We start from the raw sequence: 72,089 nt of genomic DNA, 5'->3' as shown, positions 1-72,089 counted from the left end.
ATTGGTCTGCAATTTTCTTTCTCTGTTTTGGCTTTTCCTGGTTTAAATATCAGTACCATATTTCTGTCATATAAGGAATTTGGCAGAACTCATTCTTTATCTATTTTTCCAAATAGTTTACATGGCATTGGAATTAATTGTTCTTTAAATGTTTGGTAGAATTCACTTGTGAATCCATCTGCCCCTAGAGATTTTTTTCTTAGGGAATTCATTAATGGTTTGTTTGATTTCTTTTTCTAAGATGAAATTATTTAAGTAATTTATTTCCTCTTCTATTAATCTGGACAATTTATATTTTTGTAAATATTCATCCATTTTGGTTAGATTGTCAGATTTGCTGCCATACAGTTGAGCAAAATAATTCCTAATTTTTGCTTTAACTTTTTTTTCAAGGATGGTAAGTTCACCCTTTTCATTTCTGATACTAGTGATTTGGGGTTTTTCTTACCTTTTTCTAATCAAATTAACCAAGGGTTTATCTATTTTGTTGATTTTTTTCATAAAACCAACTCTTAGTTTTATTAATTAGTGCAATAGTTTTATTAGTTTCAGTTTTATTAATCTCTCCTTTGAGTTGCAGAATTTCTTATTTGGTATTTATTATTCCTTTTTCTAGCTTTTTAGTTGCATACCTAATTCATTAAATTCCTCTTTCTCTGTTTTATTCATGTAGCTATTTAAAGATACAAAATTTCCCCTAAGAACTGCTTTGCCTGTGTCCTATAAGTTTTAGTATGTTGTCTCATTATTGTCATTCTCTTAGATGAAATTATGTATTGTTTCTGTAATTTGTTTGACCCACTTATATTTTAGAATTAGATTATTTAACTTCCAATTGAATTTTAGTGTATCTTTCCCTGACTCTTTATTGAATAAAATTTTTATTGCATTGTGGTCTAAAAAGGACCTATTTCTGCCTTTCTGCATTTGATTGTGAGGTTTTTATGCCCTAATACTCAGTCAATTTTTGTGGAGATGCCATGTACTGCTGAGAAAAAAGATGTATTCCTTTCTGTTTCTGTTCACTTTTTTCTGGAGGTCTATCATATCTAGATTTTCTAGGATCCTATTAATCTCTCTAGTATCCTTTTTGTTTATTTTGTGATTAGATTTGTCTGATTTTGAGAGGGCAAGGCTGAGGTCCCTTATTAATATACTTTTGCTGTCTATTTCTTTCTGTAAGTGGCTTAATATATTTTCTAGCATACAAATTCCTAGAAAATGGCACACACATTTAATATCATTACTACTTCATTGTTTATGGTCCCTTTATTAAAATGTACTTTCTTTCCTTATCTCTTTTAATTATATCTATTGTTACGTTTGCTTTTTTGAGATCAGGATTGCTACCTCTGCCTTTTTTTTTTTTTTACTTCAATAAGCATAATAAATTCTTTTGTAGCCTTTTACCTTTACTCTATATGTGTCTCTCTGTGTCACATGTGTTTCTTGTAAACAACATATTGTAAAATTCTCTTTTTTAGTCCACTCTGCTATTCACTTCTGATTTATACAATAGTTTATTCCATTTACTGGCAGATTGTAATATTTTTTTCCCTGAAATTGTGGTTTTGTAACAATGTTCGTTGGAGTTTTCATTATGGGGTCTCTTCCCAAAGTTGATTAGTGGATTATTTAAATGAATATTTCCCCCTCTATTTCTAGACCATCAGAGCAGTTTCCTTAATGATCTTTTGAAGAATGCTATCTAGGCTCTTTTTTTGATCATGGCCTTCAGGTAGGCCATTAATTTTTAAATTGTCTCCTCTGGATCTATTTCCAGGTTAGCTCTTTTTCTAAAGAGATATCTCACTTTTTAAAAAATTTTTTCTTTCTTTTTAGTGTGTTTGAAGGATTCTTCATGTCTCATAGAGTCATTAACTTTCTTTTGCCTCATTCTAATTTTTAATGTGTGATTTTCTTCAGTTAGCTTTTGTTTCTATTTTTCTATTTGGTTAATTCTGCTTTTGAAGGTCTTGTTTTCTTCACTGGATTTTTTAATTTTTTTTTCATTTGGCCAATAGTATTTTTAAAGGAATTGCCTTCCTTTTCCAAGCTATTGACTCTCTCATGCATACCTCTCATTTCTTTTCTCATTTTTCTTCTACCTTTCTTATTTGCCTTTTAAAGTCTTTTGTGAGTATTTCCAAGAAGCCTCTTGCAACTTGAGACCAATTCGTATAACTCTTTGAGATTTGTTCTGTGGACATTTTGTCCTTGTCTGAGTTGGTGTTTTGATCTTCTCTGTCACCATAATAGCTTTCTATGATTAAGATTCTATTCTGGTTCTTGCTCATTTTCTTTTATTCTCTTTGGTATTTCCTTTTTTTTTTTTTTTTTTTTTTGACTTTTATGGTTGATTTCTGCTCTTGGGATAAAGGTAGTGCTGTGCCAAACTTCCAATGCAGCTCTGAGCCTTGGTTTTGAACATAGGGGTTCCTTGTGTTTGCAGTGGATAGTTTTGCCTGCTCTTTTCAGCAAACAGCCTGGTTTCCTGTAATAGGCTGAGGCTTGAATTGATGCACTGAGGTTCCAAGCACGTGAGGCTAAATAGTAATTGGACCACACTCTATTGATATATAAACTTGGAGAAAGAATGGCCCCCGCCCACTCTTTGTGCAAGTTCTGATGTGTTATATAGAAAATGACGATTTTGGTGGGTGGAGGCAGGGGAGTGGAAAAGGAAGGGGAAGGAGAGACTGCTGGATGGCATCTTGTCATAGCTGCTTGAATTGCCATTGCGATGGCCCTTCAGCTCAGATCCCCCTCTGTTGGCTGGCTTCCTGTCGCAGCTGCCCATATTGCTATCACAATCCTTTTTCACCTCTTCACTTCAATAAAGATTGAAGATTTTCCCCTTAACCTGAATTCTTGACTCTGGCTGATTTTAAATACGCGGTCATCACAGTTTCCCAGAGTTTACCTTCTGAGCTGGGACCTGAAGCTTCCCCATTGATGTGTTCCTTCACTGAGCCAGGATTGAAGGTCTTAATTTTTGATTTGCTGTGATTAAGACTCTCTTAGCAGCATTCCCAGACTCTTTCTGAGCTGGGATGAACACCCTTTTTACTCCAGTGAGACTAACCTTTCTTGAAGTTTTTCCAATCTATTTTGTATTGGAGAGAGGTTTCATTCCATCAGACTCTGTTCCAAGATTTGGTTTCAGGTGGTTTTTGAGGGAAACTGGGAGAGCTTGAGTAGCTTTCTGACTTTATTTTGCCATCTTGACTCCACCTCATTTCAGTATCTTTGCCAGAAAAACACCAGATGAGGTCATGAAGAGTTGGATATGACTCAACAACAAGGTACGAGACCATGGCAAAGTCACTTAACACAACTCTCTAAGATTTATATTCTAATTCATTGACAAGTTCTAATCAGTTTATACTAGTCAAGAGAATACCTTTAACAATGGAATCATATATCTTTGCCATTTTTACTAAACCAATGGATGGAGCAGGTCTGTTGAAATGTTGTGTTTAACTTTAGCAAGGGATTGAAAGACTACTCTTATGACATTCCTATGAATAAGATGGAGAAATCTGACTTTGGTGGTATCCCACCTAAATGAATTCATAGGTAATTTAGTGATTATATTCAAAAGTGTTAATGACTCATGTCTTCATGGAATTCATAGGTAATTTAATGATTATATTCAAAAGTATTAATGACTCATGTCCTCAAGTGGTCTAGTAGAATGCTACAATCTTTTCTTCTTGATCATATCCTGTTCAATATATATTTTACCAATGACATAGATGAAGCTCCAGTGAAATTGAACAAGTAGTTATTAAGTACTTATCATGTCCAATTAGTGCATTAGGATAAAGGATAAAGGAGAACAAGCTATCAAAATTATGAATGGTATAAAGCTAGGAGGAGTATTTGTAAACTCTCTGGTGACTTAACATTTTGAAAATAAATTGACATTCCTTGAAGCAGGAACATCTTGAACTAATAAGCCTCAAACTTTTAGCTGATTATTGCCTTATTGGCTGTGATAATAGCTTGTCCTGGACATGAGCAGTGATTTGGTTAACCCTAATCCATTTTGAATTATAATTTATTTCATAGATGCCTGTTTTCCTATTTGGATTTATTGTCCATGTGTCATGGACACATCCTTCTTTTAGGAGATAAATTCCAGATAACTCCTTAGCTAGTTCTTCTCTGGTGAATCTTGTTTCTGTGAGGAAATTCATGAACAGATTACTCTGAAGAAATTCTCACACTGTGGGAATTGTAGGAATTATTTTGTTTTCTAATCTAGGGAATTGAAACTTGGATTCTAATTTAAGTCAGTGAGTGAATGATTTCTGGATAATAGCAGGAGCTGACATCACTTATTTGGCAAGGAGTTTATTATTTGATTGATGTGCACAATGTCTATATCATGCCAAAGAGTCCTGTAGTCTGAACAAGTTCAAGTTTGAATTTTTGCTTGTATAATGATGGGTTTCTAGGAAGAATCAATATAATTTGAACAAAGGTTTCCACTTACATTTCTTGGGCATCTTCTAAGCTTTCCAAGTTCTTAAAAGAGAATTTGTTTGATTCCTAGATTGAAAGCAGTCAGTTAATGAATATCAAATGAGTGCCCTCAGGATACATATTGTTAAACTGGCTATACTTTCATATTTTCCTCCTCTTTTCCACTTTTTCTCCATCTTTCTTCCTTTTTATTTCTATCTTTCCCTTTCTTTCTCCTCCCCATCCTCCTTTCTTCTTCCTCTCTATCCTTTAATCCCTTTTTTCCTCCCCTTTTTTTCCTTCTTAGGCAATATCACTTTCAAGATGGCTGTTATAAAAAATTCAAACAGGATAGGAAAATGTTCTAAGTGTTTCCCATGTTGTTGCTGTGAGACTGTCATTGTAATTTAAAGATCACTTTCTCCCTTTCTCTCTTTAGAATCCACTCTCATGAATTCAACTGTCACTTCTTTACAGATGATTTCCAAATCTCTATTTCTACCTACAACTTCTCCTAAAAGGTTTATCTATCTGTTGACTGAATAATTACATTTGGGTATCTCTTAGGTATTTCAAACCCAGCATCCCAGTTCTACACTTCCACATTTTCCCCTTACCCACAAACTATCATTCCATTAAACTTTTATATCTTTTTGCCAGATCCAATGAGCTTGTGATGAAGAGAACCAACTACACTCAGAGAGAAGACTGTGGGAACTGAGTGGGAATCACAACATAGCATTCTCACTCTTTTTGTTGTTGTTTGCTTGTATTTTGTTTTCTTACTCATTTTCTTTCCTTTTTGATCTGATTTTTCTTGTGCAGTGAGATTGTTGTATAACTATGTATACATATATTGGATTCAACAATTATTTTAACACGTTTAACATACATTGGATTATTTGTCATTTAGAGGAGCGGGTGGGAGAAAGAAGGGGAAAATTTGGAATACAAGGTTTTGTAAGGGTCAATATCGAAAAATTATCCATGCATATGTTTTGAAGATAAAAATCTTTAATAAAAATAATAATTAAAAAAAGGGGAAAAACTTTTCTAACTTTTCAACACAGTCATTCTTGCTACCAGGTCATAACCTCAGAGACATATTTGATCCTTCCCTCCCTTTCAATTCTTAATCAAATCAGTTGCCAAATTCTTTAGCTTTTCTTTCCTTTCTTTTCTATTCTTATTTCAATAACTACTAGAGGAAACTCATTGCTTCCCCTCTTCTCTACTCAGTTTAGGCCAAGTTCAGATGGTCAAATCCTCTCACCTGGTTTGTTTCAATAACCTCTTAATAGGTCTCCCTGCTTCAAGTTCCTCCTCTTTCTAATTTATCCTTTATACCAGTGGTATCAAACTCAAAAAGAAACAGGGGCCAGTAAACCATGTGGTCTGTTCTTTATGAATTGCATATTGACTTAGAAAATCACATTAATATTGTCAATGTTTTATAGTATTTTATTTGTTTTGTTAGTCACTTCCTAATTATATTTTAATCTGGTTCATTCTCACTTGTTAGTGTCATAAGCTGTGATAAATGATTATCTTGAAGTACAGATCTGATTCACTCCCCTAGTCTATAAACCTCAGTGCCTACTTTTCCCTCTAAACTCAGATGTGAACTTCTCTGTTTGAGCTTTAAAGGCCTTCACAACCTGGTCTTTTCCAGCTCCATTGTGCACCCCTTTCCCACACTTCCCAGTGTAACTTGACCAGATATCTAGATGCTTTTCATAAATGAATGCTCATAGAGCACAGCATCTTCTCTGTTGAGGGCACCCCAGACAGGGCAGAATGGAATTAACCCAAAGAAACATGAGATGTGAAAAATTAGAGAAGCTACTTCAAATATTCATATGGACTATTTGTGTTTGACTTATGGCACAGCATTGCAAGCTCATATTGCTCTGACCAGCCACACTATAATTTGACTGATGCCATTTAGGTCCTCTTTGAGAATAAAGTACAATAAACACCATACATAAATGATGCTCCCTTTCCTGTCTCTGTGCTTTTGCACAGATTTTTCCCTATGCCTCGAATGCCATCCCCATCATCTCTTAGACTCCCTAGTTTCCTTCAAAGTACAAACTGTTACCTTTTAAAGAAAACTCTTATGAAGCAGTACATCCTTCGATCCAGTTTTTTAAAAATATATTTTATGTATATATTGTACATACTTCTTATCTTCCTGAAATAGAATATGAGTCCTTGTGGTCAGGGACTGATTCCATTCTTCTCTTTGTATCCACAATTGTAATCATAATTTACATTGCATAATTGGTGCTTAATAAATACTTGATTGATTATAACTTCCCCCTGGTCTCTTTTGTCTATCTTTTCTTCAATTGATCCTTCAGCTGCTGCTTGGATACCCTTGTTATATACCATTCTTCTCTCATCTTCAAACAGTGGATATTGTAGGGCTTAGAAACAAGAAGATCTGAATTCCAACACTCTTTCAGACATTTACCAGCTATGTGATCTTGGGCAAGACATTTAATTTCTTTCACCCTCAAATTCTTTATTTATCATTTGGTGATAATAATAGTACTTACCTCATCAGATTGTCCTGAGGATGAAATAATATATAAAATGCCTTTCAAGCTCTAAAGTGCTATACAAGTGTTATAAATTATTAATATTATTATTAGGGGCAAGTAGGTGTTACAGTGAATAGAGTGCCAAATTCATCTTCTTCGGATACTCCCTAGTTGTATCAAACTCTCAAGTCAATTAATTCTATTTGTTTCAGTCTCCTCGTCTGTAAAATGATGTGAAAAAGAAAATGGCAAACCATTACAGTATCTTTGTTAAGAAAACCTCAAATGGGGTCTTGAAGAATTGGACATGACTGAAAGGATCGTACAACTGTTTATTATTATTATTATTATTATTATTATTATTATCAGGGGAAGCTAGGTGGGCAGTGGATAGAGTATTGGACTCATCTTCCTGAGTTCAGATGCAGCCTCAGATACTCTCTAGCCATATGACCCTGGGCAAGTCACTTGATTTTCTTTGCCTCAGTTTCCTTATCTGTAAAATGATGTGGAAAAGAAAATGGCATTTATCTCTGCTAAGAAAACTCCAAATGGAGGCTTACGAGTCACTCATGATTGAAAGGATTGAATAACTATTTGTTATTGTTATTATTATTATTGCTATAATTATTATTATATGAAAAACTTCAGTGGATAATCTGAATAATAACTAAAACCATTCTCCCTGGTATATATTAAGTTTTCTTTATTTCATTGGTTGTACATTTTAGATGGCTTTTATGTGTATAAGTAGGTGACATTTTTCCTAACTAAAAAGAGCTCCCATGTTCAAATCCAGTGTGCAGTAGGTGCAATATTAAATGACATAGATCTCTGCCTCATATTGATTGCCTCTTGGAGAATTTTGAAGTGGTATTATAGCCAGCAGAGGGCACCAAGAAATTGTCACAAATACAAGGCTCTTCAATACCCACTGAAAGCAATCATTAAAACTGCAGGGAGGTTTCAGCTAAATTGTCTGTTTTGGAGTTACTCTAAGAGGTAAGTGTGCTTAAAGCATCCTGGCTGCCTGATGCATTATTGACTAACTGGCATATTAGGCTTAAAAGCAACATCGGCTTGCCATAATTGAGAAAAATTAGGAAAACATAGCAAAGTGCATTTAATGTTGAAAAGAAAATAGCTGAATTTTGACAATGCTAAGAAAAGTATAAAATGTTAAGTTTAAAAAAATCAACAATATGACATTATTTCTCCCATTCTATCATTTTGTCCTTCTTGTTTCTTTTCAATATCCATCTTAAATGTCACTTTGTCCATAAAGCTTTCCCCTGATCCCTTTAGTGGGAAAGGACCTTTCCATCCTTAGAAGGAAACAAACAGACATTTATATGGCACCTACTACATGTCAGGCACTGTATTAAGTATTTTATAAATATTACATTCCATCCTTGTGACAACCTTTGGAGACTATTATCCCAGTTTTACAGATGAGGAAACTGAGGCAGGCAGTTTTAGTGATTTAGCCAGACTGGATTTAAATTCAATGTTCCTAAGTTTAGGCCCAACTATCCATCTTATTGCCTTGATATTCCTATAGCACCAGAGGCAGATTATGATACAACGGATGGAAAGCTGGGACTGAAATCAGGAAGACGGTTTCAAATGCAACTTCAAATTCTTATTAGCTATGTGACCCTGAGTAAGTCACTTAAATTTCTGTAAGCCTCAGCTTCCTCATCTGTAAAATGGGAATAATAATAGCACTTACTTTGCAGGGTTGTTGTGAGAATTGAATAAAATACTATTTGTAAATTTCTTAGCATAGTAATCAACACATAGTAGGTGCTATATAAAATCTTATTTCTTTCCTTTTTTGATTTATGTGTACTTCTCCATGAATTTAGCATATTCTATTTTATTTTGTAACAGTCTGATATAATAGAAAGAAAATTAGGAGACTTAGGTTCAGGCTCTGTTATATTGGGCAAGGCCAAGTTTTTTTTTTTTTTTTTTTTTTTTCCTTTTTTAATTGGTAAAATAGGATACTATCCCAAAATCCTCACAAGACTATTTTTTTGAGAAAGGCTCTTTGTAAATTATGCAGGAAATTCCATTAGGGTAAAGAGCATGTCTTATCTAAATTTGATGTCTTTTCCCAATATCTACCATATTGTTCTGTACACAAGAACACAATAAATATTTGACAGTGCATTAATGAATGGGTGGAATCTTCCTGGGCCTGTTTCTTCTTCTGTAAAATAAGGAGGGTAAGCTAAGTTACTTCTCAGTTTTCTTCCATATATAATATCAAATGACTTTTTGATTGTCTGGTTTTTGTGTAACTCCTGTTCCCAAATCCATTGCTATGGAATTATCTCTTTATTGATGGAGATGAATATCCTGGGCACTGGAAAGTACTGGAGAGTCCTCTAGTTTTCACTAAGGACTTTTCAGAGCCAGTCCCTCATGAGGTATCTTCAAGAAGTCTGCCTTTGGGAATCTTCAGGGGCAATTCCCTTTGGGACTAGTCAACCTTCAGGTCTTTTTTGAACATCAAATTCCTCCAAGTTTTCAACTTCCAGTTTTGAGAAAGAAGATGGAAAAGTCTAATTCTATTTCAGGGTGCTGAAGGAAAAGACTTTGGGAAGGAAGGAGAGGAAGTCTCCTTCCAAGCTTCAAGCTTCTGGCCATTGGAGAGCTCTCAGTATTCATTTATAATTTTGAATCCACCTTGCTAGTCTAGTGTTATCAAAAGACCTTGTGGAACTCAGTAGGGTTGGGTACGCAGAGTAAGCCTGGGATGAGCTGTCGCTGTCCACTGCTCATTCAGTTGCAAGCTAGTTCAGGAGTAGTGTTACAATTAACACTTTTAGAATGAGAGAAGAATCCTTTATTCACTGATTCTTATGAGAAGAGGGTGTGATCACACTGAATACAGAATCAGAAGCAAACTTTATACCTAAGCAAACTTTATAGTAAGTTTGGTTTCATGCCATTTCCTTAAAGGTTCACATTTGCCGAATTTGCAATATGAGTTAGTTACAATTGGTTGGATTTACAATCTGAATTACATTCTCTATTCACCCATTTCATATATCAAAAGGCTTGTGCCCTTGTTATTGATCCTCATGTACTTGGGTCAGTTTAGTTCTGGGTCCCTTTGTCAGGAACTTTGTTGTTTAGCCAGTTCCTTGAATTGCTTGGTGATTGTTTAGATTTATCTTAAAATTTTTTTTCACCTCTCCCTTTATCCTGTTTTAACAATATCTGTGGAAACCTAACTTCTCATACTCCTCACATCAGAGACTGCAGGTCATTTCCTCTTGGATAAGATCAAGGACAATCTCTCTTGGTTGAGTTGAATTATTTCCCTCCTAATGATAGGAGAGCTTCTTGCCTCTTTATTGTCTGCTATGTATTTTCCTATGTATTTCTTCTCTGAATCCTGTTTTTGCTAATGATTTGGATAAGTAGGGTTCTTTGCTAGTCTTTCTATATGTTGTTTGTGAAAATGTAATTTGGTGGGAAAGGGGTCAAGCCTTGGATATAGTTTTCAGGGTCCATCCATTACCCCAAATAACAATCAGAAGTTTAATGAAATGCAATCATCATATTCCTGAGACTGACAATATTTAAAGGGAAATATAGATATAGTCCTAACCTGGTGTTCTCTGTTCTCTCTCTCTGTCTCTGTCCCTTTTTCTGTCTCTGTCTTTCCATCTATCTCTCTGTCTGTCTCTTTTTCTCTCCCTGTCTCTGTCTCTTTCTTCCTCTCTCATGCAGAGGAGAAGCCCCCGTCTCCTACTTTGTCTCCTGGCTGGAATGAAAGTCTTCCTTTGAGAAGGGTGGCGCGGAAGAAACCAGAATTGTCTATTCTGTTGCTCTTCAAGTCACACAGTGACAGACCTCACCTCATGTGACCATTATTACACATGTAGGCTGTTTTTATTCTATTATATCCTTACAAGTTTAGAAGAAAACTGACTAGAAGGCTTAAGGTACAAGCTTCTGGCCACTGGAGGGCTCTCGTTATTCATTTATAATTTTGAATCCAATGAATTTGCAGTTCCTAAGGGCTCAGTATGTCTTCACATTGTTTCTAGAAAGAAAACTTCATTAAAAAAAATCAGACAATTTTCAAGGTGTTTATTTCATGTTTCCTCACAGTCTTTAAATGAATTCAGGGTATTGTAGACAACTGACCAGAATTCCCCTTTTTTTCTAAAGATAGGCATTAAAATGTGCCATTAAAATGCAAATTTGTTAAAGGGCCATTAAACCTTTTTTTTTTAATCTGTTAATTCTTTTCTGTGGGATATTTAGGAATTTTAGAACTGGAAGAAACTAATACAGACCTCTCCCTTTACTAAGAGCAAATTCAAGACCAGAAGACTTAAATGACTTGCCCCACATTTTCTGATTTTTAGCTCAGTATTCTCTAAGGATTTGGACTAGGCAGTTGTTATTAAATGAATTAATATATGTCAATTGCTTTGAAAACCGTAAAATGATATAGGAATGTCCATTATTGTCATTATCATTAAAGCCCCTCAACTCCAAAATGACCTAGTCTTTCATTGTCTTATGATTCAATGGAAAAAAATTAGACTTCTAATGTCTACTACCATTCATATGACCATGGGCAAATGATAGAACTTTCCTGAGCTTAGGTTCCTCACATAAAAATTAAGAGAGTTAGTCCAGGTGAACTCTGGGTGCGTTAGGCCCATGAACCTATGAAGCTGTATAACATTTAGAGGCTTGCAAAAGTTCGTTACATATATTTTCTGTCTAGTATGCAATTGGAGCTTTGCCCATGGAATGCTGCCCTGGAGAGTTCTAAGTAATGTAACCTTAAAGAACTAAGTGAACTACATATATTCCTTTGGGCACAGATTTAAATTTAGGGTCCTTGAATGAATAATTCAAAGGTTCTCTTTACATTTAGTTAACAATTCAATTCAACAAATATCTAAAGGTAGGAAAAAAGAAAAGACAAACCATTCAACATATTACTTGTTAGAAAGAGTTGCTGTATGTCTTTGTGACTTAGATTCATGCAATTTCAGAGCTAATGTTAAGGATCCTAAAGCAGCTACTTTTGACCTGATAACAACATTAAAGAGGTCTTCTCTTTTCCCAGAACTGATATACAAATTGTAACAATATTTCAAGATGTTAAAAGGGAGGATGATATGGTCATTTACATAGGTGCACATTACTGCTAGAAGGAAACTAAGGAGCGTTCCTAAAGATTGTAGAATTTTGGGTAAGAAAAGTAAGATCCTAGGACTTTATCGCTGCTTGTGTAAAGTGAGGACAAATGATTCAGAAGAAGGGAACATCTGGTTAAAAAAATATGGTGCTTGAGAATGGGATTTGAATTTCTGGACCTTAGCCTAAAACAAGTAATGACAGTTTTCTGGCTAGGGAATGAATATATGCAACAGCAACAGGTAAAAATAAATTTATCTTAAGTCTTGTAAACAACAGCAACAATACAAGCCAGACAATTATACTGTGCTTTGTAATTTGTATAGCTAATTTAAAGAATTTTAAACTGAAAAGAACAGAAAAGGGAGAAATTTTTTTCTATATACAACAACAAAAATTGCATTCTTGTGAATACACAGTATAAGAAGAATAACAACTAGGGATATTTAAAAATTCACAGGAGAGAAAATCCAGGAAGGATCCAGCATAAAATCTATGGTTTAGGATGCCATACTCAATTCCATAAATTTGGATAATGAGAAATTTGTACTAAAGAGTCTAACTTAATTTGATTTTCTAGCTATCACTGAGGCTTGGTGGTATAAGACCCATGACTGGAACATGGACATCATTCAAAAGAAACAGTACAAGTAACAAGTATTTTGGCATATATATGTCAAAATATACTTTTTATGATAGCAAACAATTGAAAACAAAATAGGTGATTGAGGAAAAATTGAACATGTGATACATGAATAGCTCAGTGAATGAAATGGAATAGAATGGAATATTACTGTGTTACAAGAAATTATATATGTGAAGAATACAGAGAAGCATGAAAAGATCTACATGTACTGATGCAGAGTGAAGTAAAGAAAGCCAAGAAAACAGTATATGTAATAATAATAACAGTAAATGAAAAAAGAAAAGCAATCATACATACACAAATCAAAATTAATGTAAAAAATGATATAGATTGAAAATGGCTTGAATGAAGAGATATATTAGGACATCTCCAACCTAGCTCTTCATGGAGGTGGAAGGTCCAAAGGTATTATACATTTTGCATGTTTTCAGACTTTTTCAATGTATTCTTCAGTTGTGCTGATTTTTATCTCCTTTTTGGTTTTAACTATTTTAAAAACATTTTAATATATGAGAAAATTATCTGGGAGGAAGAGGAGGAAGAATACTGGGGATAACTATAATTATATAAAAAACAGAAGACATCAATAAAAACTTAAAGACTCAGTTCACCATTCCTTTCCTGCTCTCCACTAATGTTCTTTCACCCAAAATGATCATATATATATGTCTATGTCTATGTAAACACACACATATACATAAGCACATTATCTCCCAATTTTAAACTCCTTGAAGGTGAGGGCTATTTCCTTTTTAGCTACTTAAAATCAGATCCCAGAAGAGTGCCTAATAGACACATAAATTGCACTTGATAAATGCTTACTGATTTATTATTGACCCCTGACCAATCATTTAACCTCAAAGTTATTTGGCAATTCCTGAGATTTATTAAGTTATAGACTGGCTTTGATTTGTGTTGGTAGAGGCTACTACAATATTTAAAGTATCCCACTATGACATCACTAATCTTTTGTGAATTCTTCTATGAATTCACACGTAATGGAACCCAAACCTCAGGCTCCCAGTCCTTCTGCCTGCCTATTCATGTAGAAGACTTGGTGAGCTTGTTTCTATAAATATGTAATGACTTGCCTTCATTTCAGAGAAAGTATTCGGTTATTATTTTTATTCTCACTGCATCATGATGAAAAATCCCTTTAAGTGGCTACTGAGCCAGAACTGGGTATACATAGAAATGACGCTAATAGGCTAAGTCATGCTTTCTTTCTCATGATGATGAAGTGGTGGGGAAGGGACAGTAGGGGAGAGATGGAAAATTCTGCCTTCATTTTTAAATATAATTTTATTTTTTGTTAGTGAAAATATTATTTGATCTCCCTCTTACTTCCATTAGAAAAAGGAAAAAAAAAAAAAACAAACAAACATGTAGGAAATATGTTTAGCCAAATAAAACAATTTCAAAGTTGTCTTCTAAAGTTGTATTATTTTTATCATCACATGGAATGTTGGTTTTTTTCATAGAGCTTCAGACCTCTCTTTTTATGTATTATATTGTAATTACATTATTTTGTTGTTGTTTAGGCATTTTCAGTCATATCTAAAGTTTTGTGACCCAATTCAGGGTTTTCTTAGCAAAGATATTAGAATGATTAACCATTTCCTTTTCTATCTCATTTTATAGATGAGGAAATTAAGGCAAATAGGATTAATTTATTTGCTCAGGGTCACACAGATATTAAATATGTGAGGCTAGATCTGTACCCAGGAAAATGAGTCTTCCTGATTCTAAGCCCAGTGCTCTATTCACTTTGCCACTGGTTGCCCCAGTTGAATTATTGTGTATAAATAATCTTATCCCCTTTATCATACTGAAATCCCCATAAAGGCAAGGATTATGTCTTCAGAATCCTAGAATTATAAAGCACTTTGATGACCAGTCTATTTCAACTCATACCTGAAAAGAATTCATCCCCTAGCATACCTAAAATAAATTAGACTTTCCTTAAAGACTTCCAGTGAAGAGGAACTCATGAAAATCCATTCCACTTTTAGATAGTTAATTGTTAGGAAGTTAATTTTTTTATTAGCCAAAATCAAGCCTCTTTGCAACTTCTAGCCATGTCTTTTAACTTTGTTTTTTGTTTTGTTGGTCACTCTCCCCTACTATTCAGCCATCTCATAACATCAGAATAAAAATCATCAAATAAATAATTTTTCCTCTACTCATTCAGAATTTCTATGGCATCAAACAAGAAAAAATGATAATGAAAAATAGAAAATTACTCAAGAATTATTTTGCTTTTTTCCCCCTACTGCCAAGGAGCGTGATTTTTGGATTAGGAGTGAGAATAAAGTGATGAGCAGCAGTTAAAATTAAGAAAAAAATAAAAGAGCATTTCACTACTTAAAGTAAATTCAAACCCTGATGAATTTCATTCTGGATTATTATCAATAGTCTTTGAAAGGTTGCTGATAATGGAACACTGGAAAAAAACAAATATCCCAATTTTTATAAAAGTGTGTAGAGTCTACAAACTACAGGCCAATGAATTTTATTTCTATTCCTGTCAAAATTCTAGAACATAACAGCCAGAGTGGTTTGTGACTATTTAGAAAACAATTATAGTATGGCTTATTCAAGAAGTAATGCCAGACTAGCCTGTTTTCTTTTTGTGACTGACTTATATGATGTCCAGGTCAGGAAAATGCTTTAGATATAGTTTATCTAAGATTTAAGCAAAGCATTTGATCAAGTCTTTTTTTTTCCTGTTGTTTGTTCTTGGTTTTTGAAGAGGACCACTGATATCCTGGGATGATGTCTTGACTTGCTGGTAAGTTGGATTTAAATGATACAGAGTTGTACAAAATCTTGAACCTCCCTTTTTCTTCCTTATTCATTGAAGTTTAGGGGCAAGACATAAAACAAGACAACCAGCAATGGTCCAGGATGCATTGAATTACCTTAGTTTCTTTGATGCTGGAGTACTTTGTGTATGACAAATTTATTTCCAAGACCTTATTCTCCTTTCAGCCTATCCTGATAATGCACAACATGGAAAGCTAATGTGATAGATTGTGAACTGGTTAGATGGTGAAACTCAAAGAATAGTTCTTGAATTAATGAGAATTTACAAGTCTGTGGTAAGATGTCTTAGGGCTTTTTCCTGTGCTACTTAATAGTTGTAATCAATGGTTTGAATAGAGACATAGATGATCTGTTATTATATTTGCAAATGACATGGAAATAGGAAGTATAGCAGCTAACCTAAAATGATAAACTTAGAATTCAAAGAGCTCTTAAAGGCTAGAGCAACAATTGTTTGGGTGCTTCTGGGGGTTGTTAAGACCCCTTTCAGGGGATCCATGAGGTTAAAACTATGTTCACAATAATATTAAGAAATTTAAATTCTGATATGATAAGTATCAATACATGTACCTCATATAGATAGATAATGGCTCTTTTGGAGAGATTTCAATAAGTTTTAAGTCCTGAGACCAAAAAGTTTTAGAACTACTAGGTGCTAGAGACTGGGTTTGATTTAATAAGATAAAATTTAACAGACATGAAAGCAATGCTCTATACTTTAATTAAAATTCAACTTCAAAAGTAGGGAATAGTGGAGACATGACTAAACAATAATTCACCAGAAAAAGATTTAGGAATTTTCATGGTGAATTGATAATTAACTTATAAAATTATGAAAAGGGACAGGTATGCTCAGTTTTGGGGATACTTTCTGGGCAAGACTATGATTGGGAATAGGGCAGCAAGCATACTTTAATAACCACATTGGATACAGAGACAAGTGGTGAAAGGCAAATGGAGGAATGGGATAGTGAAGGAAAATGAGAGAAGAGGCAGAAAACATCATTCATGTAATCATAGGTTATTTGGGAGCACTAGGCAGCATGGTCCCAGTGTGCTTAATGGTAGAAGTTTGAGATCTCATTTTTTAGGATTTTTTTTGGGAAACATCTACTTCTATTTGTTTCACTTTGGGGTTAATTCATCAACACATCCAAATCATCTCAAATTTGTCAATAAACCTTCACAATTATATCTCAGAATTGTTAACCCCATTTGTTATTCCTCTGGGACAGAACTGTGGAGGTCCAGAATTTGTCTGGAATTTACATATCAGAGGACCAGAAACCTTGACATCAGTACTTAGATATCTTCCCCTGATTCAGTACTATGATCAAGATGTGAATTTTGATTACCATATGATATAATTTATAAATTATTCTCCTTTGATCATTGGGATGGTATGCTTGTGACTTCTAGATTCCTCTTTTTAATTTTATTTTCTGTGATTGCCCCTTTTACTGGCTACTTATAAACTTACTATATTGACTAGAAGTGGAAGACGATCCAGGGGATCAGATCAAAATACAATTTTAACACACATGAATTGAAAACTCAAAGTAAGCCATCAGTGTGACATGGCAACCAATATGGCTACTACAATTTTAAATTATATTGAAAGACATAGTGTCATGAAATAAGGATGTGATAATTCTACTATACCAGATCAGAGCAGAACACTGACTTTAGTTCTGGTACTAGATTTTATGGAAAAACTAGAGAATGTTCAAATGATTATAATACTGAGACCATAGAATATGAGCCATGGTTGAAAGAATTGGAGGATGGTTAACCCAGGATATGTATAAAGTTCATAGTAGATGCCTTCAAATAATTTAAAGGCTCAAAAGAGGAATATAGAAAATGAATGAAGTTTGCTCTGTTCAACTACAGAAGCCAAAACTTCTCTACAATTTGAACACAGTTTGAAACAGGTTGCCTTGAAATGTGATGTCTTCCTTCTTATTTATGTTTTTTGAGTAGGGCCTATATGATAACAGATTGGGGATGCTATAGGGAGGATTGTTAAGTCCAGGTTGGATTAGATGGCTTTTGTAGTATCTTCCAACTTTGAGATTTTGTGATTTTATAACTACTTGTACTTGCAAATAACTTAAATAAGCTCTTATCAACATTGTAAACATTGTAAAATAATTTTAAAATGTAAACTCTGTTTAGTTCTTTCAGATAAAAAGACATTTGAAAAACCAGATTTTTTCCTAAGGTGAAAATGACTAGTAACCCAGTCTTACTGATATGTAATATTCTATGTATTCAAAGATAGTAAATACAATAGTCCTAAGTAGATTTCACATAGAGAAGTGGACTCCTATTTTGACTGATTTGTGAAATGTAGAAATGCTGTACAAATACATATATGCCTGCATGTATACATATATTATATATTCAGGGATCAAGTGTAGGTAACAAAAAACAATTTTTTTTGAAAAAAATAGTTTTTTATATATATAACTTTGAGATATCCTCACATACTTTTCAGATTGGCTAAAATGATAGAAAAAGAAAATGACAAATATTGGGAAGGATGTGGAAAAAATTGGGACCTAATTGGTAGAACTGATCCAACCATTTTGCAGAATAAGCTGGAATTATGCCAAAAGAATTATAAAACTGTTTATGTACCCTTTTGCCTAATAATACCACTATTTTAGGTCTGTTTCCCAAGGTTATCAGGGTAAAATGAAAAGAACTTTTATGTTCCAAAATATTCATAGCAGCTCTTTTTGTGGTGGCAAAGAATTAAGAATTATTGGGATATACATCAATTGGGAAAAGACTGAACAAATTGTGGTATATGATTGTGATGAAATACTAATTACAGGTTGATTTCAGAAAAACATGGAAGGATTTGCATGGAATAATGAAGAGTGAGATAAGTAGAACCAAGAGAATATTGTATATAGTAACAACAATATTTTTAGAAGAATAACTGTGAACACTCAAATTATTCTGTGTATTATTAATATTCAAATCAACTACAAAAGATCCTTGAAGGAAAATTGCTATCTACCTCCAGAGAAAGGACTGATAAATAAAAGTATGCATAGTATGGTTTTTATTCACCTCTGCCCACAAAATATAACAAAAATAAATAAAATTAAATTTAAAAAGGAGTATATATAATCCAGAGGAATTAATTAGTTGACAGATGGGATATGCTATTGTGGTTCAGTCATTTCACTCATATCTGACCCATTTGGGGTTTTCTTGGCAAAGTTTCTGGAGTGGTTTGCCATTTCCTTCTCCAGCTCATTTTATAGATGAGAAAACTGAGGAGGCCAGATTTGAACTCTTCTCAGTCAAGTCTTTTTGACTACAGATCCAACATTCTATGAACCATACCACCTACTTGCTCCTTAAACTTCCATGAAGTATAATAGAAGGAAGGCTATATTTGGGAGTCAGTCTTACTTTGAGACCTTCTTCTGCCATTTCCTAAATGCCTGACCTTAACCTTTATAAGTCACAGATTCTTCAACTCTAAAATGGAAGTAGCAATACATATACTAACCGTTTTGTAGGATTATTGTGAGGATCACTTTGTAACTGTTGTTACTATATAAAGGCCAGAGATTATTACAATAATAATTTCTCAGTTGGGCATGAGGTATATCAAGGCCAATCAAATTTTACAATTTCCTTAAGCACCTTATTTATCTGACATTTGAAAACTCTTTGAAAGCTAGGGGATATTTCATTTTGTATTCTAGCACCTAGCACAATATCTAGGGCAAAGTAGATATTTAATAAATGCTTATTGAATTTTTATTGTGTTCCAAAATTCTTTTGTCTCTGTGAAATTTTTGTTTCCATTTTCCTTGTCCTTAAAGTAAAAATAGTGCCAAAAAATGAAAGGGCTATGAGCTTGGTCTTAAATTAGTGTGATTCCCTATCAAAATCCTAAAGATGAAATCTCAACATTTGATTTCTCGTTTTCTCTCTTGTCACGTCTGGGCCCTCTAAATACCTCTAGAGTGGTGGAATGGAGTTTTTGACAAAGCACATATCCAATATATAACCCTAAGTTCTTACTTGAAAACGCTTTACCTTCCACTGTAGTGATGGTAGCAGTAGGTGCATTAAGATACTAGATCTTCAGAGAAAAGCAGAAAGCAGAAACACACACACACATATGAAATTTCCTACTTGTCACTTAGCAAAATGGGTAAAAGGCATAGACACACTTATCTCAGATGATTTCTCTTTAGGGAATTCAGTCATTTTAGCAATTTAATTTCCAAGATGTGGGGGGCTTTACATTTAACTATGCAAATAATACAAATGAAATATAAAGACAAAGTCTTTTCCAGTAGCCTTCTCATTCAGGAGATGTTGTTGCCCCTTCTGATTGATCATTCATTGGGTCATATCTAAGGTGCCTGGGTCATAATGCCTTCACTCCTGGCTTTGCTTGCCACTCTCTAGACTTCTCCACTTTCTCCTTAGTAATGGAAGTTTTGGTCCCCCTCTCTACTGTCCAGTTATCTTTTGAGAGTTATTTTTTTTTGTGCATTTGAACTTAGCACAGTCCCTGGTATATAATAAGCATTAATAAATGTTCTATCTATCTGAACAGAATCTGCTTGTTTTCCTCATTAAATATCACTTTCACATTTTGCCTCAAAATTGGCTTTTTGCTTTTTATTCATGTCAACTCTATTGTTATTCCCTGGGATGACTAAACTAGCTATCTCTGGTCATAATGCTGACAGTCTCTATATCAAAGACAATTATAAATAAAACAACAACAAATAAAATTTCTATAACACTTTAAGCTTGTGAAGTACTTTATATCGATTCTATGGGATAAACTGAGTGAAGACCTCTCATGAGAATATGACTAAAGAGCTGCAGGTGTTCAATTGTCTCCGATGAACATTCTCCCTCCTGTTTCCTCTCCACCTCTTAATTAACATTTAAGTACATCTTTTAAAGGCAATGATGGCTTTGGGAATTCAGGTAACAGAATTCTCTCATCTGAGAATATCTGTTTACATAGCACTTTTCTAGGGAAATTTAAGTTAAGAGTTTGTTATTTACTAATTTTTTTTTTGTTCCTAGGATAGACTTCCATGTTTAGAGTGTTCAGGGTGGATGGGGGCTTCTAGTCTATTTAATCTTGTGTTTTGCAGTTTGTGCTTTGTACTGCTTACTGACAACACCTTTGGGAGTTGCCCTTTCTCATGAGATCATAATAAGTCCCTTTTTGTCTTTTTTCTTATCTCAAAAGTCTCTGATTATTTTTGTGGTCATTATTGTCTCACACATCCATTATTTCATTTGATACTCACAGAAATCCTATAAGCTATGGGATATGTGTGTTTAAAATTCTGAAAGACAAAGTTTCCAGGTATTAAAAATCAATTGATTAGTTAGGCTAGGTAATAATCAATAAATTAGTGGCCAATAATTTATCTTAGTAATCAAAGACAAAAAGGCAGAGTATTGAGTCATCTTTAATCTCTATGTTCTATCTAACCTGCCAATTTGATTAGAAAATGAGAATGCTGCTATGTCCTCCTCTTCCTCTTGCACTTGGGTACCCATATGCTTACATGTGGGTACATTGTCCATAGAAATATAATTTTTGGTAACTTATTTTTGTAAGATATTTTGGGGTTTGGGTGCTAGATTAAATACATTTTATGTATTTATTTATTTCAGATGCTGGAACAATTTTTTTTTCCCAGAGCAGTTTTCATTTATGATTTCTTGAAATATTGCTCTGAAAAAACAAACCTACAAAAGCCCATTGTGTTTCAAATGTAACTACGTTTTCTTTAAATTCAAATCACTCTTTCATTGAATGGCCAATAATAGTCTCCCTTCTTCTCCTCCTCATCAAAGTCTCTGTGACTTATTGTTTACAGGTTTTGATAGTTTTGTTGTTTTGCCTTTGTTCTGGAAGAGAACCATGGCATTAGGGAGGTGAATCCATGAGAGTAAGTGAGTTGGATTTAAGTGAGGGTGTCAAAAAAGTAAAAAAAGAAAAATACAAATTAGTTAGGGAAGACCCTTGGGGTTTCTAGCCAAAACAGAAAGAATTGCTATTAACATTCACTCTGAGTCAATCAGTACCCAAACCATGACCAGTTGGAGTTGGCCTGGGATCTATTGTTGATCAATCAATAAGAACAAAAGTATTTTGGTTTAAGGCATAGTCCTTACGAAAGAAATCTAGTTGATAAATCCTAAGATATCTTGGAAAGTTCCATTGATCCCCTCAAAAATTACATCTGTTTGGGCTGAGCTCTTTTCTGTAAGGGTATGATAAAGAAGAAAGGGAAAGGAAGGAAGGGAGGGCTGTTGTTACTCAGTTAATCAGTTCAGTTGCGTTCCCAAAGGGCAGCTTCACTCACAGAAATTGTGGTTATCCTTTGTTTTACAAGAGGTGACATCAGGGAAGTAATGTTATGACATGCAAGTGAATTGGATTTAAGTCAGCCAGGGCTGTGCAAAGTCACCAGCCTTATGTTCTCCTCCAGAGCTATCTGGGTCCAGTGGCAAAATATAGATCAGGATGATGGGAGTATAAGTTGTAATGTTTTCTGTTCTGATAATAAACATTAAGGATTTTCCTTTCCCAGATGGATATTTTTGTGATAGTAAATTAGACAATCTTTTGTCTCATTCAAAATAGGCATCCAATAGGTATTGCCTCAGACAAACTGAGAGCTGGGAAAAAGCTTAAATGTAAAAGGCCAAGGTCACCCACTGCATCCTGGGCCATCTCTAGCCTTCTTATTTTTGTCTTGTCACCACCAGACTTTGATGATTCTGGAGGGAAGAATGAGGCTGACAGCTCTGCCTAATGTAAATCCAATTCATGTGAAAGTTAAGACATTATCCTCATGGTATTATTATTGGTACTCTTCCAAAATTAAGGACAAAAAAACAATAATCTTGTTAACTCTTCTGATAGTGTCCTCCCCTGATAAGTGAATGGCAACCATTATTGGTGAATATTTAATGAGGTTATAGGCTGAGCTCTCAACACCTGCTGATTATTTCACCATCAAGGTAGGGTAAGTTGCCTGACAAATGAGACTTAGTCATAAGATTTAAGCCCTTTTTTTTTTTTTTAAGCAATCTGGGAATCCCAATCAGGTTCTCTTTGATTTTATTTCTCTTTCAGGAGCTAGACTACCCCAAATTCAGATGAAGAGACAAAGAATACAAGCTTATTTCTTCTTTCTTCCTCCCAAGGGTCTAATGCAAACAGGGTCTTGTTTATAGAATAAATAGTGCACAGATTCTGATTCAGTGAGACCCAGCCCAAACTAGTTAATGAGCTGATGCTTTGAGAAGATACTTAATGCAATAACATTCCTTAGCTAGAACTGACTAGAAAAGGGCTTTTCTTTAAACTAGGGCTTACATTCTCCAATTGATAAATGGTCAAAGGATATGAACAGACAATTTTCAGATGATGAAATTGAAACTATTACCACTCATATGAAAGTGTTCCAAATCATTATTGATCAGAGAAATGCAAAGTAAGATAACTCTGAGATACCAGTACACACCTGTCAGATTGGCTAAGATGACAGGAAAAAATAATGATGAATGTTGGAGGGGATGCAGGAAAACAGGGACACTGATGCATTGTTAGTGGAGTTGTGAACGAATCCAACCATTCTGGAGAGCAATCTGGAACTATGTCCAAAAAGTTATCAAACTGTGCATACCCTTTGATCCAGCAGTGTTTCTATTGGGTTTATACCCCAAAGAAATACTAAAGAAGGGAAAGGGACCTGTATGTGCCAAAATGTTTGTGGCAGCCCTAATTGTAGTGGCTAGAAACTGGAAAATGAATGGATGCCCATCAATTGGAGAATGGCTGGGTAAATTGTGGTATATGAATGTTATGGAATATTATTGTTCTGTAAGAAATGCCCAGCAGGATGAATACTGAGAGGACTAGCGAGACTTACATGGACTGATGCTAAGTGAGATGAGCAGAACCAGGAGATCATTATACACTTCGACAATGATATTGTATGAGGATGTATTCTGATGGAAGTGGATTTCTATGACAAAGAGACCTAACTGAGTTTCAATTGATAAATGATGGACAGAAGCAGCTACACCTAAAGAAAGAACACTGGGAAACGAATGTAAACTATTTGCATTTTTGTTTTTCTTCCCGGGTTATTTTTACCTTCTGAATCCAATTCTCCCTGTGCAACAAGAGAACTGTTTGGTTCTGCAAACATATATTGTATCTAGGATATACTGCAACATATCTAACATATATAGGACTGCTTGCCATATAGGGGAGGGGATGGAGGGAGGGAAGAGAAAAATCGGAACAGAAACGAGTGCAAGGCTAATGTTGTAAAAAAAATTACCCTGGCATGGATTCTGTCAATATAAAGTTATTATTAAATAAAATAAAATAAAATATTAAAAAAATAAACTAGGGCTTAGATGGACTTTTGACAGAGAAAAGAATATTGTAAATTAATATTAATAGTTAAATAACACAATATTAAAATTAATTTTCCTCAGAGGTAAATACTATAGTCCTACATGTCACATCTCTCCTGCCTTATACATTAAGGCACTGAATGAAGCTTCTGGCATCAAGGTACGTTCACTTTAGTTATAGATAAGATGGGTAGGATTTGACTTTCAACAATGATTTGCTGATACTCTGTTCTCTGGGACCAAGTCCAATTTCTTCTGAGGGCTCAAAGTCAGCATTGGAGCATTTTGGAATTAATTCCAAAGACTCATTTAAAAGCAGTCATTTTCTTTCACCTGAATCATATTTCTTGAAAAGCTTTGTTAATTAAGCAATCTGTTTAGAAGGATGCTATTTAAGGCATGGGAAGGTGGTAATTGATGGACATGAATGAAAGATGTAATTAATATTGTGATTCATATTTTTATATTTATGGAGATTTTCTGCCTGGTTAACAGTGATGGCTGATCAAAGGTAGGCTATTTCTAAAATTTGAAGATCTTTGTCTTTTCCAATAAAACAAAACAAAACATTGGGTTATAAGGGGGAAAATATGTGCTGTTTAATCCATAAATTGTATTGTCTATCAGTCCTTTTGTTTGGCTGGGTTCTTACTTTCTAGAAACAATCTTCATCCCCCTTCCTCTTTTTCTCCTTGTCCTATTCCTTATCAGAGAGAAAAAAATTAGGTATTGGAAAGAACAATGAAATAGAATTTGAGACCTGACTTCTAGTCTTGGCCTGGTGATCAGTTGGTTGTGAAACCTTAGATAAGTCATCTGATCTCTCTGGACCTCATTTGCAAAATGAGGAAATGAAAATAACAGTTGAACTAGATGATCTCTAAGATTCCTTCTAACTCAGATGTTTTATTATTCTGTGATAATGACTTTTAGGAAGAATGGTGGCACAATGGGGAAAAAACAACCAACCAACCAAAAACAACCAAACATTGGATTTTTGAATCAAAGAATATTAAAGTCATATTTTGGCTCTGTTACTTTTTTACCCATATAATTTAAACCAAATAATTACACTTCCCTAAAACTCTGTTTTACCATATTTTAAATGAGTTTGTATTAGAAAATCTTTCAATTCTAATATTTTAGTTCTTTGGGTTTCTTAAACTATCCATGTAAAATTCAGAAAAGATCTTCCCAATGACCCATTTTCTCTTTCTAAAGATATTTCAATTTCTACATATGACAATTTTTTTTTGTTGCATTTTCTTTGCTGGATTTTGGTGACTTCTATTATTTCTTTTTTTTTTTTTTCTTACTCCTTTACAGAGTGTTTGTACTCTGGATTGGATGAATTTAAGTCTTCAGCCTTTTTTTAATGAGGTGAGGAATGGTTCCCTACACTCTAGATTGTTGTCCTTTATTCTTGAAGAAGACTATGATCTTAAAGAAGGTGATGTTATTATTGACAAATTAATTGGATTTAAGTGAGGGAGAGCTGTGCAGTCACCAGTCTAACTTTCTAATTCAAATCTAGGTCTAGTGGCAAGATTTAGAACTGGATGACTGGAGATGGTCCTACAGTGCAGATATTGATGAAAGATCATTAAAACTCTACTCTGTGCTATTAAAGAAACACGAAAATAATGTTAAAATATATGACTGAATTTAAGGACAATTTAGTTGAATGAGTGAGTGAATAAAAACTCATTCATTAAGCACTTATTTTGTTCTAAATACTATTCTAAGTGCTAGGTAATACAAATATAAAAGTTTTAGGCAGTTTCTTCTCTCAATAAACTTTTAGTCTAATGGGAATAGGAATGTTTTCCAGAAAGGAACACTTTGGTCCAGAAATTATCAGGAGTGAAACCATAGGGGAGGAGATTGACAATCCTATCTAGGAGTAAAGGCAGAAATGATTTGATTATAGGTCATAGTTCTAAAAGGGGGCAGAGTGGAAAGGGGAGGAGAAGGGGAAGAAGAAGTATTAGGAAAGTAGTATAAGGAAAGACTACTACTGGCAAGACTACTGGTGAAGAGATTGTAACAGAGGTGACCAGAGAGAAGGAAGTCAAGTAATTCATAGCTAGGGTATCCCTGAAATAGATTTCCTAGAGAGGCAGACATTTTCTTGGCTATGAAGCCTACCCAATCCAAATGTAGGTGCTCTACCTTAATTCTGAAGTTTTCAGGGATTCTTAATGAAATGGGATTAGGTTCCTCCTTCAATTATTTTATTCTAACTTTGGGGGAAGGAAAAATCATAGAAAATATTTTCAGAGCAAGGCAAGCATCCATAGTGATAGAACCCACTCATCTGTAATTGCCTTTTTAAAGCTGCAATTGATAGATTTCAGATAAAGAGTTTCCCTTATACTCATACTTATGCCCAATATCCATGGCTTGTATGCTGTCATGGGGGGCAGGGACAGGGGGGTCTCTAAGGAGGTAGCCACCCCACTTTTCCAGTTTTCATGTAGCTCGATTTACTTGCATTCTTGACAATCTAGTGGAAGAAATAATACACTTGAAGGAGTGGTAGTTTTGGCTAGGGAGGGATAAAGGGACAGAATATGGTCTATAGTTCCTCTTCTCTTCCCCATCAGTCCTTTCATAATTCATAATAATATAATAGCTATCATTTATAAAGCATTTTAAAGTTTGCAAATCACTTTACATATATTATCTCATTTTATCCCCAAAACAACCTTTGATGGCAGGTGATATTATTGTTTTTCAGTCATGTCTGATCCCATTTGGGGTTTTCTTGGCAAAGATACTGGAGTTATTTGCCATTTGTTTCTCCAGCTTATTTTACAGAAGAGGAAATTGAGGCAAACAGAGAAGTGGCTTGCTTAGGATCACACAACTAATAAGTATGAAAAGCCAGAGTTGAATTCAGGAAGTTGAATCTTCCTGAATTTGGGTGTGGTACTCTATCCACCTGGTACCTTTTTCTGCATGATTTCTAATGATATATAACAACTTTCTGGTTGCTAGACTTCCTAAAATATAGCAAGATATAGACTTACTGTGTCATGTGTTAGGGATTAAGGTCATTCCTCCCATGTATTATTATTATTATTATTAATTTGTGGAGAGAAGGCAGTGCTATTGGTGATTATTTAATAGTTCAAAGTTTCAGTAACTCTGGGATTTCTTCAACATGAGTATGCACCAATGGTATAGATTGCCAGTCATCTGAGCTTGCTTATTCTATGCAGCTCAGATCCATAAATTCATTACAAGGCAACCAATTAAAATTCTGGAGACCTTCTATTACACTCCTTTTTTATTTCCCCTTCTTTTAAAATTTTTTAATTAAAGTTTTTTATTTTATATGTATATATACATATATATATATGTATATATGTGGATAATTTTCAACATTCAACCTTACAAAATCTTGTGTTCTAAATTTTTTCCCTCCCTCCCCTAAATGGTAAGTAATCCAATATATGTTAAACATATCTTGATATCAAAAGGATATCAAGAGAGAACATGAACTATGGCAGCTAGGGGTCAGTGGAACTGGACTGTGCCGCTGGAGTCAGAAGTCCTAAATTCATCTGTGGCTCAGATAGTATCTGCTTCAGTTACCTCCTCTATAAAATGGAGCTAGTAATATCACTTATCTCACAGGGCGGTTGTGAAAATAAAAAATAATAATTTGTAAGGCACTTTGAAAACCTTAAAACACCATACAAATACTAATTAGCATTCTTTATTTATTTATTATTTTTTCATTCTGTTGAGACTACCCCATCTTCTTTTTAGATGATATATTTTCTTAAGTACATCATTTATGCTGCTTCTAACTGTTTGTAATATGTTTCAGCCTGCTCATATTCACCATGTTCTTCTTTGAGAGATTTTTTAAAAGGGTTAAAGGGTTAAAGAAGATATTTCAAGACTGATTGAGCACCCCATTCCAAACAAATATGCTTATTGAGTTAAGAATCCCCTAGAAGAGTAGAAGGGTTTGAAGAAGACTTGGATTAGAGATGAATAGAAGGTGCTAATGGGCAGTAAAGATAATCTTCTTACTTGGTTTTCAACATTCACATTGTTATCCCTTCCAACATTCCTACCTTCCAGTTCAAGCAACTCCACCTCAGCCATTCTCAGAGATGGTCCCACATCAGACTCCATCCCATTCAATTAAATTAAATTTAATAAGTTTTTATTAAGAACTTACTTCATTCAAGCTACTATGCAAAGTGCTGGAGGTACTAGGTTAAAAACCAAAACAATCCTTTCCTTCAAATAGCTTTCTAACATGTATATAGGTGGGCAATTTTTTAGAAGAAATTTTTTTTGGGGTAAATTTATTGTGTAGAGTTTTAGCTTTATCTTTTTGGATCACAGTAGGAATCTGAGGATCTTGTCTTGATTTATTTAGAGTATTCTGTTTTTTCAGAATTATCTACCTAAAGTGCAAGTTTTAGGAGGATATTCATTTTTAAATGAATTTCATTTTTCCTACTACTAATAAAAATGGAAATTATTGCTTTTAACTCAAGCACTCTTTCAAGTACTTTGGCACAAGAAAACCAGCATAGTTTACAATTAGATAGAAGTACAATGTATTTTGCTCCCACACAATTTTGCAAAGAACCTTTCTTTTAATGGACTCTTTTTATACATTTGATTATGTTTGTAATAATTTGAAAAAAATGTATATAAGTTCTTATTCATAATTCTTTATATAATTGCTTCTCTGTGAAGCACACAATATGACCAAATTATAGGGTCTACATTTCAAACTAATATTTTCTAGATCTGTTTTTCATCTTGACATCTACTTAGCTCCCTCCATAAGGAGTTCAATATAATTCTCCCACATTATATGATTTTCATTAAAAAACCCCAAATTATTCAAATCAAAACAGCAATGTGGTTTAACTTTATGCTCAATAAACTGGAAAATATGATAAAAGATAGTAATAGACAATGTCAGAAGGCTTGTGGAAAAATAGCTACACTAATACACTATTGGTAGAACTATGAATTGGTTCAATTATTATGGAAAACAATTTAGAATTATGCTAAAATGATTACAATATTTACATTCTTTGTTCTAGAAATTCAACTGCTAGTCAGTGAGGGCAATGATAAAAAGAAAGGTCTCACAAATACTTAAAATTTATAATAGCACTACTTATAATGGCAGAGAACTGGGGAGAGGGGAGTAGTTATTTGGCAACTGGCAAATAATAAAGCAAGTTACATGAATGTAATGATGTATAGGGCAACTAGGGAGAAATGTGGGAAGATATGTGAATTGATGCAAAGTAAAGTAAGTCAAGGGGCAGCTAAGCGGCACAGTGCATAAAACTCTAGGCCTGGAATTGGGACTATTAAACTTCCCAAGTTCAAATTTGGCCTCAAACACTTTTTACTATGTGATTTGGGGTAAATAATTTAGCCCTATTTGCCTCAGTTTCTTCATCTGTAAAATGAGATGGAGAAGGAAAAGGAAATGTACTTTAAGTATCTTTGCTGAATGTCACTGTCAAATATGGTCATGAGGAGTCAAATAGGACTGAAAAACGACAAAACAACAAAAGTAAGCAAACCAAGAAAACAATTTATACAATACTTAGGAAAATATAGTTGAAAGAACAACAATATAATTGAAACTGAATGTTGTAAAGTTATAATGACCATGTTTAGCCTAAAGAAGAGATGTGAAAATACACTTCCCTGTCCAAAGCTTGGAGTGTGGGATAGGGGATAGGGATGTGAAATAGTATGTACAATGCCGGACTTGGTCCCTGTATTGGTTGGTTTGCTAAGTTATCCTCCCTGCTCAATTCTTATGACAAAAAATTTTAAATGGGGAAAAGTAGGAGAAAGGATTTTTTTTTGAGAAATATAAGCAATATGATAACAACTATGTTGCCATCAATAAATTTGCAGAGGAGACAAATCTTCCAATTCAGTACATATGTAATCAAATGCTTCATCCACTTGCAATGCAACTACAAGGATTTTTGCTTCTCAGTTGCTCATAAGGCCTTCAAACATGGGCATTTCTCCTTTCTATTTTATTAACTTCAAATAGAATGATTTAAAGATTGTTTTTATCTGTTTGGCTTAGCATTGTTTTGCCTAAGGACTGCAGGTATCATAAAATTTTTTTCTACTAAATCTCTAAACACAACTTATAGGAAGTAAATTGTACTTTTGATAGCGCAGATAGGATTTTAGAAAAAAAATTGCATTTATTTAAAGAACCTAATTTTCTCTGGTAAAATTTTCTATTTTTGCCGATATATTCTGCATGTTCATTTTCAAGATATTTAAATTTGTCAAGTATCATCCTCTCTGCAACTAAAACATTACTGTCCTCTCTATCTATTGCAGGATTTATGAATTGTACTGGTGAATATAGATTATATTTTCTGGATTTTAGTTAATTTGTTTTTCTATATTTCTTCTATTTCAATTTTTCTAGTTCCAGTTATTCTAGTGGGCTTTCTTTTCAAATGGATTTATGTTTTTAACTATTACAAAGGACTAGTATTTCACTCTAGATATTAGGCAATAAAATTCACAATAAATTTAAATTTAATTTTTGAAAATTTCAAATAATTACCTCCATATCTGAGTTATTTAAAAAATTTTATTTTTTAATAAAAACTTTCAGGTTTTTAGGAAACAAGTTAATTATATTTTACTGCCAAAGTGGATGACATTCAGAAATATCATAGAAATTTTTTGTACTTTTAATTTTTACACAAGTTTTCATACTTTGATTCAAATGCAACCCTCTATAGCAATAACACATCTGATCCATGATCTGCATTTGTTGCTGATGATTTTTTGATGTTGATGATGATAATTTCAGTATTTGACACAAATCAACTCAAATTTAATCTTATTTGTGGATACCATATTAAATAATTATTGCATTGCAATTACTCTATTAGAACAAATTATCCATGTTCATCTTATTTTTGTTGATTTGTACTTTATTTTAATTTTAAAAACTGTTTGTATTTATGAGATAGTTTACTCAAAAAAATTCAGGAATTTTAGCAATTGCTTTGCATCTTCCTCTCTCCAAGAGGGAGGTATGTCCTACAATTTTCCAAATTTTTCTTAATTGTCTTTATAATCTCCAATATTTTTAGCTCTCTTTTGATCATTTAGTTAACCAGTTCTATTATGCATTGCCCTTAATCTTTGAATCCTTTTTTGACCTCTTTGTTTTTTTAACCTACTTTGTCTTACTACCACCTGGTAATTTTTAAACTTAGGTTACTCTCAATATGTTTTCTCTTGACTACTATGACTATAACTATGACTATTTCTCCTACTGCTCCTATTACTGCAGCTCAGTGGCTAATTGCTTTTAAGGGAAGTCACGAAATTATTAACTGAATCCAGTTAAGGCTATCTAATCTCAGCTGGGCCTTTACTGATACATGGTACTTTTATATACTTTATTGACTATCCCATATTTCTTTTACTCTTCAATTTTAAAATTGAAGAATTTTATCTTAGAATCTTAGAAATCTTAGAAAGAATGGGCAACAAACAATTCTTGCCTCTACTTCCTCATCATTTACTCACTTCTCAATGACTTTGTAATCTGGATTCTTGATCCCACATTTGACTGAAACTGTACTCTCAAAAGTTATCATTAATTTATTAAGGGTGAAATCCATGTTTTTCTTGACTTCTTGAAGGCTTTTGATATTGTTGACTATTCCCTCTGCTTGGATAGTCTTTTGTCTCTTGAATTCCATGACCTGTATGACTAATCCTCTTCAGGTTCTTTTGAACGATAGTCACAAATTTCCCTTTCTCCAAGGTTAGATATCCCTGTTCTTACCCTCTTCTCCTTTTTCTTAAAAAACACAAAATAAAGGTGAAAAGCTGGGAGGAGAGAATGTTGGACAATGGTAGAGAAAGCCTGGAGAGTCAGGAGTGGAGCCTGGAAAAGAACAAAGATATGAGTAGACTGGGTATTTTCCTTAAGATGGAGGTTCTTGGAGGAACCAGGCAATCAGAAGTAGAAACTGCAGAAATGGAGTTTATTTCCTTGTTCTAGTGGTCTAGAGGTTACTGGCTATAAGAGAATTGTTAAGAATCCCCTTTAAATAGCCATGGGTTCTAGAAGTGAAAGAATTCACTCATTCCCAATTATAGGTTACAAAATAAAAGTTTGTTGTTGGATAGAAATCAGTTTACCAATACACTTCTGAGTCTATGATGAATGTGTGGAAAGAAGAGCAGAGGGGAGAAAAAGAGAGAGATAGAGAGACAGAGAGAGAGAAAGAGAGAGAGACAGAGAGAATGAGAGAGAGAGAGAAGAGGGAGAGAGAGAAGAGGAAGAGGAAGAGAGAGAAGAGGAGGAGGAGGAAGAGAGAGTGAAGAGGAAGAGAGAAGAAGAAAAGAAAGAGAAGAGGAAGAGAGAGAGAGAAGAGAAAGAGAAAGAAGAAGAAGAAGAAGAAGAAGAGAGAGAGAGAGAAGAGAAAAAGAGAAAGAGAGAGAGAGAATAGAGAGAGAGTATAAGGGGGGAAACAGAGAGAAAGGAAAGGAGGAAGCAGAGACTGAGAGACAAAGACAAAGAGACAGAGATAGAGACAGAGACATAACAGAGTCAGAGACACAGAGAGACATACAGAGAAGCAGAAAGACAGAGTTCAAAAAGAGATAGGGTAAAAATTTTGTTGTGGGAAATGGGTTTTTGGGAATTGTAGATAGGTGGGGAAACTTGGCACCCCAATATGTCCCATAGTTTCTAGTGCATAGAATCCAAGAGACTGCTAATGAAGAGGGAGGGAAACTGTTAAGTTATGTTCTCTTTAAGATTATCACTCTTAGAGATTGTGCCCCTTTTTTGATCTCAGAGATCAGAATCTCCCAGGCTCCAAGAAGTCTAGGTATAGAGCCCATCCTCCCAGGATAAGAGAAGTAATACTATTCAGGGACAAATCAACTCCCATAGAAATTTCTAAATTCTCATTCAATTGAGGAATCTAGTCTGATCAGCTTGGGCTGTCCCAGCCCCTACCAAGATAATCCAATATAACAGCTTCCTAGAGCTAAACTGATTTGCAGATGGCTAGGACCCTGCCCATTGATTCTCTCAGCATAAAATTCCGTTTCCCAATAGATCTCTGCCACTGTAGAAATCAGTCCCTTAACACACATTTCTATATAACAATAAACTTTTGTTTTGCAACTAATAATTCGGGAATAAATGAATTCTTTCACTTTAAACCTATGGCCGATTAAAGAGGATCTTTAACAGCTCTCTTATTGTCTCTCTTGACTACCAGGAATTGAGAGCATTCAAACTGTATCACTAAGACTGTATTTTTCCTATGAGATATTCTCTATTTTCTCTCTTCTGTCTCTAGTCTCTAGTCACTAGATAGTGGCTCAAAGGTCTCTCAGTCACTTATCCTTTCTTTTTGAAGTGACATCACTGGGTGATGTTTTGACTCATTCATAATTTAGATCTAAATAAAGAGAGTCACACAAAATCATCAGTCTCACTTGCTTTTCTGGAGTCATTGAAGTCCATTGGCAAGACAAAAATCAAGATGACTGGTGATGACTCAGGATGCAGTGGATAACCTTGGCTCTTGAATGTCTGACTAAATTCTAAGCCCTACACAAAACCTATCTCATCCACCTTCATGGCCATGAGAAGAAATTGTTCTCATCTGTCACCAAGGAAGTTTTCATATGCTTGTTGGTAGTCATCCCCCTAATTCCTCAATGAGTTTGAAGTCTGTTGGTTACTTTCAATCTGAATTGGCCCTGTCTGCCAAAATGGATGCTCAGGAGCCACAGGTTAGAATTGGTTGACAGGTGGACACCAAAGGCAGGTGAACTACCCTGAAAAAGATTGAGCAGGACCTCATACCAGAGATATGTGTGATCCCCACATACAAGTCACTCAGTGAGCCATCTTTCAGCTCACATCAGTTCACTTGAGCAGGGGTGGGATTACAGAAAAACTGACCTGACCAAAAGTGCTGCAATCCTAATAAACTTTTTATGTGAATTGGAAAAAGAGTCACCTCTCCACTACAATTAAACCTAATTAGTTTTCAGGAGACAATACATATCCTTAGGAAAGGACAGTAGAAATTGTTATGTACAAAAATACCATTTTGAGCAAGATAGGTGATTTAAATTAGAATAATTCTAGTGAGCTGGCTGTGCCTATTTTTTTCCTCCTAAAAGAGGAAGTGAAAATTAGGTTCCTTCTGTCATTTAGTTTTAATTATTTCAGCTTATCTTAAGCTTCACACTAATTGACAAGAATTTTAAAATGTGGTGACATGTGGGGGATGATAGGAAAATAATTGGTTTGTTCGTGAAGTTTCTAAATATTATGGTGTGCATGACAGTTAGCTAAAGAACCTTTAGCACAAGTGTAAGATGTGATTTAGCATGTTCTAATCTGTGTCAATATTACTGCACTCAAAAGGTCTCTCCCACCAGTTCAAGAGGATATTTTCAGCTTACTTAATATTTCTTCAGTTTTTGTTACCAAAGCTCTCTGTATCATCTGATTATATTTTATATGTGGCCAACTTTATTTACATTGAGATTCCCCTTTTTTTTGTTCCACAAGAAAGCACTATGACTTTAATTGCAGGAGTTTTATCATTATTTTCTGATGGCAGAAAATTTCTCTTTTCCTGTTCAAGTCATCTTGCTTTTCCTTTTCCCTTTCCTGCTTCCTAAAGATAGCATGAAAACCTTCTTCTTTTAGATTATGCTATTGTAAATTGGGAGCTGGAAATTATCTTTTAGGCTATTCAACCCAACTCTGATTTTACAGATTAAGAAACTGAGGCCCAGAGAATTTAAATAATTTGCTTAATGCTACGCAGAAAGAATTGTTTCCGAACTCTGTGTGTAGGTCATACAAAGATTCTAAGTGGAATTTTATTAATTCACTGTGATAAGTGTCCACTGTAGTAGCATCTTTTCAGTCATAATGTGAGGTGAAAATCCTTCCCTTTGCAAGCCCTATCTCTGGGAAGCTTCTACATTAATGGTTCTTGCCAAGGATGTAACATCAAATAGATAGGAAGTGAGAAAACTGAAATTCTGACAATGTTATCAATCACAAATGATTCTAAAAAGAAATAAAAAGTGAAGTAGTGAAAGAAAAATAAACAGGAGCCAATAGGTGGTGCAGACCTGGAAACAGGATTATCTAAGTTCAAATCTGGCCTCAGACACTAACTGTGTGTGAAGGGTTTAGTTTTTCCTGCATTTTAGATTAGAATAATTCAATAGAAAAAAATTGAAAAATTTGTCTCAGGATGAGAGAACCAAGACACAAGACAAACAGTTTTTCATAAACATATTTGAATTTTTCTAACAGGGAGTCTTCCCAGAATGAGATGTATGTAAAGGGTAGTTTGCCCTTGAATTTTTCAGTAGTGATGAAGGGGAGCAACAATTCCATTTAAGGCAATGCACACAGTCTCTAACTCCCACCCCAAATAGGCAGTATTATCATCAATTCAAAGAATGTCAGAAACATGAATCATAAGTTTTCTTTTTGGACAGTTCCCTCCTCCCCCATATGATTGTCTCAAGGAAAGTGAGAGAAGATGGCTAGGAGTTTGATAAGAAAAAGTTCTGAGGAAAAGATCTGAAATACATATATATTAAATATTTCCCTAATATTAGATTAACTGAAGAACACAAGACATAGAGATGTATATCATCAACCTTTGGAATATATATTCAATTATTAACATGAGACTATGGTCTGAAATACATATATATTAAAATATTTCCCTTATATTAGCTTAACTGGTGAACACAAGACATAGAGATGTCTATCATCAACCTCTGGAATACATATTCAATTATTAGCATGAGATTATAGACTCCTTGAGAACAGGAACTGTCTTTTTGCCTTTTTTTGTCTCTTCAGGGTCAATTAAGAGTCTGACACATTGTTGTTGGTGCTGGGGGGGTAAACTCATTGGGATTTTTCTTGGCAAAGATTTCAGAGTAATTAGGCATTTTCTACTCCAGTTCATTTTACACATGAAGAAATTGAGAGAAATGGGACAGTCATACGATAAGGTGTCTGAGGCCAGATTTGAACTCAGGAAGAGAGATCGCCTGACTTCAGCCCTGGTTCTCTATACAGTGAACCACCTAGCTGCCTGCCTAGTCCATAATAAATAATAAATACTTGCTGACTGACAAACTGATACTTTTAGGGACCCCATTTAATGTCACAAATAGCAGGATATGTGAGTCTCCTTGAAAAAGGAGGGATTTGGTGGAGGAAGTCAAAATAATCAAACTATACTTCAGAGTGGTAAAGTGTGAAAAAATGCTTTATCCAGTTTCCTTCCAAAACCACATAGAAATCAAAGCTCTGAACAGAGTCTGACGGAATGAAACCTCTCTCCAGCTCAAGATAGACTGAAAAAACTTCAAAAAAGGTCAGTCTCACTTTTCCTCTCAATGAGGAAAGAAATGAAAAGAGTGTTCAGCCCATCTCAGATGGACTCTAGGAAAGCAGATGAGAAGGTTTTAATCAGAGCAAATAAGCAAATGAGACTCTCAGTCCTGGCTCAGAAGAGGAGCACACAGCGGGGCAGCTTCCAGTCCCAGTTCAGAAGGCAAACATAAAGGACCCCTGTGCTCAAAGCCAAGGCTCAGAGCTGCACACAAAGCTTGAGACAGCACTCCCTCTACTCTAGGAGCAGAGCTCAACCATAAAAGTAAAAAAAAAGAGAAAATGCTAAAAGAAAAGGAAAGAAAATGAGCAAAAACCAGGAAAGAACCTTGACCATATTATGTTGAAAAATTATCCATGCATATGTTTTAAAAATAAATAGCTTTAATAAAATAAAATAAAATAACTGTAGACAAAATAAAAATTACTTTGACCATAGAAAGCTCCTATTGTGACAGGGCAGACCAAAACAAACTCAGATGAGGACAGAATGTCTACAGAAGAAATTTCAGAGTGGATAAATTGGTCTCAAGCTCAAAGAAGCTTTTTGGAAATGCTCATAAAAGACTTCAAAGGCAAATAAGAGAGGTAGAAGACAAAATGAGGAAAGAAATGAGAAGTATGCATGAGAGTCAACAGTTTGAAAAAGGAAGGAAAAAATTGTGCAAAGAAAAAAATATCATGGATAATTTTGCTGGATATGGTATTTTTGGCTGCAGGTCTAGTTCTTGTATTGATTGCCAATATATATGACTTCACCACCTATCATCTTTTATTGTGACTGCTCATAAATCCTATACAATTCTAATTGTAGCTTCAACATATTTGAATTTTTTTTTTGTTTATTTCTTGCAAAATTTTCTCTTTGATCTGGGAGTTTTAAAATTTGGTAATAATATTCTTATATGTTTTTCTCAAAGAATCTCTTTGAGATGATGATTTTGTTCCAATTTCTGCTTTCTCCTCCTGTTCTGTCACTCCAGGACAATTTTTTTTTTTTGCTCTATTTAATATTTTATTTATTTGCCTTATTCATTTATTTATTTATTATTGTGTTGAAGTTATTTTTTATACAGCTTTCAGATAGTCCAATTATTCTTATATTTTCTCTTCTTGATCCATTCTCCGGATGTATTGTTTTTCTTATCAGATGGTTCAAATTCTACTTTATTTTTTCATTTTTTATATTTTGTTTCATTATGTCTTCCCCTTAAAAAATTCTAATATTCAAAGAATTATTTTCTTTTTTTTTAAGACTGTATCTCCTTTTTTTTTTTTTTAAGTTGGTTTACTTTTTTTTTCATAATCTTGCGTTTCTTGGATGGTTTATTTATTTATTTTTAGTTTTTCCTCAGTGTTCCTCTATAAATTCTTTGTAGCCATTTAATGTTACTCTTTGGGGTAGAAGAGGCTTTTTTTTTTTTAAACTTCATTGTTCTCCCCTGAAGATGAACTCTCATCTTCCTATTCCCATACTAAGTTTCCAATGATTCTTCTTTTTTTTAATGAGAACTATAAATGTAAGCACTTCTAATTTTGGGTTTGGGGGAATAGTGCCTCTAGCTCTCTCCTCTTCACCTCTCTCTCTCTTCTCATCTGGAATCCCAAACCAAAAGCTCACCCAGTCGCATCCCTGCCCCATTGTTTCTATATTGACTGGATGCACTGGTTCCTTCTGCCCCTGGGCCACAGGTGAGCAGCACAGCTGGATCTGGCATTCCTACTCTGCAGAGTTTCCCTCATTCTTCCTGGATGCAGACTCCCATTTCCATACTGTCCCAGAGACCAAAGTTGCTGTGGTTCCAGCTGAGGTATCTAATCCCAGGATTTTCCTTTTGCTGTTTCTGTGGAACTAGCCTGGAGCTGTTTGCACTTCACATCCATTAAAACCAGTCTCTATGTCTTTCATGTGTGTCCATCTTCTGCCCCGAGTTTTCTTTGTTTTTCCACCAAATTGTGTTTTCTGAGGTGCAAATTTGTTCTGTTTTGGGAGGAAATCTGGAGAACTTGAAATGTTCTGAACTACTCCACCATCTTCCCAGAATCCTTTCCCCAACTGATTCTCTTTTCAAAGTAATCGACTAATTCTTGAATTCTGGGTGAATAATGATGATGTATTCTAAGGCTAGAAAGAGGAAGCTGTCTTCTAGATGTGGTTTTGTCATAATGATTGTATAATATTGAGTTCTAAGATTGATTCCTATAGAACAATTTTTATTATTTTGGGAGTTATTATGAAAAAAATCCTTACAGATACTGAAAACTATACATAACTTAATTCTATGGGCTTAGAACTAAGACCTCTGTTGTATTAAAAAAATAAGGATAGGTATTGTAAGACTATTCATGGTCTCCATTGATTAGCAGACCAATTAGAATTTTTGAATGTCATCTTCAGTCTCCTGAGATGCTAAGACTCTTGATCAGATCTTTCCAAGAGATATGTTTCCTTTTTTAAATAGCAGATTTTTATATAACCACAACTGACAACTGTGTATTTTTGTCTTTTAAATTTATAAAATTTCTTCATTTTTGACCACTTTATGACTACCACAAAATGTGAATTGGAAAATGGGTCAGAGTTCTTTGTTTAGCAAAGAAAACTATTGACCAGACTCTCTCCTCAAGCAATGGCTTGTAGAATAATAAAGTGTCTTTGACAGTTGTTAGCTAAATGAAGAGTACAGACAGTTTTTTCCTTTATATCAGAATGGCAGAATTCTGAGCTCTCAGTAACCTCCATGTGGGAAAAAAGCTGCTGGGGAGAGGCTAATGGATCAGAACTGAGATATGAGATATGAGTGGCAAGTAGTGATAAATTTGAGAAGGCATATGAATAGGTCACTATGATTTGGTCCAAATATTTCATTTGGAATTTAGTCCACCTTGTATTAGTTTTTGAACTTGTTGTCTTGTTGGAAGCCTGTCTGTTTAGCCATCCTTGAGAGAACACCTTAATTATTAACTGCCACCTTATTAGCTTCTAGCTACTTGAAATATGAAAGGCACAATAATACTCTTTCTCTCTCTCTCTCTCTCTCTCTCTCTCTCTCTCTCTCTCTCTCTCTCTCTCTCTCTCTCCCTCCCTCTGTCTCTTTCTGTCTCTGTCTTTCTCTCTGTCTAGGTTTCTGTCTCTTTCTGTCTGTGTCTATCTGCCTCTGTCTATCTCTCTGTAAGTCTTTCTGTCTCTATTTCTGTCTCTTTCTGTCTTTGTTTTTCTTTCTGTCTGGGTCTATCTGTCCCTCTCTCTCCGTCTCAAAAACAAAATATTTTGGCAAAGTGGGCAGTAGAAATCATGTGACTAGGTTTAGTAGAAAGCACCTTTCTTTTGTGAACAAGGATGGAACTTCTTGATTTAAGACTTGTCTCTTGAAAATGGGAGTAGGTCTACTTGTTGCAGTAAGAGAATGTGGAATGCCAAAGGTATGATTCTGCATCCTGCTCCCATGGAGTGCTTAGAGAGAGGCTCTAGGGAGAAGAAAGACAACTACAAGTGATCTGATTAGATTGGAAGATGTAGGCAGGGTTCTTAAAAGATACTCAGGGTTTATGAAGATTTTTTTTCTCTCTCTTTGCTTCCTTGGGAACGTAGCCTTATGGCTCTTTATCTTCTCTTAAAGGTCTTCTGGGTAGAGAGGAAGCAGCAGCTGATAGATCTGTTCAATTTGTACATGCAAGAGGTCTTGGAACTATTCTGTCTCCATTTATGTACCTGTATTTATCTCCTTTTCTCTGTTTCTCCTCCATCTGTCTATTACATGAAGCCTTTTCTGATCTCTACTTCTCTAGTACATTCTTCCCAAAAATTTTACATTGCATTTATTTTGTATCCATTTTATATATATTTATTAAAATGCATTGTTTCCTCCAACACTTGTAAGCTCCTCGAAGGCAGGACTGTCTTAGCTTTGTCTTTGGATCCCCAATGCCTATAAAGTATTGGCACATAGAAGGCACTTATTAAATTATTGATTGATGTTAAAGCAGGCCAAAATGTTGAGGTTCAAAAGGAGAACTCAAAAGGTTGGAGGTGTCTCAAAAGAATTTGCAGGCTTGACCCCATCTCCAAGTCAAGGGGCAAAGCTTATTGTAATTGCAACACCAATCGAAGCAAGCTAAGTTCCAAAAGGATTTAGCAAAGAACCAGAAGCAAGAAGACAAATTTATAGAAAAAGACAGGGAGATCTGGTTCTTCATGTCACTGAAATGCTAATTTTATAGCCCAGAGGTAGAGCTGAGGAGTAGTCTGGTATGTACCTCACTGTTTGTCTCAGAAATCTTTTTATCACTGACAACAATGTGTTGGTCTATAGTATAGTATAGTATATACTAGGACTATACTATAGTATTCCTAAAGTCAGGAGACTTTAGGATCAATAACAGACAGATTGTTAGAACAATAGTACTTTAAGGTCAGGGGACCTCAGGATTACTGTTATATTTCCCCTAGAAGCTAAAACCCCTTCAAAAATGGTCCCAAGAGAGGTAATCTGATATCAATTCTATTTATAGGAATGATTATGTGTCTTTTTTCTTTTGAATGACCATTAAGCAGAGGTGTACTAGAGATACCTCTAATTGACTTGCAAAAGCCTATTTAATAATAGTTTATATTTAATAATTATAAATACTAATACTCATTAATTCTTTAACCATCCTGACAAATCTGAATTTGATTTATATTATTTTATTGATTATTTAGACTTAAGAAAGTGTTAATAATGTAGAATATACTTAAAAACATGTTTGCTTGTAGGCACCTTCCCCTACCAGCCTGTTTGGTAGACATTTACCAGCACACCCCTGTGCTGTGCTATAAACATAGCTTGAGCTCAGCAGAAGCTCAGTAGAAGACTCAGAGAATGAAATCAAGAGCAAATAGGAGACCTGGTGCCTGTAGGCTAATAATAATAACGGATATTAATATAGTTCTTTTAGGATTTGCATAGTATTTTTGCATACATTATCTCATTTGAGCCTCACAACACACTTTCTGTTAAGAATTATGGTTTTTCTTTTCAATTTATAGACTCATAGTGTTATAAGCTTTAAAGTTGCAAGGAGCCTCCGAATTTATCTAGTCTAGCCCTCTCAGCTTTATACATAAAAATGTTAGGGGTTCAGAGAATTCAAGTCATATGCCAAGGTGAGACTGCCATAAATAGGAAAACTGGGATTTGAGTTTTTCATGGATTTCCTTTTTAAGGTTGAGCTAGAAAAGTTTCCTTCAAAATCCATGTGCTTCCTATTCTTCATTAATTATCTTTTCCCCTCTCTTTTAAGTAAATTGATCTTATTGATTCTTTGGTTTCATCAAATCAAGCAGCTTATTATTCACTCCCTAAAACATTCCAAACAGCTTTGTGGAAGGGGGGATGGTTGCTTGTATTCCCAAATCCCATCCTGGAGGAATGAATGATTCTGCCCTAGTGGGCTCCGCCCCTCTGTCTTCTTTCTGTCTCTGTCTTTCTTTGTCCCTCTGTCACACACACAAACACACACACACACACACACACACACACACACACACTCCTTAAATAGTCTTTCCTGGTCAGTTAATACTTCTAATAATTCTCAGTGATTCTGTCTTCTGATAGTAAGCCCTATATCTGTATTTCTCTCTTCCTTCCTTCCTTCCTCTCTCCCTCCTTCTCTCCCTTCTTCTCTCCTTCCCTCTCTCCCCTTTCCTTCCCTCCCTCCTTCCCCTCCCTCCTCTCCTCCTTCCTTCCTTCTTTCTTCCTTTCTTCCTTTTTCCTTCATTCCCTCTTTCCTTTCTTCCTTTTTCCCTTTCTTCCTTTTTCCTTCCTTCCTTCCTTCCTTCCTTCCTTCCTTCCTTCCTTCCTTCCTTCCTTCCTTCCTTCCTTCCTTCCTTCCTTCCTTCCTTCCTTCCTTCCTTCCTTCCTTCTTTCTTTCTTCTTTCTTCTTTCTTTCTTTCTTCCTTCTTTCTTTCTTTCTCTTTCTTTCTTTCTTTCTTTCTTTCTTTCTTTCTTTCCTTCTTTCTTTCTTTCTTTCTTTCTTTCTTTCTTTCTTTCTTTCTTTCTTTCTTTCCTCCCTTCCCCCCTCCCTTCCTTACTGTCTTCCTCCCTTCCTCACTGTCTTCCTCCCTCCCTCACTTCCTTCTGTCATACCACCTTTCCTTTCTCTCTGTTAAGACCCCTACAAGCTCATCTGTTGCATGGCTCTAGAAAGGTGGTAGAGACAATATTTTATTCAAATCTGCATCAAGTAGGAGTAAGAGGTAATTTGCATAAAAGAAATTCTTGAAGAGGCAGCACAAGGTGTTTCAGAGAGAATACTGGACTAGGAGTCAATAAGATCAGACTTTGACACTTTGTGTGTCTTTGACACAGTGTGTATATGGCTTTGGATAAATTCTTTCTCTTCACATAAGGATCTGTAAAAAGAAGGAGTTGGACTGACTAGTTGTCCCCTTAAGTTCCCCTCCAGCTCAAAATCTATGACTTGAATTGGCAGGAGAGAAGAAGAGACTATTCTTCAACACTGTACCAGTGGGATGGAAAAAACTACTTTCAAGGAAGAATCATTCCCACCCAGCAGGGAACAAATGATGTGATGAACAGGATAGAGAATGAAGAATTCTTTGTCTAAATTTATCCTATTGGATTTCCTATTGTCTAGTGAATAAAATATGGATGCTTCAGTCTATCATTTAAGACTCTCTACAAACTCCAATCTTATTTCACACTTTTGTGGTTGCTATTGTTTGGTAGTTTCAGTCATGTTCAACTCTTCATGATTCTCCTTGGTGTTTTCTTGGCAAAGATACTAAAGTGATTTGTCAATTCCTTCTCCAGCTCATTTTACAGCAGAGAAAACTGAGGCAAACAGGATTAAGTGATTTATTTAGAGTCACAAACCTGGTAAATATCTGAAGCCAGCTTTGAACTCATAAAGATGAGTCTTCCTGATTCCAAACCCCAGTGTTCTATCCACTGCACCTCCTAGTGGTCCCATCAGTCTGCTCAGTACTAATTATTTGCCTTCTAGACTTCCATTTAGACTCTAAGTCCTTAAAGATGATGAATGTTATTTTTTTCCCATTTTAGGATCCTGAATTTGGAGTTAGAAGGGATCTTAGAAGTTATCTAGTTCAATCTCTTTATTTTACAGTGTGAAACTAGGGGCAGCTAATTAAATACTCAAGTCATTCTGCTTGTCTAGCACAGAGTTATTCACAAAGAATGCATATAAAATAAATTGCTTCTTCTGAACTACAGAAAGCAAAGTGGGGCAGTGGAAAATGTGTTGACTTGGAATCAGATGAGGTAGGTTAAAATCCTCCTTCTGATGTCCACCACTTGAGTGATCTTGAGCAAGTCACCTTAGTTCTCAGATTCATCACTGGTAAAAGGTCTTTGAGGTTTCTTTCATTTCTTATTAAGCTTTAATTTGATCCTTTGAGTCTTTCAGCATGACTTCATTTTATAATACTGATGCTAGATGGAATACAAGGACCAAACATCCTCATAGGCTGACTGTTGTATATTCAGTTTTGATGGATATAGTTCTATTTTAGGCAGGAGGATGGAGGATAAGATTCCATGCAAAAAGCCATATTATAACAGATTTCTGTTCTCTATCTAGGGAGAAAATCCCGACCTTTTTGCTAATGTTCCTATCCATCTTGTTATTTAGAAAATCTATTTTTTCTTGAGGTATGACCACCAGGAAACCATAAAAGTGGATAATCACCATTAGCAATGACACATCTCAAAAACAGTAGGTAATCATTATTCCTTTATTTTTTTTTAATGAGATAAAAATTCTTGGGTAGGGAAAGGACAGATCAATAGAGCAGTTTGGAGACATGCACAATGTTGATAATAGTTAGCAGCACCATTGGTCTAAATAAGCATCAACCTAGCAAGCCCCTTAATACACATATGAAAAATATACATGAAGATGTGACCTTGATTTCAATTATTTCTCTAAAATATTTACTGTGAAGTTATGATATAATCCTAGAATGTGTGTGCCAGCTACAAGCAGGAACAGGGGACGTGGACTTCTATATATGGTCTCACTCCCAGACTATGGATTCATTAACTTTCCTTTCATGTGGAGATTCCTAGGGGCTCAGAACTGTGCCAGCCATTGCTCTCTAAATGCTAATAGTATTGTGTAATAGAGCATGAGAAGCAAAAGTTGCAGACCACTGCAGGGCTCAAGCACTAGTGGAGCAAGCCAATGTTCACCAGCCTTTTCTTTCTGCATTTTCACAACCAAGCTATCAGCTCCCAATTCTAGGGTCTTCCAAGCTTCAGGGGTCCATTCTGGCCATGTACCTCTCACATCTAGTCACTTTTCTTCACATATTTACAATAAGCAGTCTTTTTTTTTTTTTTTTAAATAAACAATGACATTAACTAAGCACTCAAACTCCATTCAGTTTTGTCACGAACACATTCAGGTTCTTACTTCACTTATTCAACAACCAGCCCATAATCCATAATCAATATATCTAGGGGATGCATCTTGCTATGACAACTTGACATTCTTTTACTGGGAAATGAGAGGTAGTAAGTGTCAATGGCTGCACAAATACTAAATCCTTCATATTTCTGTCTTTTTTGCTCAGTATTCTAAGTAGTGAACCCTACTACGTAGCTGAGCAGCAGGTAGTTTCAAATGGCCCAATGTTCCTAACCTCTCCCCTGAGTTCTTCATTTAGGCTAGTTCTATAAAGCAATTTAGGCTGATTTGCTAATTCTTTAAATATCTATTTTGACTTATTTCTGTCTACTCCTTCCTGTTTTGTCTGAAACTATCTGGATTTGATCTCTTATCTGTTTAGACTAAGGTTTGTTAACTCATGATACGTAGTTTTCTGGAAAGATTTCAGGGAATCCATGAACTTGGCTGGGAAAAATTACATTTTTATTTTTACTAATGAAATTCGGGGTATCCTTTAATTATGAAGGTAGGCAGCAAATCTTATTTTGAGGAGAGATCCATAGGCTTCATTAGCTTGCCAAATGGGTTCATGACACAAAAAATATTATAAAATCCTGTAGTTCAGACCATTAGCATTTCCTAGATCTCTCTTGGTTAGGCAATTTCCTGGTCCTGGCTCTGACTATCCTGTTGCCAGTCACATGAAAGCCACCCTTTATGTAGGAAGATAACATACAAGAAGGTGATATTGACCCAGAGTATATCACCTATTTTTAGTAGGTATTGAACTAGCTCCTTCTTTGAACAAGTACCCAGATTTGTGGGGAAATAAAAACCTTCTTAGTTATTAGAGCAGTGTGGCAAGGGGGAAAGAAAACTGGATTTGGGAAGAAGGGAGTTGGATTCTAATTTAGATTTTGCCCATTACTATCTGTTTGATATTGGGTAAGTCATGGAATCTTTTTGGACCTCTAATTGCTCATTTGTAAAAATTAGTGGGTTGGATTAAATTACCTCGAAGTCATTTTCCTCCCTAAATCCTATAATGCTATGGAGGATTCTTCAGAGATTGATTTCTTAAGAGACTAAGGAGTATAGTTTATGACCATGAAAGAAAAATTAACTGGACTTCATGGAGATCAATTTTGACATCAATAATGAGCCAAACAAGCTCTTCAACATTTATTCAGTAATAGAATAATAGGTTTGGCTCCAGCACCAATTTTTACAATTCATTGGTATTCTCATTAGAGGGCTTTCTTCTAAGTACTTCATCTGGTTGGCACAGTAGCTACAGTACTGGGCCCAGAGTCAGCAAAAACCTGAATTCAAATCCATCCTCAGACACTAATTGTATGATCCTGGGCATATCACTTTTTTTTTATTTGTCTCAGTTTTCTCATCTCTAACATGGGAATAATAGTTGCATTTCCCAGGGTCATTGTGAAAATCAAATGAAAAAAATAATTTTAAAGCTCTCAGCACACTGTCTGGCAAATAGTAAGCAGTATATAAATGTTAGATATTATTACCTATTATTCTTATCTGGATATTGATTCAGAGATACACTTAGCTAGAAGAACCTAGGACCAAGCTTTCATACTTGTTATCACTTTTCAGAAACTGGTCAGAAAAATTTTCTTGGCAAAAATTCTGGAGTGATTGAACAATTCCTTCTTCAGCTCATTTGACAGTTCAGGCAAACAGAATTAATCGACTTGTCCAGGATCACACAGCTAATAAGTGTTGGAGATTGGATTTGAACTCAGATCCTCCTGACTCCAGGGCCAGAGCGCTATCCACCAAGCCAGTCACCTAAATACCCCCTTAATTACGGAGGTGTAATAAAGAGAACTATGGAGTTGCAGTCAGAACACCTAGGTTATTTACAGTTGTCATTTGTGTGATCTTGCGTGAATCATTTAAATCTCTTTGGGGTTCAGTTTCTTCATCTATAAAATAGGATTTAAACTCTAAGGGTCCATCAAGCTCTAGACTGTGATCATATGATTTATACAGGGGTATCTACTTCCCCCAGGAACACAGAATCAGGATAAGCATCCATGATGTTGTCCCTACTCATGGTTCCTTCCTGTCATTCTACTGGAAGTTGGCAAGTGTGAGGCCGTTTGTAGACACTGAAGCAGTGACTCCAGGGATTCCATAGTCCTGCTTAAAACAGAATAGAATTTTGTGGTTACTTTTTATTTCTAGGTTCTGGGTTACATTATAGTGATAACGATTTACATGGATAACAGGTTAGCTCCCAAACTTCATTAAGACTTTTAGGACACTGAGAGCTGTGAGTTTTTGCAGTCTCCTGGCTCACAAAAACTATGTGAGTTAGGTAGCAAAATCATCATCATTCCCATTTTACAGATGAGGAAATTGAGGCTCTAAAAAGATAAATGTTTCATTCACATCTGAGATAGGATAGAAACTGGTCTTTGGTAGCTAACTTTACTGTGCCACTCACTTTACTGTGTAATGATCTCTCTACTGATGCAAAAATAATTCCAGGAAAGAATTTTTTCCATGTTTAATTTTCTTAAAATTGCAGGATTCTAGTATAGGAAAGGATTCTAGAGGCCATCTTGTTCAAATCCCTTCTTGATCTACCATCCTAAGTGGGAGCCCAAATTTTCCTGTTTTTGTAATTTCTCTCTGTTAAAATGATTGAACCACTAGTAAATTCTACAGATAACATTTCATAACAGATGATAATTGTCCTTTAAATGAAGGTGTAATATTGTGTTTCTGTATATTTGTGTGGGTGTATGTGCATATATATATTTGTGTGTATTTTTAGGATTTTCTCTATGCGGAACTATAACACTCACCTTTCAATATGATTAGAAATTTTAGTGTTCCTAGGATATGATCTAGTTATGGGAATATTAGATACTCTCTCAGATAATTCAGAAAAAACTTTGAGGGCCTTGCAGTGTCTGGCTTCTGCCACTTTCAAATATTCTCCTCCTGGCTATATCACTAATGCTCTGACTCTTTCTGAAATCCCATTTTTTATATCTTAAACTACCTTTGCCTACACACTTCCCAGTTAAAAACTTGCAGCTAATTGTGGCTACCCTGTCTATCACGTCAAAGGTAGAAAACCAATCAGACATCCATAAGCAGAACCTTTACAACACCTGGACTTAATCGGCTTCCTAGAGCTATCCAGGAGTTCCATCCACCAAACAGGTGAGAATTAAAAGTAACAATATACCAAGCCATGGATGGAAATTTTCACAAAGGCTACTTAGAAACTCCCTTCTTTTGCTTTAGCCTGGTGACTTCTCTGATTATTTACCTATCCTGCTCTTCCCTACCACTTTACAGGTTTTAAATACTGCCTTAGTTTAAGGATGGTTCACTTTTAGCTTTGGAGTTACTGGCTGTTTCCCAATTTGGGGTTTAAATAATGACTTAGTATCCTTGTCCATGATATTCTTTCCTCCCCTTCCATGCTCCTTTATTTATCTCTAGTTAACTTGCTTCTTTTCCTTTTTAAATTTTTTTTGCTGTTTTTTTTTTAAATGTGCCAAATTAAAGAACCTATTGCATTCAGTATTGATTGGCTTCTCTATTTCTTTTGGGAAGTCTCCTAATTGCACCAATGGGTCCCTGTCATACATTAGCTCTGTGACCTTTAGTAAATCACTTAAATTTCTGAACCCCTCTTTTCTCATTCACAAATTGGGGGAGTCAGTCTAGATCTCTGAGATCTGTCCTTCCCAGCTAGAGAATCCTGAAGCCTTAACTCTCACCTTTAAGCCCCAGCAACAGAAACATCTCCAGAAACAAATGTACCTAATGAAATACTTTTTTTTTGTTTTTCATTTGTTTATATATTATACTCACAATAAACAATTTACACAAGATCCCCAGATCATTTTGGGTTCTTTTTGAAACTTGAGCTGGTTTATTTTTTTATGGACCATGAAAAATAAGGGTTCTTAATTCTGCAGTAGATGTGCTATATAGTTGTGCCATGATGAATGCTTTCAGCACAGGGATGCAAGCAGGGGGTTAACAGGACAAGTGATTGCTCTCTATTCTTTATGTACAACCATACAGTCTCTGCATGGATCTGTATGCACACAAATATACAAGGTCAAGTTTTATGCCACTTAAGGGCAAATAGTGAGACATTAGTTTATCCATAAACAGACAAAGGAATCCACCAAAAAAAATTCCTATGAACAAAAGGAATTTTCTCATTTACTGATTACAGGAATAATTGGGACTGCTAAAATAAATAATGCATTATTTTTCTTTTTGTTACTTCTGTTAATGTTTCTATTTTAGTGTCATAAATCTGACTTGAATTACACATCTTACATAACACTGGAGGTAGAAAACATCTTACTGAATGTCAGGACCACTAAAAGGGAGAGCAAAGGACCACACACAACACCATGTTGCATACCTTTCTCCATTCCCACAATCTACAAACTATCTTTAAGAGTTCACCAGTTTAATGCCTGTTGTGCATTTTACAGGACTGTCTAAAGACCCTTTATCTTCTACCTTTCTAGGAATGTTCCCGGCACCGAACAAGCCTTTTAAAGGCCAGTTTAAAATCCTCATTAAAACTCGTGTAAAGTAAAGGGTTGATGAGAGAGTTCACATAACCAAGCCACGTCAAAAAGTCGGCCACTTCAGATGACACAGTATAAATACTCAAGCCTACAATAAGCTCCTTGATGAAAAATGGCAGCCAGGACAAAATGAATGCCCCCAGTATCAGTCCCAGAATGCGAGCAGCCTTCCGTTCCCTGGTGCTGGAGATCTGTTGGCGGTCTCCTGTTTGATCCAGGTCATTGTCGACAGGAGGCATCCTGACTGAGATGTTGATTTTGTCAAATTCTGTCGTTGGATCAGAAGTGGAGAAGTCAGATACGCAGAAGGTCTGGGTCAGCTTGCAGCTTGCAAAAGAATTCTGACTGTCGGTGCTCCTGTTGCTCAGATGGCGGCTGGAGCCGCGCTTCTGGTAAAGACTTTTGGCAGCATGGTAGATCCGGTAATAGAGAATTAGGATCAAAGTCAAGGGGATGTAAAAAGCCCCCAGGGTGGAGTAAATGGTGTAGATCACATGGTCGTGCTGGATGGTGCACTGGCTGGGTGGAGGGCTGAGAAGTCGATGACTTCTCCAGAACAACGGGGGCATGGAAATGAAAACGGAGATGGTCCACACAGTGAGTATCATCATCCCAGCCCTCTTTGCGGTTCTTTTCCTGGCATATTCGATAGCATTGGTGATCGCCCAGTACCGATCCAAGGCAATCACACACAGGTGGAGGATTGAACAGGTGCAGCAAGTCATGTCTACACTCAGCCAAACCTCACAGATAAAGTAACCCAAGGTCCAGGTGTCCATGACAATGTAGGTTATGCTCAAGGGCATGACGAGAATGGCAACCAGAAGGTCTGTCACAGCCAGAGAACAGATTAGGTAGTTTGCCGGCTGATGGAGCTTCTTGGTGGTGCAGATTGCAATAATTACAGCTGAGTTCAGGAGCGTAGTCATGGCAGTGATGATCACCAGAGTCATAGAAATAAGCATCTTCTCTGTTATTGACTTAGATTTAATAGCCACACTGGCTTCTGTTGTACAGTTTGTGAAATTCATTTTTTTAATCTTTCTTCTCCCAGGAGCTACTACAGGAAATTTGGAAGTTCTCTCTTCTAGTTGATCATTCAGATTTCAACACATCTGAGCCATAAAGAGGGTCTAAGTATTCCTCACATGGTTTCCTTTAAATGCCATTTTCTCTGGTTATGAGAAAGGAACCCAGTTTTTCCTGAATGCAGGTTTCCTGGGGGGAAACAAAATAGAAATTTTTTTGCTCAATTAATGATATCATTTGTGAATAAAAATAATTGCTTTATATTTTCTGAGTAACTTTTTAAAAGTAACATTCCCTTTTTCCTTTCTCTGGAGAGAATTTATTTATTTATTTATTTATTTATTTATTTATTTATTTATTTATTTATTTATTTATTTATTTATTTATTTATTTTTGCTGAGGCAATTGGGGTTAAGTGACTTGCTCAGGGTCACACAGCTAAGGCTACATTTGAACTCAGATCCTCCTGACTTAAGGTTTGGTGCTCTATCTACTGCCCCACCTCGCTGCCAGAGAATTCATCTTTATTTTTACATATTTAGCCTTAGTTGAATGAAGAACAGATAGTTTCTCTTTTTCTTTTTTTAAAGTATGCACAGTATAATTAGCACAAAGGCTATTTACAAACTGAAACCACTGGTTTGGGAAATCACAATTTCTGAGACATTATCATGCAGAGTGACTTTTTTTTTTTCACACCACATGCCTAAAGACAGAATGGGCTATAACAGGAACTGATACTGTAGAGGTTTCCACTATAAAGGCTTGGAAAATACAGAGTAGTTCCTAGGGATCACTCAAGGAAGCCAATCAGTTATTTCCATCCTAGGCAACGACTGAGCTTATTATTCAAGAAACAGAAAAAAAAAAGAGAGAGAGAAAACTTTTCTAACTCTTATGGCTCAGGCAGAAAAGCAGGCTCTTCCTCATTTCAAGGATGAGAGCATTTCTCCTGTGATCTACCTAAAGAATTTATAGCACCAAGAATCAGGTGAACAAGAGATTATAAGATTATTGTACTAAAGTCAGACGTTGCAATGTGTAGGTTTTTTTTTATTGAAGTTTTTTTTTATTTTCAAATCATATGCAAGGATGATTTTTCAACATTGACCCTTGAAAAATCTTGTGTTCCAATTCCTCCCCTTTCCCCCACCCTCTCCCCTGGGTTTTTGTTTTAAAGGGAAGGTATGCACATATGCACATGAAAAATAAGAAAAAAACTCACATAAAAAGGCTAGCCACTAACAAAAATACAAGCCCAGAATAAACTTTGTGGGTTTGGGTGACTGGATAAAGAAGTAGGACTATCTGCATGTTATTTACAGGATTTTTTTCGGAGTGGGTGGCAGTGAATTAGAGTACAGGAAAGAAAGTATCAGTGCAAAATAATTTAGACCCATTCCACAATACTGGCTCACATGAAATAACTATTGATTTATAAAGTAAAAAAAAATAGGCTCCCTAACTCCTCATAAAAGCATATACTAAAAAGTTCAGAAACAAGCTGGTCCTATCCCAACTCAGCTGCCATTTGCTTACACAGGGCTAGTCCCCTTCTGCTAAGGAGGTATGTCTCCTTGACTTCTAGAGGCACTTGATCTGTCACCTCTTCATGTTTGCTTAATCTCTCTTCTGTACTCCTCAGATAAGTGAAAAATTGGATGAACTCAGTATGTGGCTGCTGTTCAATGTGCAGATGCTGCTGACAAATGATCAGTCATCCATGGTAGGCAACAGGTATGCCATATTAAAACATGTATTGGCAAAGGTCATGAATTTGGGAATGACTTGTACACATGTTATGGGACCAGTATGTTTTCCATGCAACACAGTCAATTTTATGTCACTTTGTCTATTCCAGATTAGAACCAATGTTAATAAATTGGGAATCTGGAATGAAGGAGACTTCCAGTGTAATAGTTTTGCCATTGTTATACCCCCAAATATAAGTTCCCATATTTGTCCCTCCCTCATAAGTCTACTTTTTTGCTTGTTTGTTTTACTTTGGCTACATTTTTGGTTTAGTTTTTCTTTTTTTCTTACTGTCCTGAAAATGCCAGGCTTTCCTAGTTTCTAATATTAGGGTTTTCCAGTAATAGACCTCAACTATTGAAAAGGCAGAAGATTTAGATCTTTCTTTGCGACACATGGGTTTAGTATGATATGAGAACTATCTGCCAGGATCCACAATTATTTGGGTTAATTTCTATCTTTAAAAATATTGAAACTGTTCTTAAGACTTGATAGTATTAAGGTTCAGAACTTGGCATAACTTATTTGTAATGTAATTAAAAAAAAAAAGATCTATCCATGTGGTGCAAGGGCCCTTCACACATGGTAGATGTACTATTGCTTCACATATCACTGCATCCTGCTAATTATATATATTTCTGTGTGGAGATAAGTTCATTCAAGCTCTGAATGAACTGAAGCAGGCTTGGCCCAAAACATCTGGGTTAAGTCCTAATTTTTAGAATAGCTTTTTATTTTTTAAAATACACGCAGATAGTTTTCAACATTCACTTTTGCAAAACTTTGTGTTCCATATTATTCTCCCTTCCTCCCCACCTCTTCTCTTTGCTAGACAGCAAGTAATTTAATGTAGGTTAAATGTGTGCAATTCTTTTAAACATATTTCTACATTCATCATACTACACAAAGAAAAATCAGATCAAAAAGGAAAAAAAATGAGAGAAAAAATCAAGCAAGCAAACAATAACAAAAAAAAGTCCTCTTTCTGCATTAAGTCCTATTTCTGACACACACACTCTCTCTCTTTATATATATATCAATTTTTTTCTGAGGCAATTGGGGTTAAGTGACTTGTCCAGTCTTATAGTTAGGAATTGTTCAATGTCTGAGGCCAAATTTGAACTCAGGTCCTCCTGACTTCAGGGCACCATCTACTTGCCCTGGAACTAATATTTCTTATGCTATACTGCAAAACTTCTCAGCAATCTAGATTCTAGACAACTTTCAAAGATTAGAAGTTACAAAGAAAGTGCCTATCTGCATTGGTGAAGGAAAGTTTCCTCCTAAATGAATATTGATTCTTTTAAGTAAAATTCTTAGATCATTACCAAATAAGACATTAAGGATTTAGAGTCTATATTTTTACTTGAATTAACATTTTAGCACATTAAATTTGAATAATTTAAATCCATTAGCATTTGCCCAGCACTTATTATGTTCTAGGAACTGATGATGAGATCCCCTGCCCTCAAGCAGGTTATGTTCTAATACAGGGAATAAGATAGATACATACACAATATTTATCCAAATTGCACAAGAAATGTGAAAAGGAATAGATCATTTCCAGGTATAGAGATATGGAGGCCTTTATGGAAAAGGTGACACTCAATTATAACTTTAAGGAAGTTATTCAATTTTTTTTCAATTTTTTAAAAAATTAGTGAAAATTTGCTTTTTCCTCCTAATATTGTCCATTAACCATTGAAAAAGAAAAGAAAACAAACTCCTTTTTAACAAATAGTCAAACAAATCAAATTCTTACATTGGGTTTTGTCAAAAAAATATTCATTTCAATATATGTTCTCTGAATATATCATCTCTCTATTAGGAAAGTAAGTAGAATCTTTCATTATGAGTCCTTTGGTGTCATGATTGCCAAGATTAGAAAGGAAGTAGAAAACTGGAGAAAATTTTTTTTTTGTAGTCAGTGTTTCTGATAAAGGTTTCATTTCAAAAATATATAGAAAATTGCCTCAAATTTATAAGAATAAATGGTTAAAGATATGGATAGAAAATTTTCAGATAAAGAAATTAAAGCCATTTCTAGTCATATGAAAAATGTTCTAAATCACTATTGATTAGAGAAATGAAAATTAAAACACTCTGAGGTATTACTTCATGCCTCTCAAATTGGCTAAGATGACAGGAAAAGATAATAATATGTATTGGAGGGAGTGTGGGAACTGGACAATGTATTATTCATTGTAAGTAGAATTATGAAATAATCCAACCATTCTGGAGATCAATTTGGAACTATGTCCAAAGGGCTATCAAACTGTGTATACCCTTTGATCCAGCAGTATCACTATTGGGTCTGTATTCCAAGGAGTTCATAAAAGAGAGAAAAGGACCACTATATGCAAAAATGGTTATAGCAGCCCTTTATGTAGTGGCAAGGAACTAGAAATTAATTGAGTGGATGCCCATCAGTTGGGGATATAATGTAATTTTAATGTTCTGTTAGAAACAATGAGAGGTTTATTTCAAAAAGTCTGGAAAGACCTAGATGAATTGATGGTGAGTAAAGTGAGCAGAACCAAGAGAACACTGTTCACAGTAACTAAAAGATTATGTAATGATCGACTCTGATGGACTTGGCTCATTTTAACATTTGAGATGATCAAGGCAATTCCAATAGACTTGTGATGGAAAGTATCATCCACATTCAGAGAGAGAACCATGAAGACTAAATGTGAATTAAAGCATAGTTTTTTACTTTTGTTGTTGTTGTTTATTTGCTTGTTTTTTCCTTTGTTGCATTTTTTCACTTTTGATCTGATTTTTCTTGCACAGCATGACCAATATGGAAATATTTAGAAGACTTGAACATGTTTAACTTATATTGGATTGCTTGCTATCTTGGGAAGGTTGGAGGGGGGAAAGAGGAAGATAAATTCGGAACCCAAGGTTTTGCAGAGGTGAATGTTGAAAACTATCTTTGTATGTATTTAGAAAATATTATAAAAAGATTAATCCAATTTGGTACCAACCAATCCATTCCTTATAGCTATTATATCATAAAAGTGTATTTTAATCTCAGTATAGCTGTAATTGGCTATGTTTATCAAGTGTTTTTAGAATGGTCATCCTCAACTGATACACTCTTGGAAATCATGGCAACCTGGGAATCTTATCATTCTACAAAATCACATCACTTGTACAACCTCCTTTCCCTGGGGCTCTTCTTTCCTTCTTATTGGATTGAGTAGACAGTGGACAATGGAGAACTCTTTCTATCTTTTATTTAAGGAGGGTACCCATAGCTTCATTCCTCTGAACTTCATCATTATGTTCTCATACCAGGTAAACTCATCTCACCCATTCCAGCTTCATTTTATGTGCTGTCTTCCCCCACAATTGTGAATTCCTTGAAGGCACATACTGACTTACTTTTCTTTGTACCTCCTGCATTTAGTACAATTCCTGTCACATAAGTATTTGCTGAATGGAATAATATATAAAACACAAATAATACTTTGTATTGGACAGTATCACTTTGTCCTTTAATTATAATTATGAACAAAAGCTACAGGATGAAATCTTTGTGATCAGAGGAACCCAGAGGAACTTAATGTAACTTTCTGCAAAATTATTCAATACTTGTTGATCAATGCAGTCATGGGTTTCAGCCTTGCCTCATGAAAATGCTGGTAATATAAATATCCATTTCTCAGTGAACTTTTTTTTTTGAAAGGATAGCTGTTTTTAGGTTTAGTGATCCTTTGCTTTTTTCACATTTAATGAATTGCCTGAGAACAATTTACTATAAACCTCAAAATAAAGAATGTGCTTTTCTTTTTTTTTCCTTTTTCCCCAAAGAAAGGGACAATAGGTTATGTAAAATGTCAAGAATAATTAGATTCATTGTATAATTCTCCTATTATACTAATATACCTTTGGAACTGAATATTTGCTGTAAAGGTTCAAATGTGATTTAAAGACTTCATATTAAAAATAATATGTATTTTACCCAAAAGGGTAGTCCCTAGGTATTTCTTTTTATATCATGGAATGTTTTAAATGTGTAATTAGAAGGTACGTTAGAAATTATTTGGTCTCTTTTCTTTATTTTCTAGAATTGTTAACCAAGGCTACAGAACTGAAATGACTTTGTACATGGTCACATAGAAAAAAAAGCAGAGTTGTTGTATAATAAAAATATTAAAATGTGCTTTCAAGTGTAAAGGATGGCCAGCTGAAGTGATCTTCCTTTTAGTACTTTTGTTGGTACAAACTTTTTAAAAATTTAATGTTATCAAAATTATCCATTTTGCTTTTCATGATGTTCTCTAGTTCTTCTTTAGCCATAAATTCCTCCTTTCTCCATAGATCTAAGAAGTAGACTATCCCTTGTTCTAAATTGTTTATAGCGTCACACTTTAGTCTAAATCATGAACCCATTTCAACTTTATCTTGATATAGGGTATGAGATATTGGCAAATGGGATTAATCTTAAGGGATTTCATAGCAGATTTAGCTCCTGGACTGACATATTTAAAGGTTGGTGGAAATTAAGTAATAAATATATTAACTATGCTAAGTAATTACTGTGTACACATCAATATGATAGGCACTGGAGGAAGTAGAATTTTTCATTATGAGTCCTTTGGAGTCATGATTGTTATTACCTTGATCAGAGTTCTTATATTTTTCAAAGTTGATTGCCTTTATAATACTTTTGTAATTGTTTAAATTGTTCTGGTTTGCTCACTTCACTCTGCATCACTTGATACAAATCTTCCCAGGTTTCTCTAAAAGTGTCCCTTTTTTCATTTTTTATAACATGTATTCCATCACATGCATATACCATAATTTGTTCAGACTTCCCCAAATAATCAGCCTTCCTTTGGTTTCCATTTCTTTGTCACCACAAAAAGAGCTGCAATAAATATTTGTGTTCCTATGAGTCCTTTTCTTTTTTCTTTGATTTTTTTGTAGTATAGATCTAGTAGTGCTGAGGGTCAAAAAGTAGTTATGGGATAGTAATTTTTGGGCACAGTTCCAAATTGCTTCTCAAATTGGCTAGATAAGTTCACAGTTCCACAATAGTGCATTAATGTACTCATTTCTCTCCAATATGATTTTCATTTTGGGGGGTTAATTTCACCAATATAACAGGTATAGATAGAACCTCAGAGTTTACATACTTTTCATTTTTCCAATTATTAGTGATTTGAAGCATTTCTTTCATATGTCTGAACATAGCTTAAATTTCTTCCTTTGAAACTGCTTGTTCAGAGATTATAAATACATTAGAGGAACATAGAATAGTTTATCTCTCAGACTTGTGGAGGAGAAAGAAATTTGTGACCAAAGATGAACTAGAGACCATTACTGATCACAGAATAGAAAATTTCGATTACATCAAATTAAAAAGCCTTTGTACAAATAAAACTAATGCAAACAAGATTAGAAGGGAAGCAACAAACTGGGAAAACATTTTCACAGTTAAAGGTTCTGATAAAGGCCTCATTTCCAAAATATATAGAGAACTGACTCAAATTTATAAGAAATCAAGCCATTCTCCAATTGATAAATGGTCAAAGGATATGAACAGACAATTTTCAGAGGATGAGATTGAAACTATTACCACTCATATGAAAGAGTGTTCCAAATCATTATTGATCAGAGAAATGCAAATTAAGACAACTCTGAGATACCACTACACACCTGTCAGATTGGCTAAGATGACAGGAAAAAATAATGATGAATGTTGGAGGGGATGCGGGAAAACTGGGACACTAATGCATTGTTGGTGGAGTTGTGAACGAATCCAACCATTCTGGAGAGCAATCTGGAATTATGCCCAAAAAATTATCAAATTGTGCATACCCTTTGATCCAGCAGTGTTTCTATTGGGCTTATATCCCAAAGAAATACTAAAGAAGGGAAAGGGACCTGTATGTGCCAAAATGTTTGTAGCAGCCCTGTTTGTAGTGGCTAGAAACTGGAAAATGAATGGATGCCCATCAATTGGAGAATGGCTGGGTAAATTGTGGTATATGAATGTTATGGAATATTATTGTTCTGTAAGAAATGACCAGCAGGATGAATACAGAGAGGACTGGCGAGACTTACATGAACTGATGCTAAGTGAAATGAGCAGAACCAGGAGATCATTATACACTTCGACAACGATGTTGTATGAGGACATATTTTGATGGAAGTGGATTTCTTTGACAAAGAGACCTGAGTTTCAATTGATAAATGACGGACAAAAGCAGCTACACCCAAAGAAAGAACACTGGGAAACGACTGTAAACTATCTGCATTTTTGTTTTTCTTCCCGGGTTATTTATACCTTCTGAATCCAATTCTCCCTAAGCAACAAGAGAACTGTTCGGTTCTGCAAACATATATTGTATCTAGGATATACTGCAACATATCCAACATATAAAGGACTGCTTGCCATCTAGGGGAGGGGGTGGAGGGAGCGAGGGGGAAAAAAAATCGGAACAGAAACGAGTGTCAATATAAAGTAATTATTAAATAAAAAATTTAAAATAAAATAAAAAAAAAGAAATTGAAATTATTTCTAGCCATATGAAAAGATGAAAAGAATGTTTGTGGCAGCCCTCTTTTTAGTGGCCAGAAACTGGAGACTAAGTGGATGCCCATCAATTGGAGAATGGCTGAATAAATTGTGGTATATGAACGTTATGGAATATTATTGTTCAGTAAGGAATGACCAACCGGATGATTTCAGAAAGGCCTGGACAGACTTACACGAACTGATGCTGAGTGAAATGGGTAGGACCAGGAGATCATTATATACTTCAACAATACTATATGATGATCAATTCTGATGGACCTGGCCATCTTCAGCAATAAGATGAACCAAACCAGTTCCAGTGGATCAGTAATGAACTGAATCAGCTATACCCAGCGAAAGAACTCTGAGAGATGACTAAGAACCATTACATAGAATTCCCAATCCCTACATTTTTGTCCACCTGCATTTTTGATTTCCTTCACAGGCCAATTGTACACAATTTCAGAGTCCAATTCTTTTTATACAGCAAAATAATGGTTTGGACATGTATACTTATTTTGTATTTAATTTATACTTTAACATATATAACATGTATTGGTCATCCTGCCATCTAGGGCAGGGGATGGGTGAAAGGAGGGGAAAACTGGAACAAGATTTGGCACGTGTCAATGCTGTAAAATTACCCATGCATATAACTTGTAAATAAAAAGCTATTAATAAATAAATAAAATTAAAAAAATGTATGGTCTATAAGTGGAGCAAAGAATGGAATTATAAAAATTTTCAGAATTGTAGAATTTTGGAATTCCTTTGTATAGTTTTACATGTCTAAAAATAGAAAGATAAACACGAACATTTTAAAATTCAATGCAATTAAATTAACACAACTCTGAGGTACTATTACTTTGCACCCCTCAGATTGGCTAAAATGACAAGAAAAGATAATCATAAATGTTGGAGGGAATGTGGGAAAACTGGAATACTAATAGTGTTGGTGGAGTTGTGAAATGATCCAAACATTCTGGAAAACTATTTAAAACTATACCCAGAGGGCTATAAAACTATGCATATTCTTTAATCCAGCAGTGTCACTACTGGATCTATATCCCAAAGAAATATTAAAAAAGAGGAAAAGACCCCAATGTCAAAAATGTTTGAAGCAGCTCTTTTTGTATTGTCAAGGAACTGGAAATTGAGTGGACACCCATCAGTAAGAGAATGGCTAAATAAGTTATAGCATGTGAAGTTACTAGAATATTATTGTTCTAAAAAAATGAGGGAAAGGCCTATATGAACTGATACTTAGTGAAGTGACAAGAACATTGTACATAGTAATAGCAAAATTATGTGATGATCAAATGTAATGGACTTGGCTCTTCTCAATAATTCAGTTTTTCAAGACAATTCCAAATCTCTTGGAATTGCCTTGAAAAACTGAATGTCGATCAAAGATTTGATTTGTATTATATCACATGTTCCAAATCACTATTTAAAGTGGTTAAGCCTTGCTGGTCATTCTGATTCAGGTGCTTGCCCCAGGTCAGCCTGATGTCTTGATTCTCTGTCTTGGTATGCTCTGGTCTGATATCATTGATTTTTTTTTTTCATGTCTTACTTAGGTGAGCTTCTTGATTTTGGAATCAGAAATTTAAAAAAATGATATTGTGCTCCAACTTTTGCAATCAGGCAATTTGAGGGGATCATCTTTGAGTCTTTCTGCTTTCTTCTGAATATTTTTTTTCTGGAGGAGGCATTTCTGTGAAGTGGATTTGACATCCAGATGATATTTTATTAACCACCATCCCCACCACCAACACCACCACCCCACTTCTACTACTATTACTACTATCACCACCACTATCACTTGTTCTTCTTGTTCTTATTCTTCTCCTTTTCCTCCTCCTCCCTCCTCCTCTTTCTCCTTCTCCTCTTCTTCCTCCTTCTCTTTTTCCTCCTCCTCCTCCTCTTCCTTCTCTTCTTCTTACTCCTCCTTTTCCTGCTCCTCCTCCTCCTTTTCTTTCTCCTCTTCCTCCTCCTCCTCCTTTTCCTCCTTCTTCTTCTCCTCCTCCTCCTGTCCCTCCTCCTCTTTCTCCTCCTCCTCCTCTTCTTTTTTGGCCTCTGGTATACAGAGAAAAATTTTGTTATTACATTCTGGGCTATTTTAATAACTGTCTGAGGTTGGATTTGAACTCAGGTACTCCTGACTTTAAGGACAGTGCTCTATCCATCTAGCTGCCCCTACTGTGCCATCTTAATGAGTTTCCATATAAGCTATTTCTGTAGAGAGTTATTTATATTTATGAAATCCACAACCTCCCACCAAAAAAATCTTAGGGAAAAAGATACCAAAATAATGGGGAAAATATGGAGGACTATATTACTCCTCCTTCCAAAAGGAAATTTACTTTCTTTTTCACTCAATTACATTAATAAGTACCTATTGCAGTGCCTACATTGTCCTTATGAAGTTATTATTAAAAGAAGCAATATATTGATATATAAAGGTCATTGTTGATGAAAATATAAGAACACTGTGGACAGACTTTTGTAAATAGTTTTCTACAAATCACATTTAAAAGTCACACAATTAGTCATAATAGTCACATAAAAGATAAAAAAATGTGAAATTCTACTAGAAAATACAAGATGTTATTGTGCTTACTGTTTGTGGGTTATAAAAACCAAAATCAAACAAAATCTATCACAGTTGAATAAATTGCAGCCTCCAAAAAGAAGTCTTATGCATATATTAAAAGCATACTTCATTCTCTCAAAAGAATCATGACAAAGATAACCTGTTCAATGATGTGATTATTAATAGTAATTAAGATTTAACACAGTGCCAAGCAGGAGATGAGTGCTTATCATTTGTGTATTGCTAAAAGAGAAATTTTAGTAAGTCCAAATGGAAGATGACTTTCTTAGAGATGGTGTGGTCTTCAGATGTTTCTGTTTCTTTATGACAATGTGCTGATTCCTTTAGATACGCAAACGTTATAAAGTCTCATCCATGAGAGCTACGATCATTCAAAATGTTTTAAGTTTTAATAAGTTTTTAATAAATTTTAATAAGTTTAACAATCTATAACAAAAACACAGTGGATGAAAAAATACAAATTCAGATCTGGCTCCAGGTACTATTAAGGGTCTAAGTTAATACACCCTGGTACAAGGTCCCCATGGTACAAATTAACACATGTACCACACCCTACCTACATTCAGTACCCATCTCCTAGGTAACACTCACACTATAACCAGCCTTAGAACTTCTCCTGAGTATCCCCATCTTATCACTAGACCCCACCAGTAACCTCCAAAGCCTTCCCTCCTATGCTAAGGTAGGCCATGTCAGGTATTAAGATAATTTACATTTAGCACATTGAACTTCAGCACAGAACATTTTCTATCCCTTCTTAGAAACAGTTTTTGATAGATGGCTCATGTACCAAATTCAGAAACTGCTGCCAAATCCTGATGACATTGCCAACTGAGTTTAGGATTTCAGAAACAATTAACTACAGTAAAAGAAAGAGGTTTGAAGGAAAAGTAACAGGCACTGAAAGCTTCTAAAAAAGTATCAAATTGAGATAATATCTGTAAAGTGTTTTGCAAACCTTAAAATTCCATATAATGCTAATTATTTATCAACTTCATCATCTTTAGTATTAAAAATAGAAAGATCCAACAAAACATGTATTTCAAAAGAATTTTACAAAGAAATCTTTACTAAAATATGCTAATAACAAGAGTGCTTCAAGATTAGCAAAGTATATTACAAATATATCATCTTTATAAATTCAAAACTGACTCATAGCTTGTTAACTATATGATCTTGAGAAAGTCATTTAATCCTGTTTGTCTCAGTTTCTTCACCTATAAAATGAGCTGGAGAAGGAAATGACAATCTATTCCAGTATCTTAAATAAAACCCTGACTGAATAGTAAGATATGACTGAAAAACAACTGAACATCAATAATTCTTACAATGATTTTTGGGAGGTGGGTATTATTATACCCATTTTACAGATGAGAAAACTGAAACAAACTGAGTTTAAATGATTTGTCCAAAATCTCATAGCTAATGGTGATGGCCATCTGCAGAGAAAAAATTGATGGGGTATGAATGTAGATCAAAGATACTTTATTTTATTTTTCTTGTTTGTTTTTGTTTTGGTCTATCTTTTTTCTTTTAAAGAATGACTTACATGGCAATATGTTTTGCATGACTACATATGTATAACCTATACCAAATTGCTTGCTTTCTCAATGAGGTAATAGGGAGAGAGGGAGAGAATTTGGAACTTAAAATTTGAAAAAAGAATGTGAAAATTATTTTTACATATAATTGGAAAATATTAAATATAAAAAATAATAATCCCTCCCTTTCTGGTTTGTTGTGATGATCAAATGAGATAGTTATGCATTTTGCAATCTCAGGACCGCATACTATCCTAATTTCCAAAATAGGAAGTGGAAGCTGATATATACTTCAAAATACATATAGGTTAGTAACCTTAATGTAATTTCTTGACAAATTTCTAAACAAGATAATTAATGAGAGAGTTTCTGAGCATTTGTGTGGAAAGATAATTACTGGAAGTGATAGGTTCATTAAGAATAACTCATGTCAAAAAAGAATCCTATTTCCTTTTGTGACACAATAATAGCTAATAGAGCCGGGAAAGGTAACTGCATTGTAGAAAAACATTTGACAACCTCTTTATGACATCTTAAGATATAAGATCTTTAAGACATCTCTTCTCAGAATGAACTAAGACCCTATCATCTCCAAGAGATGGAGAATATAGATCGCAATATAGCTTCTTAAGGACATTCAAAAAACAAACCATGATGAAATTCTTATAGATATATTATTTAGAGTAGCATCTTGGTAGAAGGGAAAAATCCTAAATTTGAAGCCTGGATTTGAATCCTAGCTCTGTCATCTCTGAGATCTAAGCCAAATTATGAAACTTTTCTTATATTTTCCTTATTTATAAATTAAGGTTCTTTCTAATTAAAATTCTGTGACCCCCATGATCCTATCCTGTGTGACCTTGGACAAGATTTGTCTTAACATTTCTGGCCTCAGTTTCCTCATCTGTAAAATGATAGGAAAAAATGACCTTTAGGGGCAGTTAAATGGTCCATTGGATAGAACACTGACCTTGGAGTCAGCATTTAACGCTTACTAGCTGTATGTAACTCTGGGCAAATTATTTATTGCCTTCTCTAAACTCCAAAAATATAAGGAATAAATGACCTTCAAAATTCCTTCTAATTCTAAATCTATGATGGTAGAATGAATATAAAAATAAAAGTAAGTGCAGGGAAATCTGAACTGATTTTAATCATAGGACTTGATTTTAATTTGATTATTTTATTATGTAATGATATTTAGATACAAATAATACATAAAATTAATTTAAATTTAATTTTAGTATCTTATAGTTCTTGGAAGGAGCAATAGTAACTGTCTAATCCAATCCTTGCCTGAGCAAAAGACCTTCTATGAGATATGACCAAAGATTAATAATCTCTTCTGTGGTATAACTGACAAGTGATCATCCAGCCCTTCCCTGCCTGAGAATTTCCAGTGAATAAGGAAACTTTAATCTCCAAGGAAGTTCAGGACATCTTAGCATTGTCCTAATTCTAAGTATTTCAGGACAGTATCCAAGCTCTGAAGATGGGAATCATTTTTTTTTTCATTTTGTCATTATATCTCTAATATTTAGAACAAAATCTTGCATACAGTTAGTACTTAAGAAATGCTTTTTGGATTGGATATAATTAACAATTTTTTCTTAACATGAAGCCCAATTCTGTCTCTCTGCAACTCCCACCTGTCATTTCTTATTCTGTCCTCTGTGGTCAAATGGAACAGGTTTATTCCTATGACAACGTGCAAATATTTGAAGACAGCTAAATCCTTTTTTCTCCAGGTTAAACATAATCAGTTTCTTCATTTATTTTTCAGATGGCTCAGTCTCCATTGCCCTCATCATCTTCCCCCTCTCAATATGCTCTATTTTGTGTATAACCTTCCAAAAATGCGGCTTCCAGAATTGAACAAAATAATCACTGGCATAGAGTTATTGTTCAGTCATTTCAGGTGTGTCCAACTCTTCTTGATTCTTGACTTCATTAGGATTTTTCTTAGCAAAGATACTAGAAGGCATTTCCTTCTCCAGCTCATTTTACAGATGAGAAAACTGAAGCAAACAGGGTTTAGAAGACTTGCCCAGGGTGACAAAGCAGTGTCTGAGGGCAGATCTGAAGAGTTAAACAGTTAAAAGGCTTATTGACTCCTAACACAGCACTGTATTCATTGTGCCACTTAACTACACAGATTAGAAAAGAATAAGTAATGTGGAAATTTTATATCACTAGATTTGGAATTCTTGATATTGATTAGTGTCAGATGAAGACCCCTTTTCAGAATAATGTTTTTAAATGCATAAAATAAAATACACAGGAATGCAAAGGAGACCAGTTATGCTAAAATATAGCTATAAAATATATTAAAAATGTTCATGGACTTTAGGTTAAGAAACCCTACACTAGATTATACAGTGTCAAAAATCACTATAGGTTTTACTATAGTTGTTGATTGGGTCAATATAGTACTTTGAAATTCTGAAATGCTTTTTTTTAATAATACTAATTGCTTATCAAGATAGCATATGTTTATCCATAGAAGTCAACTGGAGTATGGAAAGGTGGATTTGTTTGTTTGTTTATTTTATTTTTTTTAGAATTAACTGAGTTTTTATCAGACATGATTATGATTTTATGGTCTTGCTAATCACTCCACAAGCACAAATGGCTAAGAGCAGGCACAGCTGTGCAAGAACACAAATACATCCTCAAAGAAACTGGAGAGCTAAAAGTGTGTTCTGGCTCTATGATGATTCAGTTTAATTTTGAAAAATACAAACAAATCCCCTTTTAATGAAGCCTGTGAATAAAGAAAAGCCTTGAGGTGAATTTCAAATGATTTTTGCCCAGTGGAGAAGGAAGGAGAAAGAGTGAGTTTTTATAACTATAAGAAAGCGGTGTTCAAAACTGAATTTGGTTCCCATTGTTTTACAAAATTTGTAATTACTCAGCTTTACGTATTTTTACTTGAATGGGAAGCAGCATAGGGAAGGAGGTGAAGAGGGGACATGATGAATCATTGCTATAAAGCTCAGAAACAGTGATATCTTTTCAGGTCCCTGAGATCTTCTGAAGCTTTTCCACCCCCTCCTCCTGTTCCAATTTGGTGCTAGCATTTACTGAATCTCTCACTAGGATTGTAATCTGATGATATGTTGGTGGGAGGACAGCTCAAGAGATAAGGGGCCATATAGAAAGCTGACAGCTAAGCTTTAAATTCCCTGAGAGGAGTTCTTAAAAGGAGCTTTAGTAGAGAGCAAGTCATCCAAGCAAAGCATCTTTTAAAACCTATTAAGCTAATTAGAAGAGAGACTTCTCTTACTAAAACCAATTCTTCCTGGTTGGGTTGAAGCAGCTGTTAGTAAATTTTATTAATGGACTAAAATTATTTCCTTATAGAAAATGATAAGTTTTTTGTTTTCTCTAATAGACAGATGTTGAGAAGGGAGTCCTGAGTAGTAGAAAGCATACTGGGACCTGGGCTTGAATCATTCTATCACATTTACTAGATTAATGACACTTAGTCAATTTGAAATAGATAATAGAATAGAAAAGATATCTTGAGTTAACTTACAAAGAATTAGCTCTTTGTGATTTACAAAGTTTTTCTCATAGCAACCCCATGAAATGTGGATATCTCCATTTTATAGATGATGAAATTTGACATCTAAAGTTTGACATCTTTCAGAAGAGGGAAGATTTGAGCTTTGCCTTTGAGTATGGGAACCTCTTCCTCATCAATTTGAATCCATCTCTCCTTTTGATCCTATTACTTCCCAATTCTGAGAGATTATTTTATCAGGGAGTAATTTTCTTTTACATCCTCATCTCTCCATCTTCCATGAATTTTTTTCCCTCTGCTTTGAAAACTTTGAAAAGTTCAGACTTCTTAAAACATTTTTCCTTTAAATCTGATATTGTTTTTCCAAGCTATTGTCCTATCTTCGACTTTTTAAAAGTACCAAGCTTTTAAGAAAGAGCAGTGCACACTCCTAATTCTTACAAATGCTATTCATTCCTCAGCATATTTTCCTTTAAGAAGACCATCACTTTGTTTGAAAAGGTCACCCAATGCATTATCTTGACTTATGTCTTGCCATTGGTGACTTTGAATACTCTGGAAGAGAAAGGGAAGCTGATGACTTCCCTCACTTAAATCCTATTTAGGAGCAAGTCAAGACACCCTCATGATGTCAAAGGTAGTGAGTATCAAATAAAACCATCTATGTAAAGTGATATTTAAGCCTTAAAGAACTTTATAAATGTCAGTAATCACTAATGTTAAAGTAAACTAAGTTGGCATATAAGTGGAGAATAAAACAATTAACATGGTGGTGATTTCATATTGTAATATTTGCTGAATGAAGAATAATCAAAGTAATATGAAAAATGGAAAGTGTTTGTTTTTGAATCATTTATCAATTCTGTTAATATAATTGATATACCTATTAAATAAAGATACATTAGTTTATTCAAGTCAATACTTATCAGCAGATATCATTTGATCAATTTTATCAAACAGGCATTATAGAGACTCTCCATGAAATTCAAAGCAAAAAAAGTGATTTAACTGCCTACACTGTAAAAACAATGTGGATGAAAAATACATTTGGCTAGCTTGTGACATCTAATTATATATGGCCTGCTGAGTTATTCCATTAATAGAAATATTTTGGATACTTACTACAGATGGCCTGTGAGCTGAATGCAGCATCAAAATGAAAAAGAGGAAAAGACTTTCCTGGACTGTTTTGCTTTCACTGATTCTAATTTGCTTACTACTTTATAAATTCATCTCTTAAACACCAATATTTACTCTGAGAGGCTACCTAATCACAAAGCATAGAATAAATTGATCTTGGGAAAATTAAGGTAACAAAAATATAAGGTGGGCATAAACTGAGTGTAGCTTCTTGTCAAAAATGACCTGTGTGCATAAAGATTGTAGAAAATAAAGTTCATTGGGCATTATGATGAACATGAAAAACAAGAGAACTACTCCACTGGTATAATGTTAACTCATAGATTCCAAAAGAAGAAGAGGAAATCCACTGGCATACTGAATGGATCCTACATGGAGAGTTTTGGGGATATGTTAATAAGGATTATATAGGATTAGATGAAATGGAAGAATTAGGACCTGGGTAAGTAGAGGAGTACTTATGGCTATCAAATCATGAATTCTTCTGTCAAAATATTTATGGCCTGAGCACCTCCTAAGATTCTCAAGTTTAAATTGATTACCACTTAAAATTCTAATAATTTGAGATAAAGGAAAATTAACTTTTTATTTTCTATAAGAAAAAATATTTTAGACTCTCTGACTTAAATTAGGATCATAGTACTTGTCAGTATTTGAACCCATTTTCTTAAAACTTTTTGAAATCAAAAAGTGGCCAAAATAGCCAAATCTTTTTTCAACTCTGAAAATGCAAATGAAGAAAGAAGGATACCTATGAAGCAGAGAAGCCACATTAACTTTAGAAAATATCTAGGAATCTAAATCTACCTATGCTATAAAGTGTGAGAAGAGAAGCAATATGAGATAAACCTGAAAAGGTAAGTAGAAATCAGGTTTTTTGTCTAGATTGTTTTTGTTTTCAATCATGTCTGACTCTTCATGATCCTATTTGGTTTTTTCTTGGCAATGACACTGGAAAAATTTGCTATTTATATCTTCAATACATTTTTACAGATGAGGAAACTGAGGCAAACAGGATTAAGTGACTTGCCCAGGGTCATATAACTAGTAAATGTCTGAGGTCAGATTTGAATTCAACTTCTCCAGGCTCTATCTACTTCTGCCAAGACAACCTTAAATACCAGGTTGGAGAGTTTTCAACTTAAAGGCAATGAGTAACTACTGGATTTTTTTACTTGTCTGGACTTGAGTTTGGTACCTTTGTCCAGATGTATTGCCATTGAAAGAAATTGGAGGCAAGGAGATCAATTAGGAGGCTATTATAATAATCGAGGCAAGGGCTAAACTTGAACAAGACTGGTTGAATGGAGAGAAGATGACATATATAATATGTTGTAGAAGATACAATTAACATTGCTTGATAAATAAATTTCAGAGATGGCAGGTTAGGAAGATAGATCAGTCAAAGGTGACTTTGAAGCCATAAATCCCAGGGTTTGGGAGGAAGGTATCCTTAGCAGAAATAAGGAAATATGAAAACTGGATGTTGGGGTGGGAAAGGGTTATAACATTTTCATATTGAGTTTGAGGTGCTCAGGGAACATCCAGATGAAAACATTAAACAGTTAGTTGGTAACAAAGATTTGGAATTCACAAGAGAGATTGCAGAATATAGAGTTTTGGATGTCATCTGGTTAGAGATGATGATAGAACACACTGGAGCAGATGAGATCACTCAGGAACAAAGAATACAGGGAAAACAGAAGGCTAAGAATTGAGCCTTACAATATGCCCACACTAAGGCTGTAGAATGATAGGAATGAGGAGCACAAGACTGTCAAAGGCAATTACAGACATATCGAAAACACAGATTTAGATTTGGTAGAGCTCTTTGGATTCTGCACAAATCTCTCCCCAAGACAAGAGCCTCCATGAATCAAGTTATACCATTCTCTGATGTTATCAAATGTATTAACAATAATGTATTGCATTTTTATAACATTTAAAGTGTTTTGTTTTAAAATCATTCAAATATATATATCTATATCTATATCTATATATCTATATCTATATCTATATATATATATAATATATATATATATATATATATATATATATATATAAATGAGCTGGCCTCTAGGCCAGCTTCCTTTCCTCCTCCATATGTTTGGTCCTCTACCTTGAATTCAGCTTAAGTTAATTAAAATGCTCCTTTTTTTTTAAAAAGAAAACTGAAGTATTTGTAATAGCCAAGACTACTTCTGAAGAAGAGATGAGAAAATGCATCTTCCTCCTTTTACTGAGATCGTAGAATTGTAAAGGAAAGGAAGAAAAACAGAAAGAAGCAAAGAAGGATGGAAGGAAGGAAGAAGAAGAAAGAAGAAAAAAAGGCAAAGAAGAAAAAGGAAAGAAAAGAAAACAAAAAAAGAAATAAAGGAAGGAAGGGAGGGAGGGAGAAAAAAGCAAAGGAAAGAAAGCGAAGCAGAAAGAAAGAAATAAAGGAAGGAAGGAAGAAAGGAAGAAAAGAAAAGCAAGCAAGAATTATCAGGTGTCTACTATGTGCCAGGCACTGTTACAAATATTACCCTATTTGATTCTTATGATAAACCTGAAAGGTAGGTGCTTTACAGTGGGCATAGAATACTGCCTATATTTTTACTGTAAGGCACAATTGATTTGGTGATTTGTTTTGCATTAGATTGTGAGCTCTTTGGGGTCAGGGACTTCCTTTTACCTCATCTTGTGTTCATAGAGCTTAACAATGTCTAGCACATAGTAAGATACTTAATATTTATTGTCTGTCTGGCTGAACTGCTTTTCATCTGTCTATCTGTCTCTTTCTTTTGTTCCTTGTTACACAAAAAGTTCACTCCAAGGGAGAAAAGAAAGATATATTAGAAATCAAGGTGATATAAAAATGATTTTTCAATGTTGCCTCCACTAGAAAGCATGCCTTCAAAGTGCATTTTGTACAAAATCATAAGACTTGGATGAAATAAACATATTTCAGGCCCTATAGGAAAAATTCTCTTCTCTGATAAACTACTTTGTATTCTGTAAAAATAAAAAAAAACATGAATTATAGTGATTAGCTAAAGGATTAAAAAGTATCAAATCCTAATTAAACAAGTGCTAAGCACTTTGCTTGCTGTTAGGGTAGGAACTAAACAGTTGTTTGCAATATGGTTAAACTCCACAGTGTATTTATAGCAAATCTCTTATTAGAGAGCTTGACAGCTCCCAACACCTTGCAATTACCCTGGATTCCTCTCACATGGAGCTCAAAGCACATCAAAATTAAAAGTATTCTTTAAAGTTTGATACAGAAGAGAGTCAGCCTCTGTTGGCTTCCAGCAAGCTGTTTCCTAGATTAACTGTTCTTAAATCAGTTACCCAGTGGAAATCAATTATTTCTCTGGAAAGGATTTTCTTCTGACATTCTCTAAATTTGGTATGAAATGTAGAGGAGAAAACTGTAACAGTGGACTTGAAAAAAATCTTCCATGATAAAAGTCATAGCAGGTTTAAAGAAAGGGAGGATGCTTTGAAATAGAAAGAAACTCTATTTAGTCTTTTAAAAAGTTTAATTCTGATAGTCTCACTGATTTACTATGAGAGAGGAAGAAAGGTGAAATTCTATTACTAATTTTAGATTGCAAAGTTGTTTTTAGCTTGTCTTTGAAATGAATGCCATCATCCTTCACTAAGCTCCTTCTCCTTTCATGGTTCTGCTTGCCTTATTTTTTGAACTAAACAGGCTCTAAACAATGTCTGTTTCCTATGATTTTTCTATGAAATTGTATGGCAGAGTGGAATATGATTCAATTACACGATAAAAAGATAAGATATTCTCCAAAGATTTGCTTGATTTTCCCCCTACTTGTACCTAGTCACATTTCATTACTCCTGAAATATTCACATTGTATATTCTCTCTTTCCCTTAGTGTTTCTTCCATTTCATGGTCTTCTTTCTTCAGAATAGTAAAGGTTTAGTTCTATAATCTAAATATAGTGAACTTTTAAGATCTTGAGAGATCTTGGTCAAAAAGAACACAAGTGTGCACACATATATTGTATCTAGGATATACTGTAACCTATTTAACATGTAAAGGACTGCTTGCCATCTCGGGGAGGGGGTGGAGGGAGGGAGGGGAAAAATCAGAACAGAAGTGAGTGCAAGGGATAATGCTGTAAAAAATTACCCTGGCATGGGTTCTGTCAATAAAAAGTTTAAAAATAAATAAATAAAGATTAAAAAAAAAAAAGAACACAAGTGAACACCCAGAGAATGGCAGAGATAAACTTGTTAGCCAACCCATTGAGTAGCAGGGTAGCTTGATGGCACAGTGCATAGAGTGCTACATCTGGAATCAGGAGAATCTTAATTCACATCTAGCCTCAGAAACT

The 72,089-nt window shown here is 34.7% G+C and overlaps 1 protein-coding gene across 1 annotated transcript; it reads right to left on the bottom strand.

The window, feature by feature from the left end:
• Positions 1 to 44,326: 44,326 nt before the first annotated feature.
• Positions 44,327 to 50,955, bottom strand: HTR1E (5-hydroxytryptamine receptor 1E). Its single transcript, XM_051997359.1, has one exon. It carries the CDS (start codon positions 50,634 to 50,636, stop codon positions 49,539 to 49,541), a length of 1,098 nt encoding a protein of 365 aa, XP_051853319.1. The 5' UTR covers positions 50,637 to 50,955; the 3' UTR covers positions 44,327 to 49,538.
• Between the last annotated feature and the right edge of the window lie 21,134 nt (positions 50,956 to 72,089).

Source organism: Antechinus flavipes, chromosome 4 (assembly GCF_016432865.1).
Source record: "Antechinus flavipes isolate AdamAnt ecotype Samford, QLD, Australia chromosome 4, AdamAnt_v2, whole genome shotgun sequence".
In the NCBI taxonomy this organism is placed as follows: domain Eukaryota; kingdom Metazoa; phylum Chordata; class Mammalia; order Dasyuromorphia; family Dasyuridae; genus Antechinus; species Antechinus flavipes.
Note: the sequence above shows the minus strand (reverse complement) of the source record. Positions and strands in the feature narration are given on the sequence as shown.

What these genes read in the sequence shown, in the direction of transcription:
- HTR1E (XM_051997359.1), bottom strand. Translation starts at nt 50,636, where the DNA reads ATGAATTTCACAAACTGTACAACAGAAGCCAGTGTGGCTATTAAATCT.